This window comes from Bos javanicus, chromosome 21, assembly GCF_032452875.1.
Source record: "Bos javanicus breed banteng chromosome 21, ARS-OSU_banteng_1.0, whole genome shotgun sequence".
NCBI classification, from domain to species: Eukaryota; Metazoa; Chordata; class Mammalia; order Artiodactyla; family Bovidae; genus Bos; species Bos javanicus.
Window position 1 is genome coordinate 33,846,570 of NC_083888.1, and position 58,983 is coordinate 33,905,552.

The following is a 58,983-nucleotide window of genomic DNA, read 5'->3' on the forward strand; positions in this document are numbered from 1 at the left end:
GGAGGCTGGAGGGGACAAGGCCTTGTGTATCTGGCTGACAGGGAGGGCTTTGCCCTGTCCGTGGTAGGGACAAGGAATCCGGTGGAAGGCCTAACCCTGGACAGGGAGCCACTGTGGCCACTTGTCAGAGGATGGATGGGAGGGGGCCTGCTGGAGGCTGCTGCAATGGTCCAGCCAAAAGGAGAGGCCAGCAAGGGAAAAGCAAGGGAAAGGGGCCTCGTGAGAGGTGCGAGTGGGCACAGACCCCACTGCTTGCATTTCATCAGCTAAGAGCTCTATCAGTTCTATAGGAGGCCATGGTAGGCGTGACTCCTAAGTTCCACCCTCTGTTGGGTCCCACAGGCTGTGCCGGGTCAACTCATCAGAGTTCAGGTTTCGCTGTCATCACCAGGCTCCGACAGGGGTGAAGCAGACACTGGGGCTGCCTACCCTTCAGCCATCCCCTTCTTTCCTCCTAGCCCAGAACCAACTTTGGTCCAGGTGCCCCTTCTCTACACCTGTCTGCACTGGCAGGGTGATATGCCATGCCTTTTCTCCATGATTGGCCGAGAGACATGCATGTGATCCAATTCTGGCCAAAAAGATGAGAGGGGGGAGTCTTCTGAAGGGCAGCTGGAGGAGGTTGCCAAGTCCTCATGAAAACCACTTGTGAGTGTTGGCAGGAATGTAAGTTGGTGCAGCCACTATGGAAAACAGTATGGAGGTTCCTCAGGAAGCTAAAAAAAAAGAGCTGCCGTATCATCCAACAATCCCACTCCTGGGTATACACCCAGACAAAACTATGATTCAAAGAGATACAGGCACTTCCGTGTTCACAGCCGCACTATTCACAATAGCCAAGTCAAGGAAGCAACCTAAGTGTCCATCGACAGATGAGTGGATAAAGAAAACGTGGTACATATACACAATGGAACACGACTCAGCCGTAAAGAAGAACGAAATAATGCCGCTTATAACAATGTGGATGCAACTAGAGATTGGCCTGCTAAGTGCAGTAAGTCAGGAAGAGAAAGACAAATATCGCACGGCATCACTTGTATGTAGAATCTAAAATATGACGCAAATCAACCTACCTACAAAATAGAAAGAGACTCACAGACACAGAGAGCAGACTTGTGGCTGCCAAGGGGGAGGGAGATGGAGAGGGGAGGGAAGGGGAGTTTGGGATTAGCATATGTAAACTATTATATGTAGGATGATGGGTAAAAAATAAGGTCCCACTATATGGAGAAGGCAATGGCAACCCACTCCAGTGTTCTTGCCTGGAGAATCCCAGGGACAGAGGAGCCTGGTGGGCTGCTGTCTATGGGGTCGCACAGAGTTGGACACGACTGAAGCGACTTAGCAGCAGCAGCATATGGCACAGGGGTTAATATTCAATATCCTGTGATAAACCGTAATGGAAAAGAATATATATAAAAAGCATGTCTATATGTGTAAAACGGAGTCTTTGCTGTTTAGCAGAGAATCAGCTATACTTCAGTAAAGTAAAAAAAAAAAACACACTTGTGGGAAGGAGAGGCTCTCTCGTCCTCCTGGTCTTGGCACCTCTTCCTCTGGATGGGGTGCCAGAACGTTCTGTATCCATGAGCTGTTAACTGGCTGAAGATGGCAATCCAGGGCTGTTGAAAAGATCCTGAGTCCTTGAGGATGCTGCTGAGCCCACGCATCAACCAATTCTGGCAGCATCTTCATGGGGATCCATCCCAAGGTGCCATAAGAGTTTAAGTCGATGGGAAATAGGGTTCATGCTACTTGTAGCCAAATGTACAATGGCAAGGCTGGCCTCAGAGGGGGCATTGCACTAGGAGAAGGGCCCCTCTGAAAGGGTCCGAATCCATTTCACTTCCACCCAGGATGTGGACATTTTGCAAAGGTTAACCCAGTAAGTTTTCCTAACAGCCTAGTGAGGTAGAAATTAGGAATTGGAGAAATCAAGAAGCTTGCCAAGTGGACTTCCCTGGTGTCCAATGGCTAAAACTCCACGTTCCCAATGCAGAGGGCCCAGGTTCAACCCTTGGTCGGGTAACTAGAACCTGCATGCTGCAACTAAAAAAAAAAATCCTGCTTGTCACAATGAACACAGAAGACCCCATGTGCCACAACCAAGACTCCATACAGCCAAACAGATAAAACAAAGAAGCTCGCCAAAGTTCATGCAGCCAGCAAGTCACAGAAGAAGGGTCAAACTCAGGTCTTCTAAATTCTCAAGTCCCCACCCACAGGGCTGTGTCATGGTGCGTGACGGGTGGGACATCATTACACCCCAAGATGTCCGAGGGGCAGGTCCCAGCAGTGACCTAGTCCAACCCCCACCCCTGAACTAAGATGAGGGGACTGATAACTTTGAGAGAGGACAGGATAAGGACCTGTGTGAGCTGCTGACTGGTGCCCCTTCCAGGTAGGGCTCTGCTCACCCCCCTCATCTCCCCGCCTGTACCACAGAAGCCTGCCCATGTCCTCTCACTGCTGGGACCTGGGCACCTCTTTGCCAGCTGCCAGTGAGTTCCCAATCTGGCCCAACTGCCATGGCCGGGTGACCTTCAGCAAGTGTCCCATCATCGCTGGGCCTCTGGCCCCCAATCCCACACATGCAAGAGGCACTGGGAACAATGCCCCCACCCAGACTAGTTAGGCAGCAAAGGCAGCCAGAGCCTCCCAGGGTGGGGAGGGGGCTCACTCATTAAAGCAGTCAGCGCTTCCTGTCCCTCGGGATTGCCTGCTGATTGGTTCATAATTTTCTGGGCAAATGCGGGGCCACGAGTGAGATGACTCCGGGGAAATCAGGCCGAGGACTGGTTTGGGTTTGAAGCCTCTGTCCCCAGAGTCCCCCTCTGTCCCACCCCTCCTTACCACCATCACTCTTGTTCATGTCTAAGCCTTCTTCCAGTGTCTTTGCCTTTAAATGGAGACTGGGGCTCCAAAGGGATGCCTCGTTCTATATTCGCCATGCCAGACACGAACTCTGGCTGGCAGACAACAGGAAGGACTTCCCAAGCACTCCTATCTTCTTTAAGACCCCAGGAAAGTTGGGACCATGGTGTGGGGCGAAGGGAAGACTATGGGAAGAGATCAATGAGGCCGTTGCCCTGGACCCAGCCACAGTCTGCACAGCCCTCCCCGATGTACTCAAACCCACCACCCTCCTCTCCAACCCAGATGTGTATCACGTCCTGTGCACTCTTGTCTCCACATCTGTGCTCTTGTTCCGAACCATTGTACACCAACCCCTCCCTATTAAAAACTCAGCAGTCCAATGTCTGGGTACCTGTCCAGCCTTCACACCCCTCTCACCTTTGGTTAAAAATTTTTGCTTATTGTAGCAAAACAGGCATAATATAAAATTTATCATTTTAACCATTTTATGTGTATAGTTCAGTGACATTACGTACATTTACAATGTGGCATAACCATCACCACCACTGATTTCCAGAACTTTCTCATTATACAAAACAGAAACTCTGTACCCCTTAAATAATAATAACTCCCCATTCTCTCCTCTCCCAGTTCCTGGAAACCACCATTGTACTGTCTGTCTCTATGATTTGCCTACTCTAGGTGCTGCATGTAAGTGGAATCATATAATATTTATCTCCGCTCTGATTTTTATGGCTCTGCCAGTCCCTCCTGGTTTGTTGCTATTATACATTATCTTGTATATTTAACCTTTTCACATGTGTGACTCCTGTCTTCACCAAATCAAAAACTCCCTGAGGGCAGCTTCTCCACAGCACAGACAGGCCTGGCTTGGGGTACAGGCCAGGATTCAGTGAACTCTTATTTAACAGTCAAGTGAACAGCTGACTGAGTGAACGAATGAATACATGAGTGGGTGAGCTACCAGGGATATGAGCCAGAGACAAAGCGAGTGAGGGAACGCGCCATACCTGAGGGCACCCATCCTGGCTGATCTGAGGAATGTCAAAGTTCATTCCGGATGGCGTGGGGAAGGAGAGTGGGGTGATGGGAAGCCCCAGGGAGGCCGGGTTCCGGTTTACCTGACTGTCCCTGGGGAGGCAAAGAGACCCTCCTCAGTACCGGAGTGCGATGGGTGTCCAGCACTGTGGCTCTGTGCCCAGCCTGGTGGCCGAGGACTCCCATGTGGGCTCTGGATTGATGTGAATGAGGAAAAGTGAGGCAGCCCGCATTGCTCAGGTCTGGACCCCCAGACAGATGATAGACCCTGATCCTTCAGATCACCGGTCCTAGCCTTGAGAAAGCCCTGCTCAGGATATGGGCTGCAGTGCCCAGGTTCCCTTCCCCAGGACTCACGGCGGCCTCACTGAGTCCCCTCCTGAGGACTATGGACCCACCAAACGCAGAGGCCTGGGGAGGAGGAGGATGGGCCAGGGATGGGGCCAAGGAGACTGCCAGGAGGATGAGGAAGGGGATGGGAAGAGGCCCCTGCCAGGTTGGACCACACTCTCTCTGGCCCTTCTAGCGTTGCTTTCAGTGGGAAGAGAGTGCCTGGGAGTAGGGGCTTGCTCTGGATCTCTCTCTTTTCTCTCCTCCCTGTGTCTCTCCAGCACCTTCTCCTAAGCCCTCCTGCCAGGACTCTTCTCCTAAGCCCCCCTGCAGGACTCCTCTCAGCTGGTTGCCTGCTCACTCCACACAGGTATGAACTGACAAGGGCTTAAACAGTGGTGAGGACCATTCAGCTCTCACAAGAGACAGAATCCCTTTACTAAAACCAAAGGACTGAATCTCTGATGGTGGCAATTTAAACTCTGGATGGAAGTGGGGTCGGGGCCTGAGGAACTTCACTGGAACCTGTTAGACTTTTACTCACAGGGACTTCAACAGATGTAAGGGCTGAGACAGGGGTCTGAGAAGTGTGTGCATGGCGGGGGAGGTGTTAATTTCCAACTGTTCTGTTCTGAATGGTCGAGTGTGAATGAGCACCTACCTGCTCATGCCAACCTGAAGCAATTTCTTCCATTGTGCTCTCTGCTCTGCCAACAGGAGCAGACAGGAAGGACATCTGTGCTGGGGCAGGGGAGTGGGCAGGGTGCTGGAGGGCAAAGGGGCCCAGACTCTACAGGACAAGTCAGAGGGCTGGGATGGGGTGGGGCAGATCCACAGTGGGGGCGCCCTGCAGGCCAAGGTTCAGCCTGGGTATTACAGGTGTGGCCTCCTCACTGTGGGGTGTGATCTGGGGACAGCAAGGCCAAGCTCTTGTCACTCTTCCTCGTGTGTGTGTGTGTGAGCTGCTGGCTGTCTTCAGGAAAGACATGATCAAAGGGGAAGAGGGGTAGGTGGGAGCAGAGGGTGTCTGCAGGTCTGACACCCTTAGCATTCAAGGGGAAGCAGAGATGTAGGTCAGGAGCTCTGGGCTCCCATACCAGTCTCCCCTTGGGTCTCAGTGTTTCCAGCTGTGAAATGGGGCTGAAGAACACGTCTTGCCTTACCGGGCTTACAGTGCTATGGGGTAGATCAGACCAGCCCTGTTGGGGCAGGGGAAGCCCAGGGCTTAGGCGGGAGCCACCTGTCTCCCACCCTGATCATACTCCGGCCATGACTGGAGTTGAATCTGGCATCCTGGGCTGTTTGAAGGCTGAGGGCAAGGGAGAAGGGCTAGGTCCCAAGACCACATCTTCTTGGAGCATTGCCAGTCCTCCTGGGGCTACCGAAAGGTCTGGAGATAGAAAGTAATGGGGGGAGGGGAGCATGTATGGAAGCTAGGCCCAAGCTGGGCCTAGTCCTGACCCAGCTAATGGAAGAGGCTCCAAAAATAGTCATTGAATGAATGAATGCATAAATAAATGAATGAATGATGACCTAACTGGAAGACCAGCCAAACCTCTTCAGAAACAAGGAAGGGTAAGGAGGTCCCTAAAACTTTCCCTTGGGTATGTGAGCCCTAGTTCAGGGGTCACTACTCTTGAAGGGACAGAAAAAGAGAGAGAACACCACAGAATGTGGGCCACAGTAGGGGCACTCTGCCTCACCCCATGACGGTCAGGGAGACACAGGCTTTGGGAACCTCCTGTCCTCCCTACAGCACGCCTGCATGGTATGTGAGGAGCAGAGGTTAGGGCAGGGTCACATGCCTGGAAAGTGCTGGAAAAGATCAGGGATCATCATCATCATCATCATTTTTATTCCCATGATTCCTACCATCCCAGGGCAGGTTCTATACAAACTACTTCGGCTATTTTTGAAAGGCCCAGTTGCTTTTTTCTTTCGCAATTTCTTCCCCAGACACCCCTGCCTCACACCATCAGGCCAGCCAGAGGTGGCGGCCATGGGCAGAACCTGGGGCCTGCTTAAAGTTTGACCCCACCCCATGCCTGAGGGTCCCAGTGCCAACACCTCCAGAGCTGTGTGGTTGTGGTCGATGTAGCAGGGGATGAAGCTGCCCTTCTGAATGGCTGTTGCACACAGTTGGGTCTTGGCCGAGGCTTCATCGACTTTCCCAGACTCAGTGGGCTAGGGACAGGGTGGTGGAAGAAGACATACAAGAAGAAGCGTGACTACGGGGCCGACCCTGGCCATAAATCCAGCCCTCTACAATCACTTGGCATTGCTCCACTGGGGCTCCAGCTGATAATTAAAGCTCATGGTCCCTGCGAGCCCTTCCAAGGAGATCAATATAATAAATCTTCCCTGTTCTATTTGAATATTTCATCGCCCTCACAAGGACCACTGCCTGCCTGTTCTCTTTGTAAAGATGTGATAACAAGGGTTGTAAGCGGACAGAGAGCCAGGAGGTCTGGCTGATGTTCCCAGTATTGTGGCTGAAGTGCTCAGTCTCCCAGGTAAGTCACTAATCTCTCAGGATCTTTGCTTCCTCATCCTGAGGCCCTGGGCATGGGGTTCTCCTTAGAACCCAGGGAAGGTATGGACTCCTGGGGCCATGGTTGAGGAGTTGCTTGGAAAGAAGTCAGTGCCAGGGCCTGAGGGAGGGAGGGTGGGAGGGAGGAGGAGAACTAATCTGAACTCAGCACCTACTATGTGCCTACCCCTTGCTATGTGCTTTATGCACATCATGGCACTTGAGCTTCCTAATGTCCACACTAGGAGGGACAGTATCTAAGTTTTGCTGAGGAGGAATGGAGGCCTAGGGGGTTATGGATAGACCATAGGTAAGCAGCAAACTTGGGTTAGGAACCCAGGCTAACTTCACATTTTTCTTTAAACAATCATAGGGGTCTGTGATGCGTACTGAGAGGGAAAAGTGATGCTTCTGTCCATCTCTTGCCAGTGCTTGGCACACAGTAGGTGCTTAATAAAGTACTTGAATAATGAAAGAATAAATTCTCCTTTCTATGAGTCAGCAATGAGGAGAAGGGTTGGGCATGGGGCACTGGGGCAGGGAGGCTTGGGTCATGGACTGAGGGGTTATTGCTTTGGAATGCACCCCTCTAGGCTCTTGCCCTGTTGTCCACTGGAGGGGTGCATTCTAGTGTCCACTAGAGGGATGTTGTCCACCAGAGGGGTGCATTCCAAGGAACACTGTACCTCCCACATGCCCCAATTCTCCCAAGCCTTCCTCCTGCCAAGGCAGCATGGAGACAGCACAGAATGAGCTAGCGTGGGAGACAGTGTGCCCTAGGCTCACCCCTGACTCTGCTACTCACTTACTCTGTCACCCAGGATGAGAGCATTCTACTCTCTGGGTCTCAGTTCTATGTATGCAAAATACAATTCACCTTGAGAATCAGAGATGGTGTGTGTGGTACCTAGCCCAGGACCTGGAATATAGTAGGTGCTCTGTAAATACTGTATTTCTTTGACTTTTAGGTAACCTCCTCTTCTTTAAACATGTGTGAAATGAGAATACATCTTTAATTGGTGTATTCATTTAATGCAGTAGATGTTCTGTGCTCATTGGACTGTTTTGTGGAGATGAACTCAAAGAATTCCAAATTCTCATGGAAATGATTCCTGTTTATCTGCTGGGAGCTATGTTTCTTGAGTCCCACATGGCCCAAGAGCTGTCATACTTCTGGGTCAGCCTGGGGTGCCCAGAGTTGCACTGAAGGGATAGCTGGGGTCATCCAGATGGTGCCCACCCACCCTCTCTCACTTGTCCCAGGCTCACATGAGCCCAGAGCCCGGGGCTCTGCCTCACTTTCACCAACTCAAAGTGCTAGGGGTGGAAGGCATGCAAGTACTTGATGGGGATTTGGAAGGACAACAGGTCCTCTTTCTTTTTATTGTCCACCAGCTTGAAAGTAACTTCTGGAGAGGGAGAAAAATGACCACAGGCTCATGGCAGGGCTCAGCTGATCACTGTCCCTCTGAGTGAGGTGAGGCAGTGAGAGGTGAGCAAGGGACCCACACTGAAGAATCATCATGCACGCACAAGTGTAGAACACACAGATGCACACAACTTCACAAGCACTACTGAGTGCCTGCACAGGGTAAGGATCTATGCTAGGTGCTGTTGAGACCGAAAAATGCAATACTCTCCTGCTCCCGAGATTCCCAGCCCAGAGATGAACACACACAGAACTGAGCCCAGTCCCCTTAGCAATAGACACATGGACAGACACAGAGACACACACTTAAGTAGGGATAGTACCCCTTCCCAGGAATAAGGCCCCTTCCTGTGGTCACAGACTCTCTTACTAGCTCCTTAGGCAGGAGGGGGAGGGCTTGTCTCCCATATATTGTAGAGGGGGAAAAATGAGGCTCAGTAAGAAAAAAATGTTCTAATCAAGAAATCTTTCAATGCAAATATCAACAAAAGTCTATAAATGAAAACTGGTCTAAACACTAAGAATGATGCACCATGTAGGAAACTCATTCCAAAGAGACTTTGTTTTGTCTTCAAATGCATGAACTTTGGGATGAACTCTGAGGAACACCACTGACCTGGAAATAATCATGGTGATCCCACTTAGTAAGCACCTACTGATTGCCAGCCATAGGGATGGGCACTCCTGAACCATTATTACAACAAATTTCCACCACAGACCCTCAAGGAGGAATCATCATTTCTGTTTTTTAAGTGTGGACCTGGAGTTCAGAGAGGTGATCTAACTTGATCAACATCACACGGTTGGTAAATGGCTGATGCGAGAGGCTGGATTTAGTGACCCTGGAGTCATCTTCCCACTCTGGAAACCTATGATTTGAGGAAGAAGAGGAGAGGGGGAAGGAGGAAATAAATAAATGGATGGAGAAGGGAGGGAGAAAAAGGAGAGATCTAGAGGAGAATGGGAAAGGGGAGAATCGGGGTGGATGGATATACTGGAGGGAGATTTCTGGATAGCCCCTTGCCCTTTGCCTCTCTTCTTGAGACAAGGACGTTTCAGCACCAGGGACAGCTGCCGGCCCTGCAGGCTCACTGGGAGCACAGCACTGCTGGGTCACGTGAGCTGAGTGGGTCATTTGGATGAGGGGGTGGAGGAGGAGCTGAGAGCTTTGCTGCTTACTCTTCCTTATTTCCTCCTTCCCACAGCTACCGTGGATGCACGGGAAGGGAAAGACACTTGCCAAAGTCCCTCAAGAGCCGGCCATATGGGATTCATGCTCAAAGGAAAGAGGGGGAAGTAGGCACTGAAAGGACTTGAAGCTGCCTCGAAGAAAGGAGAATAAGGGACTTCTCTGGTGGTACAGTGGTTAAGACTCTGCACTTCCACTGCAGGGGGTGCAGGTTCCATCTCTGGTTGGAAAACTAAGATTCCATATGTTGCACAGCTGAAAAGTAATAATGCAATAAAACAGAAATATAGGGCTTCATTGTTGGCCCAGACAATAAAGAATCCACCTGCAATCCAGGAGAACAAGGTTCAATTCCTGGGTCGGGAAGATCCCCTGGAGAAGGGAATGGCCACCCACTCCAGTATTCTTGCCTGGAGAATTCCATGGACAGAAGAGTCTGGTGGGCTACTGATCATGGAGTTGCAGAGTCGGACATGACTGAGCAAGGAATACTTTCACTTTTTAAGTGATTTATTAAAACAAAAAAAAGAAAGTAGAGTAAGGCAAGGGATGAAGTCAGTAGACCTAGTTTCTAGTACCAACATACTGACTTGCTTTGTGACTTGTAGCCAGTTACTTAACCTCTCTGAGCTTCATGTTCCTGCTCTGCAAATGTTAATACTTTAAAGAAGAAAAACTCTGTCCCTCTCCTAATAACTGCTGTAGGGAAGGGGTATATGTTTTCCAACCCATAAAATTCTTAGCAAATAAGTGTTCCTTGTAGCAGTCACCCTTTTCTTGCTCATTAACCATCTGTAGTGTTCCATATGCTCATCCAGCCCTGAGCAGACTCAAAACACTCAGCTGGGGGATTCCAGTGCTCCCAGTCAAAGTTACAAGAGTAGCTGTGAAGCCTGAAGCCCCTCATGGCCATTACCCATGGGCCCTGAGTCCTCAAATCCAGTTGGAATTTGCTGAGGCCAAACAAGGGGTGAGTGCTTGTATTTCTCACCACCCCCCTCCCCAATCTCTGGAGCTCTGTGTGGGCAGCCAGCAGATGAGCTGTAATTGGGGAAAATGGACAGCCATCCTCCCTGTTCCTGTCTCCTTGCTACAAACACGCCTCATCAGCTTCTTTTCTGGGCATTGTGCCCCTCTGGCCTCCTACAGCTCCCTTTGTGTGGCCGACAAGCCATTTCTGCCGCCAGCCTGCTCTGGCCCTGACACGGGGTCTGCAACTCCCCTTTGCTTTTCATTAACACATCCTTGAGCTACCTCCCACCCTTCCCCCACCTCTTGGCCTGGCCCCCAATCTCCCCCACCCCCCACTGCAGATATCACCACAGCAACCGGTTCCAACCAGGTTCCAACAAGCATCCAGCTCCTTCAGGCTGCAAAGAGGCTCCTGCGAATACTCCCTGCCTTCCCACAAGGTCTCCCCACCTCTTGTCCCTCCTGTCTGAATCCTGCTTTCCCCTCTGCTACACAGATGGGCCCCAAGGTCACTGACTCATCATGCCCTTTCCTGTAATCCCCCCAGATGTGGAGAGCCCAGGGCAGGATCACAGCCCAGGTCTACTCATCCCAACCTGTTAGCCTGTCAGCCACACAGATGTATACACACACACAAACACACACACACACACACAAACTATATACATTATGTACCAACAGGCATACACCAGCTTCCAGATAGATCTAGCTGCACACATAACACACTGTTGCCGCCAGACATGTGAATGCACCCATACATACAAGACACACAGATGTGTATGCCTATAGGCACAAGCGCGTATTCACACATGCATATGAACCAGCATGTAGGTGTTCATACACAGGCATACATGTGTACATGCATGAGATCCTTGGTCAATTTCTCCTCCTTTTCCACATTTTCTCAGCAGCTCCACTTATCCCTTTATAGGCAGAAAAGAAAAATCCTGGGGCTTGACCTAGAACCAGCTTCTTTCTCCTGTTACTGATGCTGCTCTTCACCCTCTCCCTCTCTCCCTTTCCACCATCTTTAGCAGCTGGGGGCCCATCTTTGTGAGGTAGACAAGGAGCTCTGTCTAAGTCCCTGGCGAGGTTTTCAAGGGGAGGAGTAAGGCCTGTCTTCTGGGGTAGGTCACCTGCAAATGGGAACCTGAGACTGACCAGATAAGACAGGCACCTGCAAGTCTGCACTAACAGCCTGATGCTGGTGCCCACAGTTGTCCTGGCATCAGCCGGTCAGTACTGCTGTGTGCCCAGCCTAAGCTCTCACCTGAGAATGGAAATCAGATGGGTCCCCAGTATGGAAGACACAAGTGTGCACACATGTGTGTGTACATGCGTGTGTGCATGCTAAGTTGCTTCAGTTGTGTCCGACTCTTTGGGACCCTATGGACTATAGCCCCCTAGGCCCCTCTGTCCATGGGATTCTCCAGGCAAGAGTACTGGAGTGGGTTGCCGTGCCCTTCTCCAGGGGATCTTCCCGACCTAGGGATTAAACCCATGTCTCTTCTGTCTCCTGCATTAGCAGGTGGGTTCTTTACCACTAGCGCCACCCAGGAAGCCCATATGTGTGTGCTTCGGTGCCTTAAATTGCCTGCAGTGTCAGAATTTGCCAAAACACAGGGCCTAGAAAGGCTTCCGGGGGTGAAGGAGTGAGAACTATTAGGTAGCTTCTATGAACACGACCCCCGACCCTCGGAAGCACAGACATTCTACTATCTGACAGCGAACAGTGCCTGGGGAGGATGAGGCAGGACAACACAGCCATTCCAGGGAAGCAGGGGACCTCAGGAGCTCCACTGAGAGCATGGAATCCTGGGCCGAGGTTCCCCCCCTTACCGACCACTTGAGCTTGAGTCTGTGACATAAGCTCCCTGAATCTCAGTGTTCTCATCTCAGCAACGGGAGCAGTACTGCTCCTCTGGGGAGGGGTGAGCCAATGAGCAGTGTGCGGGGACGCGCCAGGAAGCAGTGATGTGCCTTTCAGTGGGAGACGGTGGTAATAACAACCATGAAAATAATAACAACGGTCGTAAAAAAGATAAGCTTTCATTGTCTGGAAAATTCATTTATGTGGAACAACTCATTTTTCGAGCAGGCTGGGGAGATGAGGCATGACAGCATTATGACTTTTCCTCTAAAGTGCTTTTAACTGAGCTCAAGGAGATGTTCAGGTGATCTCCAGCTGTGTTGAGAGGGAGGCTGGTTCTGCCTCGCACTCCACCCCAGCACGCCAGCCCCACCTGCCCCGCCTCCCCCTCATGCCCCACATGCTCCGCTTGGATCTCCACTTTGACTGTGTCCCCCCAGATGCGGGCTTTGGTGGGCTCTGAGGGCACAGACATGACTGCCTTGGAACTCTGGTTCTTTGTCCCCTTGGACGTGGTTTTCCTGGGGAGAGGAGGAGCAGGCTGAGTCAGAGGGAGGGGGTCCTGCTTGTTGTTCCCACTGTCAGACTCCACTGTCCATAAATCTGAGCAAAGGGTGGACAGAGCATGAAGCATTCCCTCCCAGGAAGAGACACTCATGTCGGCCCGGGCCCAGGGAACGCCAGGCCTTGCTCCTTGGCTGCCCTACCTCCCCGGGTGACCAGGCACCAAAGGTTGAGGGTGGGGTAGAATTGGAGGGAAACACCTTGTCTGTCTGACTTCCTGCCCCCTGCCAGGTAAGGGCAGCCCATCAGGCAGCTGGGTGCATAGATGCCTTTCTCCTGGCCCTCTTCTGAGGTTCTGGTGGGAGGGGGGCTTTGGCAGGGCAGCTGTGCAGTGCCCCCATGCTTGGTCTCTCCTTTAACCCTCATCCTCCCAGCTCCCCTGGCTCTGAACCTTTCCAATGGAATGCACACACACCACTGCCCTCTGCAGCAGCCACTGTGTGCAGGGCCCCGGGGCTGGGCACTTGGAGCTGGGCATGGGGTAGGGCAGAGGGTGGTGAGGAGTTTCAAGCCCATGAGCCCTCAAGGTCCTGCAAGGTCAGGCTGGTCCGAGGTGAGGCGGGAACATGGGCCTTCTGCATCCCAGAGCACCCCACAGGTATCTGGGATAAGCGGCCCTGAGATCCTGAGCCATCAAACAGTTCAGTAAGGGAATTAATGCTTCTTCTGTTGAGGAGGTTATTATTTCAGGGCTGGAACAGGTGCTGCTACATTAACTGCAGCAATCACGGGTGAGGAACCATCCAAGCGAACCTTGGCAGGGGGACCACACTCGGGAGGGAGAAGCATCAAATGGCACCTCAGGGTGGGAAGCAGAGATGGTGTCCTCACCAACCGTTGGCCCCCACCTGCAGAGGCCCCCACAAAGAGTGTGGGGCAAGCGAGTCAGCTCAGAAGCTCAGAGCCAATGCGGCCCCTGTGTTAGCAGCCCCAGCCTGAGATCCTTCCCAGCCCAGCATGCTCCTCTCCTCCAGGAAGCCCTCTGGGATGCCCTGGCCCTCACTGCTCCCTCTGTCCTCTCAACTTGAGTGACACAGGGGCCTGGACCTTTCCTTCGAACCTTTACAGCTCTACTCTATGGACACCCATTCATATGGGAGTCCTGTATCCAAGCTCCAGGGGTCCGCTGAGGACTCCTCCCTCTGCTTCAGCTAGAGGTAGTATGGCATGGTGTCGATGACAACAGGGTCCCTGGAGTCAGACCACATGGGCTCCAAACCCCAGCACTAACCCTTAAGTACGGGGCTTCCCAGGTGGCTCAGAGGTAAAGAATCTGCCTGTCAGTGAAGAAGACACAGGAAACAGGTTTGCTCCCTCGGTTGGAAAGATCCCCTGGAGGAGGAAATGGCAACCTGCTCCAGTATTCTTGCCTGGAGAATTCCACGGACAGAGGAGCCTGATGGGCTACAGTCCATGGGGTCACGAAGAGTCCAACATGACTGAGCACACAATCCTTAAGTAGCTGTGTGACCTTGAGCAAGGTTCATGACCTTGTTGGGCTTTACTTCCTTCATCTGTGAAGCGGGGGTGGTGATTCAGGGTTGTTGTGGACAAAAATTCATACATGTAAAATATCTGACATTGTTAAATACCACGAGAGTGTTAACAATAATGATAGTAGCAATAATTATCATAATTTTAGCTGCTCCTGACCTGGTGTCTCTCCATCTTGACTCCCAACTCTTGGTCTGCAACAGGAGGTCCCTGGTTGCTGTGACCAAACGATGCAAAGAGCACAGGCTCTGGAGTCACGCCGAAGTGGTTTCAAGCCCACAGTTCTCTCCTGGCCGAGCACCTCCCCTCTCTGAGCCAGTTTCCTCTTCTCTAAGCAGCAACTCCCTCTAAGGATGGTTATCAGGACAGGGAAGAAAGTATAATAAGCTTTGGTACTGATCCCCCTGCCACCGCAATGAGGTATGAAGGGGTGCCCATAGAGCAATACCCTGGAGCCCCCCAGACTCAGTGCCTAGCCACATACGGCCATCACCTCCCCATGCCTGAAAAGCAGGTCCTTCAGGCCCAGGGATATGCATGTGAGAGGCTGCCAGGCTGGAGAGGAGACAGCAGAAAGGCTGGCGGGGCGGTAGAGCCCAGCCTGCCGTGCTCCTCAGCCCCTTCCTCCCAGCTCTGTGGCCTCTGCTAACTGAGGGGTGACACTGGGACCTCTCCTCCTGCCGCTCTGCTCTGGTCCTCCCTCTGACAGCCAGGCCCAAGGTTGGAGGCCTCAGAGCTCTCAGCAGCCTCCCACCAGCTCCCATGCCGCCTGTTCAGTCTGGTCCCCACGCCTCCCTTCCTCTGGGAACCAGGAACCAGGCTCCACGGAGGACAGAAGGCAGAGCGAAGCAGAGAGGCAGAAGCGCTGAGCAGGGAGTGATGTAAGGACATGTGTCAGGAGGAAGTCAGACCTTCTCCACCCAAACGGCAAGCCTGCTCCTTCAGGGCACGTGGTATTGCACCCCTGGGGGCTTCCCTGAGCAAAGAGAGGACAGACCCACCGGGTGCGTGATGAACTTAATTTGCAGCAGTGCAGTGACACAATGCAGGTTTTAACCCATGACCCCAACTTTCCAGCCTGTCTTCCACCCTTCTGATGTCTTCAGCCTCTTGTCCCCTCCCCTCCTCTACATAAGCTCCTGGGCATCTGGCAGGAGGAATTCCAGGTGGAAAGACACAGGAAAGGGCAATGGAAAAGGCCAAGGGAGCCTGCTGGTGCTGACTCTGCTCAGGTATAGAAAGGGTTAAGCAAGCATCTCCCTCAGTGGGAGTACTGAGGTTGGGCAGAGCTAGGTGAGCTGAGAAGAAACAGCTCCGGAGGGGTGAGGCCCCAGGGGAAGGATGGAGGCTTTTAGCAGGTGGAGGGAGGCTGTCAGGGTAATGGCTTTTCCTGGCATATCTGACTCCTCCTGGTCTTGATGCTATTCTAGAAATGAGAGCTAGAGGGGCCTCTGATCCTTCACACAGTTGCAGAAGGGAACCAGTTCACTCCAGGCTTTCAGTCCCCACTCTGGGCCCCCAGCTCGCACAAGAGAAGCTGCGTTCTAATATCCCCCAGGCCTCCGATGGAGTTCAGGTCTCCCAGTGCAGTCTCAGCACCCAGGGGACCTCTCAGGGACCTGCCTCCACACACAGGCCTCCTGCAAGCTTGAAACCTTCCCTCCCTATTCCTAAAGCCCTAGTCTGGCTCTATCAGGGGCCCGTGGGGAGCTGCCAGCTGCTGCCCACTGTCCCAGGGCTCAGACTTCATCCAGCCATGGGAGCAGGGCAGCCACCCCAGGATGGAACCAGGGTTGGGTTCAGAGGCCCAGTGCAGTAGTCCTGGGTCCCAAACTGCAGGAAATGTAAGCCCGCCTCCATCCGGCCTACCCCTCCGGGCGCTGGAGCGGGTGCATGCGTGTTTGACAAAGTCCAGCCAGCTGCAAGTGGGAGGGGAGAAGGACTCTGCTTTGCTTCGTGAGGCCAGAACTAAGGGGAGTGTGTCGTCTGGTTCCAGGGGCCTCAGCTCTGAATGGAGGTGCGCTCCGAGAAGGCACAGGGTGCTGAGGGAGAAACAGGCAAGTCCCTGAGGTCCTCCTCAGCCTCCACTGTCCGCCGAATGCCCTCCGGGGCACATACCTCAGGGGAAAACCTACGGGCCAAAGTCCCTGTGCTCAGGAAGCCTCCGCTGACTCCTCAGTTTCCCTTCTCCCATTACAAGCACATGTGTGCGTGTGTGGGTGTGTGTGTGCGAGTGCGTGCGCGCAGACACATGCGCACACACAGACTGCCCCAGAGGTTTGTGTGACATGCTGAGCCTGATCTTCATACCCGGCCTCCAGTCTACTAGCCCTCAAGGTGCCTCTGTGTCTCTCAGCCCACCTCCTGCCCTGGCTGTGCTCTCGGTCTTCCACAATCCTCAAGATGAACAACTGCCACGGTCTGGCCTCCTCCTAAGCGGGGTTTTGGAAGGATGTCAGCCACCTGACTTGACCCGAGTGCCAATCCCTGGGCAGCCCTTGGGGGATCAAGGGAAAGGGGAGCACTCCAGTGTGGGCCTGCTCTGGCTGCTGGGGTCCCGGATGGGCAGGCTCCCGAATCCTGAAAGACCAGAGGGATATTCCCAGAAGCCCCGGGGAGGGAAGTGCTTGGGTAGATAGAGAAGGATGTGGTGGAGGGCAGAACTGTAGGTGGATGGGTGGCAGAGGAGGTCTTGTGACCTTTTGGCCTGTCCTCCACAGCCCTGCTGCTCTCTCACAGAGAACCTTAGAGGGAGGTGAGGAAACAGGTTCAGATGAAGACTGCTGCAGCCAGATGCTGGTGTGCCATGACTGGGCCTCATTCTGTTCTGAGAAGACAAGGAAACTGTCTTCTTTTCGGACCCTCCGTGCTGGCCTCTGAGCCAGGAAGGCCAGCCTCCCCCATCCTCCAGAAGCCCAAGAGGCAGCCGGGTTCCCAGGTCACAGGGCCACCCCCATCCCCGGAAGGCACAGACAAACCCCATGACCACTTCCTGCCTCAGAGGCCCAGTCTTACACAATGTGGACAGGACGGAAGAGCTGGCCTCTGCAGAGATGGCCATCTGATCAGGCTGGTCAGAGGCTGGATTCCTGTGTTTCTGACCCTGCCTGAGATGGACCAGGGAAGGAATCTTTCCTGGAGGAGGCAGGGCTTGAACAGGTGGAAAGGAGGACCTTCCCAATTGGAGGATAGAGCTTGAGGCTCAAAGAGCTGTAGGCCAATGGGCAGGTCTGGAGAGGGGCTGGCGGTCCTCTCTAAGGTCAGTGCATTGGGAGCCTGAGTTGGAGTAGTCAGAGAGGAAAACGAGGCTTGTGGTCTTCCCTGACCTCATTCCCTCTCCAGCCTTCTCTCCACACCCAGATGTGGTCATCCTCTGAGGCCAGACAGGTAGAGGGAAAACCCCTGCTCCTCACACCTCTGGTCTTGGCCAAGGGATAGCTGGGCAAGAAGATGCTTTCAGAGGCTCCATGAAGGAGGAGCTGAGATCGAGTCAGGGAGTGTCTAGTCTGAATCTCCTTCTCTCGCCTCTCCCACGTCACCAGATAACAGCCCATCCATGATGTCCCCCTCCCACTTCATGCTTGCCTCCTCCCGCCCAGCTCCCAGTGCATCTGATCCTTGTGGGTTCTGAGCTCCTGGAAGGCTGCCACTTAAGGCATAAGCAGGGCTGTTATTCTCAGCGAAGTGATGGGCTCTCATCCTGGGTTTCATTTCTTAATTGGATGCTAATGAACCATCACTAATTGTTGATGGTGCTACACCACGACAGGGGGGCCTTGATTTAGAGGATCGAAGGTGTAAGCGGGGTGTAAACTGGGGGCCAGTCATCTCGGCATCCGCACGGGCGTGGTTCCTTCCCTGCACTCTCCTGTGGGCAGCAGGGACTGCTCTGGAAATCAGAAATGGCACACTCCAAGAAACTCTGAGATGAGCTCTCTGGCAAAGGAAGAAGTCTTTCTGTAAAACAAGAATGCTGATCCCCACACCCCCACCCACACTTCATCTGAAATAGCCCTGCTGTTCTCAGGGGAGCCCCTTATGGTCAACAGGCACCCCTCCCCCTGGCAGCTCAGGGAGGCAGCCAGGCAGGGATAGTCTTTCCATATGGCCCACAGGAAAACCAGAGCCCACAGAGCTTTGGGGCTGGTCTAAAGCCAGACTCAAGTCCCAGTCTACCAGGCACCATCACGTCCTTCATCCTTTCCTGGGAAGAATTTCCTTGTTTTCCAGAGACCCCTTTTGTCTCTGTTGAGGCAAGGGATGGTAGGGGCAAAGAAGGGCCTCTGTTTGTGCCATCTGCAAACCTTTGGAATGTCTGAAGTGAAAGTTGCTCAGTCACATTCGACTCCTGGTGACCCTATGGACTGTAGCCCACCAAGCTCCTCTGTCCATGGAAATCTCCAGGCAAGAATACTGGAGTGGGTTGCCATTTCCTTCTCCAGGGAATCTTCCTGACCCAGGGATCAAACCCAGGTCTCCCTCATTGCAGGCAGATTCTTCTCCATCTGAGCCACCAGAGAAGCCCTTGGCATGTCCAGCTGAGGCCAATCCTGTGGCCTAGCTTGGTGAGGGACCCATTTCTCAGGCAGAGGAGAGAGGGCCCAGCTGTCTGTCAACACCATGTCCTAAAGGATGTCATGACAGTCTCCTTGGGAAAGTACAGTCTTGGGAGAGACAACCCTGGAAGATCCACCATGACTTGGAATCCTTCTCGATGGGTCTCTCTGTACACTCCCTCTGAGTATACCCTTTCGCACAGATGCCATTTCAGAGCAGAAAGAATGTGGGCAGACGTTTAAGTGAACTTCCCAGCTTCAGAAAAATGACTTGAGACACAGAGCCTGCCTCCTGCCCCCTTCCCAAGAGATAGCCTCCCTCAGGAGTTCTGTTCCTATGTGCTGGGGCCTGGAGCCTGCTCAGCTGCCTTCTGCCTTGGGAGATTGTGGGCACAGGGCAAGTGAAGGGTATCTACTACTCATTACTCCATCTCCCCCCACTAGACTGTGAGCTCCTGGAGGACAGGGATCTGCCTTGTCAGAGTTGCAATTGTTCCCAGCTCCCAGTCTGGGCACAGTGGGTCCCAGCAAGTGTTTGTGGCATGAAGAAAGGGGCGCCGGACCCTTGGAAAAGCACGTGGAGACAGAGGCAGCCCCTCCTCTCCAGCTCTGCTATCCCAGACCTCAGCCTGGACTGCTGGGACCCTGCTTTAACCCGGGGCAGCTCATCAGGACCACCCTAAAAGCAGTTCTAGCCTAGGAGAAGAGTTCAGACCCCAAGTTCTAATCCAGAAGCGTGGGGGCTGGGACCTCTTGAGGTTCTGGTGCCTTGGGGCTTTGAGATCCTTGGTGCAGATTGGACCCTGGCCTCTCTGTCCCAGCGTGGCGCCCTGGGGCTGGATCCTGAATCCTGGTTCTCCTGGCCACACTGACCATCTTGATCACCCCCCACCGTAGCCATGGTCTGGTTCCCCAGGTCCAACTTTTCCAATACCCACAGGACATCTCAGCATGCACATGGCACTCCCCACAGGCCCTGGAACTAAGTGGGAAGTCAGCAAATGAGAGATGGGGTGGGAGAATGTCAGGACCATGAGCCCTTCCCCTCACTCAGGGCCAGCCGCATCTCTGTCTCCAACTTTGTAGGACCAGGAAAGAGGGAGACCGCAGCCCACCTCCCCAGAGATAAAACCCCTCAGCCTTCTGAGCATTCTCTCATGGGTTGTGGGTCTCATGAGTCCTGGCCTCACTGCCTACTAGGGCTTCCCAGGTGGCAATTGTGGTAAAGAACCCACCTGCCAAAGCAGGAGACACAAGAAATGCAGGTTCTATCCTTGGGTAGGGAAGATCCCCTGGAGGAGGACGTGCAATCCACTCCAGTATTCTTGCCTGGAGAATTCCATGGACAGAGGAGCCTGGTGGGCTACAGTCCATGGGGTCACAAAGAGTCAGGCACAACTGAAGTGACTTAGTACACATGCACGCACGCACGACTGGCTACTGATTGTGCGGGCTCATCCTTTAAACATCTGTGAGCTCAGCTCCTCCCAACAATGTAACTCACAATGTCTCTGTAACTCACAGTTTTCTGGATGGACAGTGAACCCCAGAGGGGGAGGGGATGAGAAGGCCAGTTTGGGGAAGACTAAGTCTGGCATAGAATATATACTGACTGGTGGGTCCAGGGGCTGGAAAGGTCTGAACTGGACCCAAACATTCTGGAACCCCCAGAATTGGGGTGGAGGTGGGTAGTCTGGGGTGGGGGAGATGTCTCAGGAGTGTAGAGATGCAGGGGAGGGTCTGGGACTGAGCAGGGAGCATGGACAGTCACAGGGTCAGGGAGAAAGGGCCCCACAAAGGAGTGGGCAGAGAGAGAAAGGGGGATCAGGACACCAGGTGTCCTGGGAGCAAAGAAAGAAGGGGCTTCGAGAAGTGGGGATTGGGGCTTCCCTGGTGGTCCAGTGGCTAAGACTCCACACTCCCAGTGCAGGGAGCCCAGGTTCAATCCCTAGTCATGGAAGTAGATCCCACATGCTGTAACTAAGACCCTGTGCAGTCAAATAAATAAATATTTTTTAAAAAAGAAGCGGGGGATGCCTCTCAGACTTGTTCAAAGGATGAGCAGTCATGGGGAATTCTGTGGCCCCTGGGAGAGCAGGGCGGTCAGTGACAATGAATGCGGAGGTTGAGTCTAAGTGGGCTGAGGATTCAGGAAGGGAAGATGAGGAGGTGAGACTCAGAGCCAACTGAGCAGAGGCGCTCGTTCTGCCTGTAAAAACTGGCTGATTTCATACAACAATCTGGATTCCCACCTTCTCTTGAAAAATTGAGAGCTCTAACCACTCCAGAATTGGGGTGGAGGTGGGTAGCCTGGGGTGAGTGAGATGTCATACACCTGGCTGATTTCTGTACCTATTAACTGGCATGGGCCTTGAAGGGGCTGTGACCGTGCCATCCCTGGTGCCATTCCTTCTGGTGGAGTCTCACTGTGTGTATAGGGATGGGAGAGGACAGAGACGGGAGAGCACAATGGCAGAGGGAGCTGAGTTGGAACCCCAGTCCTGGCTCCCTGCCCAGTGGCCTCCCATTCTCTTCGATAGATGCTAGAGTACAGGCGTGTGACCCTGAAACCTGGGGGGCCAGGCGAGGGCAGAGCGAAGCCCAACCACGCCTGGATGGGGCATCAAGCCTCCGGGCTCCTCATGGTGTCCTGGGAGGAAGGAGGAGTCCTGTCAGCAGTTTTGGTCATGCTCAGAAATAAGCAGAGCAGACAGCCTGTGTCTAATGCAGTGAGGACACCAGGAAGGCCCCCTCCCCCCGGCCTGCCTCATCGCCTGAAATCACTCCACTAATACTTGCCTCAGTTGGTAAACTCTGTCATTCTGGGCTGCCCCTCCGGGATTCCAGCACCCCTGGGGGAGAACTCAGGCTTTGGGGGTTTGAATAAAAGTTTCAAGTGTGAGAAGACCTCAGGAGGCCTTGGCAGCAGTGATGGAGGAACAAAGAACCCTGTGGCTTCAGTCTGGCTGGGGGGGGTCTCCGGCCAACCTCCTTTTAAACACTGACGCCAGCTGTGTTTATATCTCTGGGCTCTGAGCCTCAGGGGACTGACGTCACTTGGAACAGGTGCAGGTAGGTCAGGCGGTGGCATAGGCAGGAGGCCCTTTAGGGAAGATAAAACTCAGGATTCCAGGGCCTTCTCCTCCATCACGCGCCTTCTCCCACGGGCATCCTGCTGGGAAGGAAGGAGGCTTGGCCTCTGCCAGAGCAAATGGCCGGTGGCCAGATGGGGACAGTGTTCTTCATCTGCTCCACTCCCACTGGCCAGCCACGTGATCTTAGTCAAGTCCCTTCACTGCCCGAAGTCTTGGCCTCCTTGATTATTAAATGGGGCCAGTGTGACTGGCCTCCCTGGGCTGCTGTGTTAGAGTCAGAATGCGCAGAGAACCAAGTGCTGAGTGAGCTCAGTGTAGGACCTGCCCAGCAAATGCGGGCTGCTTTTTTACTTCACGTGACCACTGTCACTGTATTAATTTTGTTATTATAGTGTTATTTTTGTAAGTCCAATGCTCTGGCTGCTGAGACAAGCTCCCGGGGCACCTATGGGTCATATTGGGCCTCCACCCACTTCGCCCAAATTTCTGCCCTCTGGGGCCCTTGGCCAAGGCCCACCACTGGACACAGGCAGATGTGAGCAGTCAAGTCCCAGGAGGGTCTTCAGACTAGTCACTGGATCTTTTCTGCAATTCTGGGACTCTGATACCAACATCACCTTCCAAGGGTAGCAGCTACATGAAGATCAAGGCAGATAGTGAAGTGCAAAGAGATTTTGGATTTTGGAATCCTGGCTTGGATACCCATTTGTTCTGTGACGTTGGGCAGTCATGAAAATGCTCTGAGCCTTAGTAACCTAAGGACAATGTTACCTACTTAACAAGACCAAGTGATGATTAAATATCACACACACATACACACAAACACACGCACACTCCTAGCCCATTTGACAGGTATATGGTGGTGGTGGTGTAGTTGCTAAGTCATGTCCAACACTTGTGATCCCATGGACTATAGCCTGCCAGGCGCCTCTGTCCAGGAGATTCTCCAGGCGAGAATACAGGAGTGGGTTGCCATTTCCTTCTCCAGAGGATCTTCCCAACCTGGAATCCAACCCAGGTCTCCTGCATTGCAGGCAGATTCTTTACCAACTGAGCTATGAGGGAAGACCCGGTTATATGGTAGACACTTGAAAAATATAACTATCTTCAACTTGCCTTTCTTACTAGAACCTTAGACAAAAGTGCCCTACTTTGAATAGCTTCTTCAATTAGTCACCAGGGTCAGGCTCAGTCTGGGGCCAGAGTCATAGCTCTCAGGCTTGTCCAAAAAACCCCCAAGATTTGATGAGTATGACTAACTGGGCTGATCTGTGCCCTGTCTCTCTTACCCTGGCCTGGACCAAACCTGTTCCATGTGTACAGAGGAAGCAGCCCTCCCCCTCCCAGTACTGGCTTTGTCCCTGCTCTGGGCAGCAGGCAGTCACAGAAGCAGCTGCCAACCGGCAGCCCAGCCATCCAGCCCTTGGCCAAGGGTCAGAACCCTGCAGGCCATCTCCTGGCTGGTCCCGTCCCCACACTCTGCATGCTGGGATACTCCCCACCTGTCAGGGCCACTGTCTTCCTGGTCCCTGCTGTGCTCTGTCAGGCAGGTCTCTCTGTGCCAAGCTGAGAGGCAGGTGCTGGGCACTGCTCAGACCCCAGAGCCTTGAATCTAGCCACTCAGGAGAGCCCCTGGGCCTGGCCACTGGCCCAGCAGACCTCGGGGTGTAATCTGTTGGGTGGTACAACTGGAGTTCTTGTTGCCTCTAAGGAACTGAGAGTGTTTACCAGGCCAGAGAGCAAACCAGCCCAGCAAGCCTGGAACTAGCATGGGTGCCAAGGCTTATATCCTGGCCATGGGAAGACCAGGACTCAGAGAGGGGCAGGGCCCAGCCTGGGGTCACACAGGGATTCATGAGCCATGGGCTAGACCCTGGGTTTTCCTGATTCCATTTTGCCTTCTCTCCATTGCTCTGTGGCTTCTTCTGCTAGGTCTCAGGTGCCCACTGTGACTCCTACTAAGGATATCCCCTCACCCTATGTAAGGCTTTATATCTGCCAGCATCTCCCAGATGGTGGTCTGGCTCCCCCATTTCTTCAGCCCTTTGGGGCAGGTTCTCAGGTGAGATATTCAGCTTCAAGAGGTAAACTTTCCCAACATCACGGAGATGCTCAAAATACAGCCAGATTCATTCATTCATCTGTTTATTCATTCATTCAACAATTATTAATCTAGAGCTTCCTAAGCTCCAGAGACTATGTTGAAAGTAGGGATAAGATGGGGAGGGAAACAGACTTGGGGTTTGCTCATGGAACTAGTGGGGCACAATGGGAGGAGGTGCAGATGAAGAATAAGTCAATAATCACATCAAAGCACATAAAACATGCGAAACTGCAGCGGCAACACTAGAGAAGTACATAGTCCCATGGAAGCATGGAATAGATAAGGATCTGGCCTGGTCTGGGAAGTGGGGAGGGCTTCCTTGAGGAGGTGATGACTGAGTTGAGATCCAAAGAGGGGGGATAGAATGTTCTTGGGAGGGAGAGTGCAAAGGCCTGGTGAGAGAGGGAAGAGGGACTGCTCAGAGAATTGAGAGATGTTTGTCCATCAGGCTGGAGCAGACAGGAGGAAGTGGGGGGTATCATGCTGCTGGGGAGCTTGAGGGACTGACAAAGACCTAACCATGTTGGGCCTAGAATTCTCTTTACCTTGGGAGCAACGTGAAAGCATCAGAGAGTTCCACTGGTACTATGGCACCACTATATCAAACGATAACCTGCCTTTGAAGGGGGTTTGAAAAAGGGTCATGTTAGATATACCAAGAGGTGAACAGTGCAGTAGCCTAAGGTGGTGGAGCTGGTGGAGAGGAGCAGCCAAAACCAAGATCACAGGAGAACTGACACGACTTGGCAGTGGATTGAATGGGGGAAAAGAATGTGATTACTGATGCCAAGATGGGGAGGAGCTCCATGAAAAGAGTATAGAGAAACAAGAGAACTTGGGTTTAAACCTGGAACAAGCCAACATTTAATTCCCTGTAGATGAGATAAAGAGTTACTCTTCAAAGAAAATAAGAGTAGGGCATCTTGGAAGCCAGGGCAAGGAAGGGTTTCCAACAGAATGAGTGGTCATGAGAGGCTAATGCCACTAAGAGATTACAGAAGATGAGCCCCATTGGATGGAGAGCTAGGCATGGTGATTACTGGTGATTTTAAACAAAGCTATGGTTGGATGGCATCACTGATTCAATGGACATGAACTTGGGCAAACTCCAGGAGATGGTGAGGGACAGGAAAGCCTGGTGTGCTACAGTCCATGGGGTGGCAAAGAGTCAGACCCAACTTGGTGACTGAACAACATTTCAGTGAAGAAGTGGGGTCAGATTGGAAGCAGGTCAATGGCTCAGCTGGAAAGAGGCAGAACCAACCACAAGATAAGCCAAGCGGACCTGTTGGTCTGGCAGAGCCACCACTGGGGGACACACTCTATTACTAGATTTTCTCAAGGCTAGAGCCTTCATGATGGAGGGAAGTGGCTAAACCCCAGACTAGCAAGGCCCCATCTTTGGACCTGAACCCTACCTATTCTGCTCCTCACTAATGAGTTGAGTGAGTGAATGGCTTTAGGGTGCTCTCACTGCCCCCCACCTCTCTGGCCCCAAAATGGACCTGCGTGCTGGGATTGCAACCACTCAGAGAGGAGGAGGGAACCAGACAGAGGTAGGAACCCCAAGGACCATATTCCCTTTCTTAGGTGAGACCAATGGGATGGCAGAAAGTAGGGAACTAAGCCAGGAATCGAGGAGAGGGCACCAAAACAAGGCAACAAAAAGCTGAGGGAAAAAAAAAAAAAAAACAACTTTGAAAGAACATAAAATTCCATATATACTCAATATATTATATAATATGATTTAGTATATATTAAACATACAATATATATTTCAAGCATTGAAATATTCATGGCAGATACGTATTCTTTTCGGGGTGTAGGGCTTCTGAGGGTCCCAGTCCTCCCTCTGGGGTTCCTGCCTGGTGCCGGGGGCTCGCACTGAAAGCCCCTTTCAGGTTCTGACAGCTGGGCCTTCTTTCTCAGAAGCCCCCACTTCTGCTTGTATTTGCATCTCATTAGCACCCCCGCGGCTGCTGGCAGCTCCGCCGCCTGGAGCCCTGGAACGCAGGCTGCAGGCTCGCCCAGGCCCTGCTTCCTGCCCCCTCTCTGGGGGGAGATGGGTGCAGCGATGCGCTCCCCCGCTACCCCCTTCCACCCCTCCGCACCCTTCACCGGGCCGCCGCTTGGCTCCCACTGCGCGTTCCCATGGCAACCGGGTGCCGGCACGGGTCGCGGAGCCCTGGGCCGCCCAGCTCCCCGCCCCGCCGCCCAAACTGGATCGGTGATAGGCAGGGCCTCAATCTCCCGAGATGATCGGCGATAATTGGTTTATGGAAATAGCGGAGGGGAAAAGGGAGCTCCCCGCCAAGCCTGCTCCCAGCCACCTGTCCTTCCTTACCACGGAAATGGAGGGGGGCGGGGCGGGCGGAGGAGCTGGGCAGTGGAAACCCGGCTGGCTTTTGAGACAAGCGTGTCACCTGTTGGGCTCCAGCTTATCCTCTGTCCCACTCTATGTGGGTGCCTGTGGCCGGCTTGTTGTCATAGTAACCTAGGATGTTTGCCCAAGTATTCCTTGACCCCTAAGTCTGCTCAGGCCTCTACTGGGCATATTGTTAGGGAAATGGAGAGGGGGAGAGTGGGTCTGTTCTTGGAAAGCCCAGTGTGAGGGACAGAGGAGCAGCACCTAATTTTGTTTATATAAAGTATGTCAGACCAATGTTGCCACTGCTGTGGGTCCCAAAGCAGGGACAGCTCAGCTGGGGTGAGTGCCCGGAGGGGGAGGCACACAAACCAGGCTCTGAAGGTGGATTTCAGCTGGGGTAGGCACTCACCCAAAGGAAACGTGGGCAAAGCCTGCAGGAGGGGAGGGGTAGGTAGCCTGGTGGGGAGGCCTAAGGGCTCCCATTGTCTACAGAGGGGCTAAGGGATAGCAAGTTCATGGAGGGGTTACTGCACATGCTTTATAATCAAGACTGAGCAGATGCTACCCTCCCCCTATCCATATAGAAGTTTGGTTGGATGGAGACTCTTTCACCCCTTGATGCCCTTCCAGCTGAAGTGAGGTCCAGGAAGCATGCAGTGGACATGACATGGCAGGTCTTGCTCGGATACCAGGCTGTGAGAAGCATGCTTCCCGACTCCAGCTGGTTGGAGGGGAGCATGCATTAAGGGATCAGAAGGAACCAGGAAAGCCCCATAATAGAAATGACCAAAGAAGGTGGCGCTGGTGGTAAAGAATCTGCCTGCCAATTCAGGAATCACAAGAGACACAGCTTCGATCCCTGAGTCAGGAAGATCCCCTGGAGTAGGAAATGGTGATCCACTCCAGTATTCTTGCCTGGAGAATGCCATGGACAGAGGAGTCTGGCGGGCTATTGTCCATGGGATCAAGGGGTTGCAAAGAGTCAGACATGACTGAGCACGACACACGTACGCAAGAAGTGATGGGGACCGAGGAGGAGGATGGTCATGGGGCCCTTACCCCAGGAGTGGGCATGGTAAGACGGAGCACTAAGAGGCTGGGAGAGGTAGGCCTTAGGCTTTCTCCTTACTTTGACCATCACCTCCCACTGAGTCCAGCCCAGGTCTCTGCATCTGGGGGTCGATTTGTGGCCAAACCCTGGTGGTTGTGAGATCCAGGAGTGGCTCTTCCCTCCTCCCCAGCCCTGGTGAGCAGCTTCCCGCACAGCAGGGAAGATGTGAAACCTCACCTCTGCAGAGCCCACAGTCCCTGGGTGATTCACACTTGGCCTTCTTTCCTCTCTGGGTGTCACAGTTCCATTCCTGAATCTTTGGGTGCTCATATCCCAAATATCCACACGCTGGTTTCTGCTCCAGGCCACACACCATCCCTGACGCTGCTCTCAACCAGCTACTTATACTACCACGTAGGGCCATGGTGCAGAGCCATTCTTGCAGGTGGGAAGGTTGGTGGCCCCATGGAGAGTGACCGCAGTGGCCTCCTTATGAGGGGGAGCCAGGTGGCTGATGACAGGGTCCAACTTCTGGGAGGTATTCATGGGATCTTCTGGGCCCTCAGTGACCTGTGGAGAAAGCCGGGGCTGAGTGGCCTCTTCCAGGGTGGTCACCTCACTTTATTGCCTCTTGTCCGAGTAACTGCTTCCCTCTGTCATCCTCATACCCAGTCTGCAACTACAGGGGCAGTCAACTTTGACCCCTTTTCCTCTGTACCTCTGTCCCACCCTCCACATCTCTACCTTCCTCTTGCCTCCCCTAGTCCTGATCCAGCACTTCCTATAGAATGAGATAAGCCAGTCCCACTTCCAAGCCTTTGCTTTTACTGGTACCCGTGTCTGTAATTTCGAAATCCTGCCTGCTTTTGAGATTCTGGTGATTGGCCCTCTTTGCTCTCTCCTGTAACTTCACCCTAGTCCATCCTGTCACCCCAGGTCCCACCTGTGCATCGCGCTTTATATTTTTTTAGAATATTTATTTATTTGGCTGTGCCGGGTCTCAGTTGCAGCATGCGAGATCTAGTTCCCTGACCAGGATTGAACCTGTGCCCCCTGCATTGGGAGCTCAGAGTCTCAACCACTGGACCACCAGGAAAGTCCAGCACTTTTTAGGTTACAAAGGATTATCCACATCCATGAAGTCACCCAAAGAACTAAATGGAGATGAACGAATGTGCCTTTCCCAAATGCCTCATCCATCTTCTACCCAGATAACCCTGTGGGCCAGGGAGGAGGAGAGGCGCCTGCCCGCACGTGGGGTCTCTAGGCTGGTTGCCCCAAGAAGGGGCTTGCACATGCAGGGGCTCAACAGCTCAGCATTCTGTGGATTCACGAGCAGAAAGCAGAACCCTGAGCTGAGGACAAAGAGGGCAAAGTGGGAAGGGGAGGAGCTTCCTGAGGCCCAGGGCAGCCTCAGTTTGACTCTGGAGGCAGTGGGGAGTCCACGGAAGGTGGCAGAGTCAGGGTACGGACGTGAGGTTGCTGTGGTTGGGATGTTCATCCCTCGGGCTGCTGTAGTTGGGGGGTCCAGTCCTTGTCAGTTCCTTGGCACGGACAGCCTGGCCCTCTTTCCCAGGGCCTGGGGTTGACACAGTTGACCCAGATTAAACCTCATCTGGCAAGAGGTGCCCCCCACCACTACCTTATGTCCCTCTCGCTAATTCATCAGCACCAGCTGATGTGAGAGGCCCCCCTGGTCCTGGGGGACAGGCAGTGGACCTCCTCAGGTTGGAGATGGGGTCCTGTGGGGATACAGAGGGAACTGGGGGCTGACCATCTTATGTGGGAAACTTGAATTATCAGACCTGCATTCCAAGGCAGGCCATGGCAGGGGAGGAGGAGTCCTCAAAGGGCGAAATGTCCACGGAGACCATCAAGAATGATGTGAGACACTGACTCAGAAAAGCAAGGACATGTCCTAGGCAGGCTTTGTGCTGATGGCAGCCTAGGCAGGCTGGGTTCCCTGGCTCCCTCTGTCCTGATGAGCACTGAGTGCTGGAAAGGCTGGGTTTAAACCAACTCTGCCTCTCATTACGGCAGGAAACAAGGCCACGTGTGCTCTGAGAATCAGTTTCCCTAATGTGACAATGAGTGCTTGGAACAGCCTGTCTGACACTTACCTGCTTCCTCTGTGAGGGCCCAGGTTCCCCAGACACTGCTCTCCCTTTGAGCCTGGGGGTCTTGGGCACATTTGCTCCTGGCTGTGGGAAGTCTCCAGGCAGAGAGAAAGGGAAGGGCTTTTACGGCTGTGATTTCATGCAGCTCCTAGTGCCACTCCAATCCATCAGCATGTCCTGCCAGCTCTACCTTCAAACCGCATCTGGAATTGGATCCCTTCACACCATCTCCACTTGGGTCTGAGACATGGGATTCCTGCACTCGCCTCCTCATCGCTTTCTTGTTCCTTCTGGCCCTCCCTCCACCCTGCCCCCTCTCAGGAACAGCCAGAGCGATCCTCTGCCAGTTTCAACCAGACGCCACTTCTCTGCTCTAGCTCCTGCAGTAGCTCCTGGTTTCCCACACAGCCGCACCATGGCCTGTAAGGATTGCACTCTGGTCCAGGAAACTGACCTTGTCTCATCCCCGAGCCCCTTGCCCACTCGCCCTAGCCATGCTGGCCTTCTAGCAATCTCTCACACCCTCCAAGCTGGCTTTTGCCTCCCAGGCTTGGCTCTGGCTGTCCCTTTTGTCTGGACTGCTCTTCCCTACAAATCCATTTCTGTGGCTTGTTCCCTCACTTCCTGCACATCTGACTCTTTATCAGAGAGGCCTTCCTGGTACAGGCTGTGGTCCTTGCCTAACAAGGTGACTAATTGGGAGGTGAGAGCACCTCCCTCCCCCGCCCTACAGAGACTCTCCTTCCTTTCCTCTGAGGAGCCCCTCCCCCAACCCAGGACCCAGCAGGAGCCATCACCGGCTGCAGAGGTAACCCTCCCCTCCCTCCCTTATTCCTCTGCCAAGCCAGGGCTGAGGAGGAGGCGGGAGGGTGTACTCAGAAGGAACTCCTGCCAGGTGGAGGGGGAAAGGAGGAGAAACAGCTGCAGAGCCACTCCCAGGCTCATAGATCAGTATTCCACCCTCATTGCACGCCCCATAACCCACTCACTCCCCAGCAGGTTTGACCTGGTGTGGTGATCCAGGAGCAAGACAAGCAGCCCAGGGATTGAGAGACCTAGGTTTCAACCCATCCATGTTCCCAGCTCTTTGGGAAACCCCTCTGAGCCTTAATTTTCCCACCCGGTCAATGGGGATGTCCGGAACCATTGGTAATTCAGTTCTCCCAATGATTTGGCCTAAGGTTCCTGTGGTGAGGTGAGGAGAGGTGACTTAACGTCCCTCTCACTCCCAGATTCCCAGGAACTGCCTAGGATGGTAGCTCCAGTGCCCTCGTGGCTGTCATGAGCTCCCGAGTTCCCCAGAAGTGAGCGCCCAACAGCATGGCAGTTGCCCAGGGGCTTTCACTGACTTCCCAGCAACCCCAAGTCTGGCCAGGCATTTTGCAGACCAGGCCGTGCGTGGTGCCTCTCTATGTCCTCTGCATCCTCGGTGCCTCTCCTCTGGACAGCCATTCGGGAAATAAAGCTTGCAGTGGGGTTGGCAAGAACCGCTCATGCCCAAGGCCTGGCATCAAGCAGGACCTGGAGGAGGCACAGTGGGCCAACCTTTCTGCCTTCCCCTCTTCCCTCAGATGTGTGCCTGTATCGGGATCAAGGCCTTCCCCACCTCCCGCCCTTCCCAGGCCTACACTGGAGACTTTATCAGGGAATAGGAAATGTCCACATGCTGGGTTCCATGTAGGGAAGTGAACTGATGATTAAACTAAGTCTCAGATCCTACAAACCCCTCTGTGAGGATGAGCTGAGCCCTGGGGAGGGAATTCACGTCCCCTGAAGACACTTCCTATAGGCCAGGGGGCAGAGCTGGATACACACTCACCATTGGCTTGCTCCCTGTTAACTCACCCAACACTGCCAGGGTGCAGAAATCAGTAGGCAGGATTTATAGGCAGAGGTTTGGCTGGTTCGCATGCATGCTAAATTGCTTCAGTGTGTCTGACTCTTTGCAACCCTATGGACTATAGCCTACCAGGCTCCTCTGTCCGTGGGATTCTCTAGGCAAGAATCCTGGAGTGGGTTGCCATGCCCTCCTCCAGGGGATCTTCCTGACCCAGGGATTGAACCGCCATCTCTTATGCCTCCTGCATTGGCAGGTGGGTTCACTAGCATCCAAGGCCACTCAGCCTGTACTGGCAGGGCTGGGTTATGAGAACCCAAACCTGCCTGATGCCAAAGCACAGCTCTCTCTGCTCCACCACTGGGCTCCAGCATGTGGGCAGGCTCAGAAATTGCTAATTCTAGTATCTCACCCTCCAGACAGTCTGTCATGCCCTCAGTAAGCCAGGATTAGCCGGCAGATGTCCTGAGGGACCTGTGACTGCCCATTGCTCAGGGCATTTGGGGATGTGTGTGGTGGAGGGAAGGGACAAGGTGGGGGTAGGAAGATTGCACCAGCAGTGAAGCAGTTAATGGTCTATGTGGCTGGCACTTAAATTGGTTCTGGTGGGGAGGAAGGTGGAAGGAGACAGATTTCCAACCTCCCCTGATCACTCCTCTGCCCCAGCAATCTGGGAGGCCATGGGAAGCAAGGAAGGCAAGTTCCACCCTCCAGGATATCCCTGGACCTGAAAGCCATGCCACTGGAGAGGGTCTGACTGGGGCAAGAGGAGGGGATGCTGGGCCAGGAGGGATGGGAGGAATGCCCCTGATCAGTCATTTGGGCTGATTCACTCCAGGGGCCTCTGTTTCTCCAGCTGCATCACAAGGGCTTGGAGTTAAAAATGCCCCTTGTGTTCCTTCTCATTTCAGTATTTAAACTTGCCTGGGAGTTATGACGGTCATGGTGAGGCCCTTTTAATAGGACAGGAGGCAGGCTCAGGGACACAAAAGGCCTTTCACTGAAGTGCACAGCTTAGCTCATAGGCACAGAGCCGGAAATGGAACCAGGATCCATCCACCTCCACATCCTCTGTCTCTACTCTGCTCTCACCAGCTGTTCTTTGGAGGTGACATGATTTCTCTGAACCACAATGTGTCTACTCATGCGGGCTCATAACCTGAGTAGCCAGTATCAGCAAACGGTACTAACAGAAGGAGTTGTGGCGCTTGGAGCAGGAGAGGTTTTTCAAAAGGACACAGAAGCCAACAATCATAAAGAAAGGGACTGATAGATTGATTATATTAAAAATCCAGGAGGGAGGGGGGTTTCGGGATGGGGAACAAGTGTATACCTGTGGTGGATTCATGTTGATGTATGGCAAAACCAATACAATATTGTAAAGTAATTAACCTCCAATTAAAATAAATAAATTTATATTTTAAAAAAATAAATAAAAATCCATACCAGGGGACTTCCCTGGTCATCCAGTGGTTAAGAATCTGCCTGTCAATGCAGGGGACATAGGTTCGATCCCTGGTCCCAGAAGATCACACACATGCCTAAGCCCATGTTCTACAACTAAGAAACCTGAGGCCCTAGAGCCCTTGCTTGCTCTGCAACAAAAGAAGCCACCGCAGTGAGAAGCCGGCTCACCCCTACTAGAGAGGAGTCCCCGCTCCCTGAAACTGGAGAAAGCCGTGCTCAGCAGTGAAGACCCAGTGCAGCCAAACAATAAAATAAATTTTAAAAATCCATATCATCTTCTATAATGGTGCAAAATTCACCACAATGCAAAAAAGAGAAAAGACAAATGAGGTAGTATCTGCAGTATATATAAAAGGATGATATCCCTAATGCCCAAAGAACACTGAAACCTATAAACATTACCATATCAGAAAAAACATGAATGGAGGATACACAAAAAAATACTAGTATGTATTATTAATATGGGGCATGTGATTATGTATATTACAGACCTCCTTATAGGGGGTTCTAGCCAACTATCAGAAATGTTTCCCAAAGCTGTGAACCAAATAAAACACATCTGGCTCCTTCTTAGGGTTCCTGAGATCCCCAAATCCAGTTGGGGGGCACAGGTGGAAATGAGCTTCTGGAACCAGGTGGCAGTTCAGGGCAGTTGTGGTGACATTCCAGAAGGAGGCTTAAAGGGGGAGAGTGGAGCCAAGAGGAGGAACCAGCTGGGGGTAGAGAACACCAGGAACCAGAGACACCAGAGTCAAGGGTAATAAAGTAGAAACCGCACTGGGGTCTGGGTACCCTTAGCCGTCTGGTTTATTTGACCTAAGAGTGTAACTACAAAAAGAGTGCTCCCGAGTTAGCAAGTCCCTGTACGCCTTTGCTAAGTGACACAGTGAAGGGCGTGGGCTTGCCAGTGAACACGGTGAGGTCGTCTCCTCGGTCAGAGTCACTACGCACCTACTATGTATCAGTCACTGTTCTACAGTGACTGAAAAGGACAAAAATCCCTCCTCTCCAGGCACTGAAGCATTTGGGGCTGAGGGAGAGGGCTGCGTCAGGGCTGGGAGGCTGTGGAGCAGTGGGGCATGTGCACTGCCAGGGCAGCAGCCTGAAAGTCTCCCGGAAGATCTTGGAGGATGATGATGAACCATCGCAGCAGGCTCTCTGAGCCTCTGTGACCCCCAGCAACAAGAAAGCAGAGACTCCTTTTTAGACTGTGTGTGTGTGTGTGTGTGTGTGTGTGTGGAGGGGAGGTGACATACTCATTTCAAGCTGTGTTTCTCTCTGGGTTACGAGGAGACAGGCAAAAATCACCAGACTGCGCTGGTAACACCTGCGTGTGCACCTCATTTCAGATCCCACGTGTTCGAGGAGTCTAGGAACCTCACCTGGAAAAGTCACCAAACCCACTTCCATCCCCATTTCACAGTTACGAAAACCCATGTCCAGAGAAAGGAAGCTTCTGTTGTGATTCAGGAGCAAAGGAAACAAAGAACTCTAGGAGAGATGAGTTCATGCGGGTGCACACCCCGTACCCTCAGGTCTCACCTTTCTCTTTTACCATACCATCCTCTTGGGGGCAGGAGTGTTTGGCCTTGTTTGACAATCTTGGGGACCAGTACCTGGTATCGTTGGGTGATCAATCCTGCCCAGACAGCTAGCCTGGGCACCTGGGAGTCTTGCGGTTGGCTAACATTATGGAATGTCAAGGTGGTCTCAGGGGTGCCAGACACAGGCTCTGGGACCTGGGCAGGTGAAGGGGGAGGGCAGGGGTCTGGGGCTTTCTCAGCAGGGAGACATTCTGTAAGCAGAGGCGCCCTGGGGGCTCTGGGTCATGGCCAGCTGGGCAGGGTCAGCAGCTGGGCAACTGGCTCTTGGCACCCCCAGAAGGTAAAGACAGGAGTGGCCCTCTCTCTGCTCAGACCTGGAAAAGCAGTGGGCTTTTGCACCCAGCTGGGTCACCTGGGCAGTACTGTGACCTCAGAGGGCAGGCAGAAGTCACACAGACCCCTGGCAGGGGCAGTGCAGGGCAATCAGAAGCCCTTCCCCCTATTCTTGGAGCTGCTCTCCAGCATTCAGTCCTCATCCTTCCTGCCCTTGGGACCCCAAACAGCCCACCAACCAAGATTCACCGATGGTTCTGTGTACCCAGCCACATGCTGACCGCTCTGCAGGAAAGGAGGAAACCCCGCCGCTGCCGGCAAGGAAGTTGCAACTCAATTGGGAAAACAGCTATTTCTGTTAGTGAATCTGCAGCCATCCTGCCTCTGTGGATGCCTATGGTCTTTTGTTTGTTTAATAATAATAAACACAAAGTTCAGGAGAATGGTTTCCTCTTGGAGGGTGGGTGGGAAGATGGGGGAGAGAATGGGAAATAGGTGGATGTGTTATTGTAACCTTGTCTCTTAGAATGGGTGGCCAGTTCATGAGTGTTCATTATATTCTTAAAAACAAATGACTAAAGAGGGCATGTACAGGTCAACAATGGTTCTAGAGCATGAACCAAAGGTTATGACTAACCCAACTCTGAACTCCACAAGAAATGGTTACAAAAATAATAACTTTTTGTCAAGCACTTACCACATGTCAGGCATGGTTCTGCCACTATGAGATGGCAGAATGAGGAGTGACTGACCCTTGGGTGGGGTCTGCTCCATGGGGAGGCAAGGTCTGAATTGGCCTCAAAGGATGACCAGGAATCCTGGACTAGCAAAGGTGTGATATGGGCACTGGGTGGAGTTGAGCGATGTCTGGAAGACTCCTGTGGCCTGCCTCGTTCTTCTGCCAGCTGCTTTAGACACTGTACGGAGGGGTCTTCCCATTTTCCTTGGTTTGAGGACCAAAAGCAGGCCCACTCTGGCATCAAGAGGCAGGAGCCATATTTTACGGAGGCCTCCGAGCCTACCTCCCATTCCTTACTCCAGAGAAAGGGGGATGGGCTGGGAGGATGTTGGTGTTGTTCAGTTGCTAAGTTGTGTCTGACTCTGTGACCCCAAGGACTGCAGTAAGCCAGGCTCCTCTGTCTTCTATTATCCCCTGGAGTTTGCACAAATTAATGTCCACTGAATCAGTGATGTTATTATCTAACCATCTCATTCTCTGTTGCCCCCTTCTCCTTTTGCCTTCGGCCTTTCCCAGGATTAGTGTTAGTCGTTCAGTTGTGCCCTACTCTTTGCGACCCCATGGACTGCAGCCCACCAGGCTCCTCTGTCCATGAGATTTTTCCAGGCAAGGATACTGGAGTGGGTCACCATTTCCTTCTCCAGGGGATCATCCCAACCCAGGGATCGAACCCTGGTCTTCCGCACCGCAGCCAGACTCTTTATCGACTGAGCTACAAGGGAAGCCCCTTCCCAGAATTAGATTCTTTTCCAATTAGTTGGCTCTTCTCATCAGGTGGCCAAAGTACTGGTGTTTCAGCTTTGGCAACAGTCCTTCCAATGGATATTCAGGGTTGGTTTCCTTTAGGATTGACTGGGTTCATCTCTTTCTAGTCCAAGGGACTCCCAAGAGTCTTCTCCAGCACCACAGTTCGAAAGCATCAGTTCTTGGCACTTAAACTTCTCTGTGGTCCAACTCTCACATCTGTACATGACTACTGGAAAAACCATAGCTTTGACTATATGGACCATTGTTGGTGGTGTCTCTGCTTTTTAATATGCTGTCTTGGTTTGTCACAACTTTCCTTTCAAGGAGCAAGCATCTTTTAATTTCGTGACTGCAGTCACCATCTGCAGTGATTTTTGGAGTCCAAGAAAATAAAATCTGTCACTGCTTCCACTCTTTCCCTTTCTCTTTGCCGTAAAGTGATGGAACCTGATGCCGTGATCTTAGTTTTTTCATGTTGAGTTTCAAGCCAACTTCTTCACTCTCCTTTTTCACCCATCAAGAGGCTCTTTAGTTCCTTCTCACTTTCTGCCATTACAGTGGTATCTGCATATCTGTTGTTGATATTTCTCTCAGCAGTCTTGATTCCAGCGTGTGCTTCATCCAGCCCAGCATTTCACAGGATGTACTCCACATATAAGTTAAATAAGCAGGGTGACAATAAACAGCCTTGTACTCTTTTCCCAATTTTAAACTAGTCAGTTGTTCCATGTCCAGTATCTGTTGCTTCTTGGCCTGCATACAGGTTTCTCAGGAGACAGGTAAAGTGGTCAGGTATTCCCAATTCTCTAAGAATTTTCCACAGTTTGTTGTGATCCACAGAGTGAAAAGCTTTCACATAGTCAATGAAACAGAAGTAGATGTTTTTCTGGGACTCCCTTGCTTTCTTCATGACCCAATTAATGTTGGCAATATGATCTCTGGTTCCTCTGCCTTTTCTAAACCAGCTTGTACATCTGGAAGTTCTTGGTTCACATACTGCTGAAGCCTACTTAGCCTGAAGGATTTTGAGCATCACCTTGCTAGCATGCAAAATGAGGGCAATTGTACAATAGTTTGAACATTCTTTGGCATTGTCCTTCTTTGAGGTTGGAATGAAAACTGAGCTTTTCTAGTCCTGTGGCCACGGCTGAGTTTTCCAAATTTGCTGATATATTGACTGCAGCATTTTAACATTATCATCTTTTAGGATTTTAAATAGCTCAGCTGAAATTCTGTCACCTCCATTAGCTCTAGCTTTGTTCATAGTAGTGCTTCCTAAGGCCACCTTGACTTCACTCTCCAGAATGTCCCCCTCAAGGTGAGTGACCACACCATCATGGTTATCCGGGTCATTAAGACCTTTTTTGTATATTTCTTCTGTGTATTCTTACCACCTCTTCTTAATCTCTTCTGCCTCTGTTAGGTCCTTACAATTTCTGCCCTTTACTATGCTCATCCTTGCATGAAACATTCTCTTGATATCTCCAATTTTCTTGAAGAGCTCTCTGGTCCTTACCATTCTATTGTTTTCCTCTGTTACTTTGCATTGTTCATGTAAGAAGGCATTCTTATCTCTTCTTGCTATTCTCTAGAACTCCGCATTCAGTTGGGTGTATCTTTCCTTTCCTCCCTTGCCTTCCACTTCTCTTCTCTCCTCAGTTATTTGTAAGCTCTCCTCAGACAGTCACTTTGCCTTCTTTTTCTTTGGGATGGTTTTGATCACCTCCTCCTGTACAGTTATGAATCTCCATCTATAGTTCTTCAGGCACTCTGTCTACCAGATCTAATCCCTTAATCTATTCATCACCTCCACTGTGTAATCATAAAGGATTTGATTTAGGTCATACCTGAGTGGCTTTAGTGGTTTCTCTACTTTCTTCAATTTAAACCTGAATTCTGCAATAATGAGCTCTTGATCTGAGCCACAGTCAGCTGCCAGTCTTGTTTTTGCTGACTGTACAGAGCTTCTCCATCTTTGGCTGCAAAGAATATAACCAATCTGATTTCAGTAATGATCATCTGGTGATGTCCTTGTGTAGAGCCAGCTCTTTGGGTTGTTAGAAAAGGGTGTTTGCTATGACTAGTGTGTTATCTTAACAAAACTCTGTTAGCCTTTGCCCTGCTTAATTTTGTACTCCAAGGCCAAACTTGCACGTTATTGCAAGTATCCCTTGACTTCCTACTTTTGCATTCCAATCCCCTATGATGAAAAGGACATTTGTGTATGTGTGTGTTAGTTCCAGAAGGTCTTATAAGTCTTCATAGAATTGGTCAACTTCAGCTTATTCAGCATTAGTGGTTGGGGCACAGACTTGGAAGTTGAATGGTTTGCCTTGGAAATGAACCAAGACCCTTCTGTTATTTTTGAGGTTGCACTCAAGTAGTGCATTTCAGACTCTTCTGTTGACTATGAGGGCTACTCCATTTCTTCTAAGGGATTCTTGCCCATACTAGTAGATATAATGGTTCAGTTCAGTTCAATTGCTCAGTTGTGTCTGACTGTTTGTGAGCCCAGAGAATCGCAGCATGCCAGGCCTCCCTGTCCATCACCAACTCCTGGAGTCCACCCATACCCATGTCCATCGAGTCGGTGATGCCATCCAACCATCTCATCCTCTGTCGTCCCCTTCTCCTTCTGCCTTCAATCTTTCCCAGCATCAGGGTCTTTTCAAATGAGTCAGCTCTTCTCATCAGGTGGCCAAAGTATTAGAGTTTCAGCTTCAACATCAGTCCTTCCAATGAACACCCAGGACTGGTCTCCTTTAGGATGGACTGGTTGGATCTCCTTGCAGTCCAAGGGACTCTCGAGAGTCTTCTCCAACACCACAATTCTTCAGCGCTCAACTTTCTTTATAGTCCAACTCTAACGTCCATACATGACCACTGGAAAAACCATAGCCTTGACTAGACAGACCTTTGTTGACAAAGTAATGTCTCTGCTTTTTAATATGCTGTCTAGGTTGGTCATAACTTTCCTTCCAAGGAGTAAGCGTCTTTTAATTTCATGGCTGCAGTCACCATCTGCAGTGATTTTGGAGCCCAGAAAAATAAAGTCTGACACTGTTTCCACTGTTTCCCCATCTATTTCCCATGAAGTGATGGGACCTGATGCCATGATCTTCGTTTTCTGAATGTTGAGCTGTAAGCCAACTTTTTCACTCTCCTCTTTCACTTTCATCAAGAGGCTCTTTAGTTCTTCTTCACATTCTGCCCTAACAGTGGTGTCATCTGCATATCTGAGGTTATTGATATTTCTCCCGGCAGTCTTGTTATCTGAATTAAATTCACCCATTCCTGTCCATTTCCTAAGGTATCAGTTCCTAAGATGTTGGCGTTCACTCTTGCCATCTCATGCTTGACCATGTCCAATTCACCTTGATTCACAGAACTAACATTTCATGTTCCTACGCAATATTGTTCTTTACAGCATTGGATTTTACTTTCATTACCAGACACATCCAGAACTGAGCGTTTTTCCCATTTTGGCTGCTTCATTCTTTCTGGAGCTATTAGTAATTGCCATTCATTCTTCCCCAGTAGCATACTGGATACCTTCCGACCTGGGGTTTTCATCTCCTGGTGTCATATCTTTTTGCCTTTTCATACTGCTCATGGGGTTCTCCTGGCAAGTATGTGGGATGTTTTGCCATTCCCTCCTCCAGTGGACCACATTTTGTCAGAGCTCTCCACTCTGACCCTTCCGTCTTGGGTGGCCCTAAATGGCGTGGCTCATAGCTTCATTGAGTTATGCAATCCCCTTCACCACAAGGCTGTGATCCATGGAGAGAGGATGTGCTTCTCCCTCGTTTAGAACAGAAAAGCTGAGAACTCACCTTTAATCAGAACTGAAAGGTCACCAGCCAAGTTTACTCAGATGGTTGGGGATGGAAGTTGTGAGTCCCACTCCCAGTTTTCTCCCTTCCCAGGCTGGGCCGACTGTCACAATCTAGTGTGCATGGAGAAGGCCTCCGGCGATGGGTCCCCAGTCTCCCTAGGGTGTCTCCCCCTTCTATCAGTCCCAAAGCTTTGGCAGCAAGTTGTGGTGGGGGCTGGGGACCAGCGCTACTCCAGTGGCCATTCGTGGCTCAGTCCAGGGCCCTGCAGCAGGGCTCTCAGGGAGCAGACATTTAAGAGGCCCTGGCTCTCAGGGCTATGTGAGTGCTCCTGACACTTTACCTCCTTAAATTCTGCACCCTAACTGCTTTGCCTGCCCTGCTGTGGCCCCTGCCCTACCCTGCAACTCCTCCCGATGACCCCTGGGCTCTCACCCGGCTGCCCTTCTAGCTTCTGAACTATCTGTCTCTGCAGCTCCCAGCCCAGTGACCTTCCTGCCTGGGAAGAAGATAATGCAATTGAGGGCTGGTTCCAGGCGGTCTGGCTCCAGAGTGCTAGTGATCCCTGCACACTCAGCAACACCGGAAAGAGGGCCTTCCCACCGCCTCACTGCCTGCCCGGCTCCCTGGACCAAGGGCCTCTGGGACACTCACTCCTGTATTTCACTAACCTTGCCCCCCAGAACTGCTTACTCCTCACCAGGGAGACGGCCACCAGCCAGGGGACTGGACATGGCTTTCCTACGTCACAACACTATGAACCCCCTTCCCCAGCTACTCCACCTCCCCCCACGCCCAGCTGTTCTACCTGCCTCATCCCCCTCTCCCAGTAAAGGGAACTTGGCCTCCCCCTGCCAAGGGACATGAACCTCCTTCCCTAGTGCCCAGAAGACCTTCTGCTCCCCTGCCCCAGGGGACCAGCCCCAAGCTTTGATGACTCAGGGAGATTCCATTGTGAGGGGAAGCAGGTAATGATTGATCTCACAGCTAATAGGTAACCCTACCCACCCCCTCCCCCTAGGAGAGAACACTTGGAGCAGCCTCTTTCAATGAGGCCAGGGGTTAAACACAGCCATTAAGGAGCCCACAGCCACTGCTCCGGATCTGAGGCCAGCTCTTGGGGAAGGAGGGGTCCTGCTTCCTCCCTTAGCTTGGCGCGGGGTAGCTGGGCAGCAGGAAGAGTCTACCCCTCCATCTCTCCCATTCTTTCACCACCACTACTCCCCATCCCCCACCCCAACATTTTATCTCCATTTCTTCTGGGCAGCTGAACTGGGCTTCTGGGACAGGGAGGGGATAGATGAAGTGGGAAATTTAGTGGGTTTCATAGCAAATAGCAGCTGATAACTGTGTGACCCTGGTTCAAATACTAACCCTCTCGGAGCTTCGGCTCTCTTATTTGTACAGTGGGGAAATCAGGCAGCTATGAGGACTGAATGAGACAATGCAGGCAAAGCCCTTAGTGCTGATCCTATTAAGTGTTCCCAAAATGCTTGCTCTTTTCCTTGCTAAACAACTTTGCTTGGCAGGTTTTACCCCAGAAGAAATGAGACAGAGAAGTAAAAAGTCTGCAGGGCACAGTCTGCACATTTTTACCCAGCACCGGAGCCTTCACCCCACCCCAGATATTCCAGCCCCCCACCTACTCTCTTCCCCAGACTCACTCTGTTCCCGGCTTCCAAGCCCATTCCCACAGCCACCATTCTCAAGGCAGCCCCCTTGCCAGAAAGCTCTCCTCCCCTCCTACCTAAATCCTCAGGGTCCAGCTCAAGACATGTCATCCAGGAGCCCTTCCTGACTCCCTTCTCTCCTGCCCTGAACAGCCCTCTGTTGACGGTAACACCTGCCTGCACCTGCACTACTGAGTTCACTCCCGACAGGAAATAAACCTGAGGTCAAGTCCCTGCCCCTCCCTGAGTTACTGACAATTGTCAGCCAAGGCAGTTCCCTAAGAGGGTCTCTGCCCTCCAAATGCCACTTCCCCTGAGCCTCAGTGGCGTGTACAGCAGGTGCTCACTTGTTGGCTGAAGGCTGGCAGACTCCAGGAGGGCCCCCCTCCTCTAATTACAGTGGTGAATCCACAGCTGCTCTGACCTCACATCAGCTGAGGCTCAACCTAGAAGTTTCTAGAGAGATTTGGGGGTGAGTAGGGGAGACTGGCTCTGCCTTGTGCTTCACTTACAACTCCCACTGGGGCGCCTGGGGGCCGGTTCACATCCTACCCCTTAAGGTGCTGAGCAGAGTTTGAGCTTCAGTCACTGCAGCCAGAGATCTGCTGGGGGCACCTGGAGCCCCTCGGTCTGTGGTTCCCTCCAGCCTGTCCCCATTCCTGCCCTCAGCCCCTCCCACACCAAAGAAGCAGCCCAAGGACTGGGCCCCCAGCTTCTTCTGAGAGAGTTCCAACTGGAGAGCTGGTGAGCTTGGCTGGAGGATGCAGCTGAGTCTCCTCTCCTGTCACCGACAGGGCTGGGTGTCTCCCATTCTCCTGCGTCTCCACCCTGCCCTGTGCCCAGAAGGCTATCTACGTCACTATTTCACCGGGTTCTGGTTGGGCTGGGTATATGGGAGGGTCATCAGGGAGCTTGGAAGATCCTCCTGGCTGGTTCTCTAGGTAGGCTGGTCCCCTCCCCAGGGCCACGCGGCCTGACAGGCAGCACTCTCCCATAGCTGCCCCTCCAGGTCATCATTCCCTCTCTTGCCTGGTAAGGGTAAGGGGCAGTAAGGGGTCCTCTGACTTACTAGCCCCCAGGGGACTACACTGTCCCTTTTATTTTTCCTAAACATCACCCTCAACTTTGCAAACAACCCCTCTGATCAATTCCCCTCAAATGACTGAATCTGATTGCCTTCTTTTTCCCACAAGGCCCCTGACTGAGGCACCTGCTGGGTGAGCCCCTCTCTGTGGGCCCGAGCACCCATCTGATACCCTGGTACCACTGCCATCCTCGTCACCTCCGCATCTTCACACTCAGCTACCTTCACACGCTTCACTCCCTGCCAACGTGGGAGCTCTTACTATGAGCCGGGTGCGGTGACCAGCACTTAGTCACTGACTCATTCCATCTTCACACTCACAGTCCCCAGGGATTATTGCTGCTACTCCACTTTAAGACAAGGAAACAGATACTCCGCGAAATTAAGGGACTTGTCCAAACTTCAAAGCAGCAGAGTTGGGATTCGAATGCAGACCTGCTGGCTCCAAAGCCTGTGGTCATAACCACCAAAGCATATCACTTTTTCCTTTACTCCATCCCTCACTCCTAAAACTGGGACAACACGAAGATCAAATTCACAAGGAAACAGCCTAAATGTCCATCAACAGGTGAATGTATAAAGAAGATGTGGTATGTGTATACAATGGAATATTGCTCAGCCATAAAAAGAATGGAATAATGCCACTTGCAGCAACATGGATGCAACTAGAGATGATCATGCTAAGTAAATCAGAATGAGGAAGACAAATTCCATATGATATCACTTATATGCGGAATCTGATATACAACACAAATGAGCCTGTAATATCTCTGAAGCAGAATCAGGGACATAGAGAACAGACTGGTAGTTGCCAAGCGGGAGAGGGGTGGGAGAGAGCTGGACTGGGAGTGCGGGACTGCAGATGCAAACTGGCGTGCATAAAATGGATAAAGAGCAAGGTCCTACTCTATAGTTGTTGTTGAGCTGCTGTTGTGTCCGACTCTTTTGTGACCCCATGGACTGTAGCCTGCTAGGCGCCTCTGGATTTCCCAGGCAAGAATATAGTACAGTACTGTGATAAACCAGAACAGAAAAGAATATGGAAAAGAATGTGTGTGTATATATATATATATATGATAACTGATCCACTTTGTTGTACAGAAGTAATTAACACAACATTGTAATTCAATTATACTTCAGTAAAAAATAAATTAGAAAAAGAAACAGGTGAAGTTCAGAGATGGAAACACTTGACTTTTTGAATGGGTCCAGAGAGATGCTCTGTGACAGCGTGCCACCTGCAGACACCAGAGTCAAAGGAGAGGGAGGTGGAGCACCCTGGAGGCTTAGCTGGGCAAGGTGGGCCAGGCCCCTGTAAGCCAGGGCAGTAGCTGGGGTGCCCAGAGGAGCCCATTCTGTCTAGCACAAATGGGTGGCAGGGCTGTGTGACAGGGTCCCAGTGTCCAGAAGCTATGCCTGGGATCACTGATGGAAGCTTGCTCCCAGCTCCAGCTATGCCCCTTCAGTGTGGCTCACCTGCTGACTGGGTGGTGGATCCTGGAGGCACTGGGGGGCTCCCCTTCTGACCTTCCTCTGGTGCTCAACTGTGTGGAGGTGACCTGGATCTGCTCAGTCAATGGCAGCTGGGCATAATGCATGTGCCTCCACATTTTGTCATGGAGTACTTGACAGTCTTAATCCTGTCCTGCATCCCGTTTCCATCCTTCAGGCCTGACCAGACTGGCCCAGCCCCACCACACTGGGCAGCAAAGAACACTACCAATGGGCTTGAAATCTGCCAGGTGAGGCTTTAACCCTGCCTTCTCCAGGCCCCGTGGCAAGCGCCTGGGCAAGTCCTCTGACTGTCTTATCAGGCTTCTCTGGTGGCTCAGATGGTAAAGAGTCTGCCTGCAATGCGGGAGACCTGGCTTCGATCCCTGGATCAGGAAGATCCCTTGGAGAAGGGAATGGCTACCTAATCCAGTATTCTTGCCTGGGAAATCCCATGGATGGAGGAGCCTAGTGGGGTGCAGTTCATGGGGTTGCATAGAATTGGACACAACTGAATGACTGACACTTCACTTCACTTCTGACTCCCTTGGGCCTCCCTTCCTCATCTGCGAAACAGTAAGGATAATCTACCTTGTAGGGGTGCAGTGAGGATCAGGTGAGAGAATGGACACCTGGCGCATGGCAGACAGCCCAGAAACAAGCTTCCCTCAGGTTTATGCCAATCTGTGCCAATCTGGAGCCCCTGCAGCCACAGCTCTGCAATGGGAGACTTGCAATGATTGTTATGGGTGTGCTGTTCTCCTTGTTGACTGATACCGACTCCGCGTCCCTGAGCTCAGCGGGCACGTTTATTGATCGCTGCATCGAAGGAGTCCTCTCAGCGTTTGGTAACCAGAGCTCTCGTTTGGGGCAGCCCCAGTCCCATGATCACGCTGTGAATCACTTTGTTAAAGATGCAATGTGGCTTTTGGGCATTTTTCTTGGGAAAAATCAATAACTTGTTAACAAAGGACTGAATAAAGGCGTAAGCAGTAAAGGCCTCCTGCCATTCCCTTCTGTCAGAAGGGGTGGAAGAGGGACCCTGCCAAAGGGTCCACTCAGGACAGAGCCGTGGGTGGAGGTGGCAGCAGGCTCAACCAGCTCCCTCACCCCTCTTCTTCCCACCCAGAGATCTGACCATGCCCCTCCTCTGCTTCGATAAACACTTCCCCATTACTCTCAGGAGAGGCGCTGACTCAGGAGTCTCCCGGTCTGCTCACCCCAGGCCCTCCAGCTTCATCCCAGCCAATCCCTGCCTCACACCCATGCTCCGGCAGAGCTACACGCCTGAGGTCCCCCGAATGGGCACTGGTCTCTCCAGCCTTCTGCCTTTCACCTAAGCTCTGGCTGGATTGTCCTCTGTCTACCAGCTTGAATAACTCATGATATTTCTTCAAGACACAAATGCAATAACGTCCAGCAAATCTTCCCCGACGCCTTCCCCCCATAGCCCCCAACTCCACCCAGGGGCATCAGACCCACAGTCCCTGGGCCTCCCCCTGGCCTGGCTCATGACCCACTATTGACTTTTCTGTCTCTGAAGGCAGAGACTGTGCCTGGTGATGCCCTGTCCCCAAGGCCCAGGCTGTTGCCTGGTAAAGGATAGGTGCCAGGTGGGTGCTCATTGAATGAGTGAGGGAAGATGTTAAGAATAGATGCTTTCTTCCTCCCTGCCAGTTCTCCAGATGCCCCCACTTCAGCTGGGATAGTGATGCCTGCTTCCCAAATAGCCCTCTCTCTTCCAGAGAGGAAGCCCTCGGGGGCCTTTTTCCCCTTCTAGAGCATGAATATTTGGAGTGTGAACCTCATAAGCAGGCTTCCCAGGCGGCACTAGTGGTAAAGAACCCACCTCCAGGAGACATAAGATCAATCCCTGGGTTGGGAAGATCCCTGGAGGAGGAAATGATAATCCACTTCAGTATTCTTGCCTAGAGAACTCCATGGACCAAGGAGCCTGATGGGCTACAGCCCATGGGGTTGCAAAGAGTCACACACAACTGAAGCGACTTAGCACACACCTCACAAGATGCGTGTGCCAGGCACTTGTCTATGCTTTTTATACATGTTCACTAAGTGCTCACAGCTGTGTGTGAGGTCAGTACAACTGTAAACCCCTTTTGCAGATGAAAAAACAGAGGCAGTAGCAGGTGCTGAAGAGCCAAGCTTAGACCCAAGCCATATAGCTGTAGAGCCAGCATTTGTCATCACAACCTCTACCTTAATGCGGCGCTTGTGGAGAGTTTGGGGAGACAGCCCAGAGCACCCCCACTCCCAGGACAGGGCTTCAGGACCTACTCTGCAGCTGGAATGAGCCAGCAGGTCCAGGGAGCTCCAGTTACAAGAAACTACTTATTCAGGCTTCAACTGCTTGGATCCCTTGGTTCCCTCCACCTCATTCCGTGCTCAGCACCAGCCCCTGACCCACACTGCCTGCCCACCGTCTCTACCAGAAAGCAGAGCCTCTGGCCCTAATCTCATTTGCGGCCATGAAATCGCATTTGCAGCGTATTAAAGTAGCGCAGAGCTGGCCCAGCCCTGCCTGTCTCCTGGAGGAGAGGAGCCTGGAAAGCAATCTCGTGGGAAGGCACGTCCCAGAACACCCACTGACAAAAAGCAATTATGCTTTAAGAGGAAGATTAAAATAATATCCACCCCCTAGCCCCACCCGAGGGTCTCAGCTCTACCCAGCCTCCACCACCTCCCAACAGTGACAAGGGCAGGCTTGCTGCTGGGGTGTGGGGTGGGGCCGACTCAATTCGCTCCCTCCCACGTGTGTTCCCAAGGCCTGGTCCCTTACCTGTCTCCATCCACCACCACTTCCTCCCTGAGATCCTCAAAGAACCCATGCCCTCTCTAGCCTCTGGGCCTTTGCAGAGGCTGTTCCCTCTGCCTAGAATGTAGCCCTCCAACCCCTGCTTATCTGGCAAGTTGCCATTCACTTGGCATAATAATCATCAGTTAAGTTTTCTAAGCATTTAGTGTATTTATTTTTTTCTCCATAGTTTTAGAAATTGGAGTATAATTGCTTTACAATGTTGTGTTAGTTTCTGCTGTACAATGAAGTGAATCAGCTGTACACATACACAGACGTATACACATACCCCCTCCCTCTTGGACCTCCCAGACCCCCATCCCACCCCTCTGGGTCATCCCGAGCACTGAGCTGAGCTCCCTGTGCTGTACACCAGCTTCCCACTAACTAGTTTACACATAGTGTGTATTCATGTTAAACCTAGTCTCCCAATTAAATTGACTACTTATTCAATTCAATGATTCTGTCGAGGAACTATCGTCATTATTCCCATTTTATAGATGTAGAAAGAAGGGGCAGCTTCCCATAGCTGGAAAGCGGCAGTGCAGGGATTAAAGAACATTCACCCCACACCCAGGGTAGGCCCAGCAGCTTCCCCTCCCATCCCCATGACTGCTCTGGTCTCTGTGGGGTCTCATCTCCCTGAGAGCTCTGAGAGGCCAGGCCTAGAGCAGAATCAGGGCTTAACAGATAATTCTTGCATGAGAGTTGATGCACCTCCCTACAGGGACAGTAGGGGTGCTGATGTGTGGCCCACTCCTGCCTCCGAGGCTGTATCCTTCCAGTGGTGTATTCCAGTTTATCTGTATTGGAACTGGACTCTATTTGGAAGCCCCTCTCCTCCAGGGAGGACTCCTGGACTGCAGTCAGGCTAACATATTATTTAATCTTCGTAGTCACACTGCAAAGTAGACATTATTATCCCCATATTACAGAGGAGAAAACAGAGAGTCAGAGAAGTGAAGTGACTTCATCAGAAACACGTAATACAAGGCAGAGCAGGGATCTGAATTCATATGGGAACCCAAAGTTGATGTTTATGCACAGCATCTTCTTGGCTGTAACTCACTCTCACTCCTCAGATAGGGTGGGGAAGGGCTTAATTCTGTGCTGGGGCTATTTATGCAACACTTTTTTCTAAGTGTCCTCAGCCAACTCCTGCAGTCTAGGGAGTTTGCCTGGGGACTCTGAGTCACTGACGCCCCAACCTCCTCCCCAGTCCGGCTCCCAAACCATCCGGCACAATGAGCACTTGCTGTCAGGGTCAGCATAACCCTGAGTAATCTGTCTTGACTGGTTGTGGTAGGATATGGGGCGACAGGGAAGAAATCTCTTCCTCCAAATGCTTGCCCATGATCCCGTCACGTTGTCTAGAAAGCCCACTGAAGAATGAGTCTCCCTGGGAAAGAACACAGCAACTCATTCCCACCTCTGTGCTATTACTGTATCAGAAAAAACAAAACATATCGTGGAGACTGGGATTCCAGCCTGACTTTACTTTTGAGTCAGTAGGAAGCCTTGGTAAGTGGCTTACTTCCTAAGGGCTCAGTTTCTTGCTCCAGGAAATGAACATTATCAAGGCTACCCTGCCCACCTCCCAAGATCCATGCAATGCTCTAATGGACTTTGAGCCCTTTGCATTTGCCAGCCTGGCTCCAAGCAGCCTGGGCAAATGTGACAGCAGAGGGCTCAGAGGCCTGGAGTCGGTGCCCACCCTCCCTTGCCTCGGCATGCCCTGCCACTCCTCGTTCCCACACGCATGGTCACTCCGCTCCATCCTTTCCCCCTGCTTGCTGTTCCTTCACACACCTCCGTGTTCTGGCTCCCACGCTTTTGCTCACCCTGTCCTCTCCACTTGAAAACCACTTTCCTCAATCCCTACTGGAATCACACCCATTCTTTGAGGCAGGGATTAGATGCCCCACCCCCTGACATTTGTGAGGTGGATTATAATGAACCAAGAAATTTCCCACCTTCTTCCTCATCTAAGATGAAGAACTTGAGGCCCAGGGAAGTAAGTGATTTGCTTGAAGTCATACAGCTCTTATAGATATGGTTTTTCCAGTAGTCATGTAGAGATATAAGAGTTGGACCATAAAGAAGGCTGAGCGACGAAGAATTGATGCTTTCAAACTGTGGTGCTGGAGAAGACTCTTGAGAGTCCCTTGGACAGCAAGGAGATCAAACCAGTCAATCCTAAAGGAAATCAACCATGAATATTCACTGGAAGGAGTGATGCTGAAGCTGAAGCCCCAATACTTTGGCCACCTCATGCGAAAAGCTGACTCACTGGAAAAGACCCTGATGCTGGGAAAGATTGAAGGCAGGAGGAGAAAGGGATGACAGAGTATGAGATGGTTGGATGGCATCACTGACTCAGTGGACATGAGTCTGAGCAAGCTCCGGGAGATGGTGAAGGACAGGGAAGCCTGGCATGCCTGCAGTCCATGGGGTTGCAAAGAGTCAGACACGACTTAGCGACAGAACAACAATACAACCTCAAAATGGAATCCTAAACCAAGGTCTTTTGATTCCCAGTCAGAACTGGCTTTCCTACAGCAGACTGAGTCCATGATGACCATCCCTTCTTCTCCAAGCTCCAGCAGCCCTCAGAGTGTGCTTCTTAGGTCATGATCTTCCAACTTCTCCTATCTCTTCTCCCCACCTAGCCTGGCAGCTCCCTAAGGGCTGAGAGATCAGCTACCTTGCTTACTGCTAGGGGAGTGGATGGCTGGATGGCTGGATGGACAGAGGACCACTGTGGGCTAAAGGAGGTTGAACCACTGGATCCAAGGACAAGGATGGGAGAAAGGATGGGAGAAAGGATGTCCTCAACTCATCCTCCATCCATCCTGCTGGCCTCAGCTGCTCCTAGCCCAGGGACTCTGCGGTACCAGCTCGGAATCCAGGTTGGGGTGTCTTGGCTGACTCCTGATGGGCCAAGCCCTCACCAGGGCCAGAGCAGGCCAACTGGGCACTGTCAGCTTTCTTTCTCTCCTGCCCTCCTCAACCCGCAGTTTCATCAAAGACCAGTTGTTAAAGATGGTTTCACACAGGGTTTTAATTTCACCTCTTACATCACACATGTTGTGTCCCCAAAGCCTCTTTCTCATCTGGTAGCGGCTGCACTTGGAGAATTCCTACCAAGATAAAGCCAGAAGGTCCTCAAGGAGGCGTGGGCCTGTGTTTGTGTGGGAGGGGGTGTGCCCCAAACGCGTCCATCAGTGAGCTGGTGTGAGTCTATCATTGTGATGTCGGGGTGGGGGTGGGGACTCTGCATGTCCAGGATGCGGTGGGTCCGTGAATATTCAACATGTGCATGTCCTTGTGTGTCTGCTCGTCTGTGAGAGTGGCTGTGTTCCAGAGTGTCTGTTGGGGGAGCCTCCACTTTCCAAGGGTGTGAGTGAAGGAGAGAAGAGGAGGATGACCTTAAAAGGTCATGACAACTGCGCCCTCCTGCCCCTCCTTCCTCCTTTCCCATGAAGGTAATTTCTGGAGATGAGAAGGCAATCACAGCCCCCCTCACTCCCACTCTGGAACCCATCAGCAGCTGGGCCTGGGCTGGCTGGGAGGACATCAGAGCCAGGTACTCCCTTCCCCTCCATCTCCCCCTCACCCCACATATATCACACATTCACACACACACACACACACACACACACACAGCTTCTAGGAGGTGTGAGTCAGCAACAGCCCCTGGCTGGAGTGAGGGAAGGCAGTGATGGGGGCTGGGCAGCAGGGCCATCTGGTGTGCTCGGATACAGCAATCTGCTAATGGAATTTCTTCGCAGACCAGCACCCCAGGCTGATCCAGCCTCCTCCACCTGGAAACTTGGTACCCGGGTCCCAGAGACAGTGGGGTTCACAAGATCCCAATGCCCTCCCCTTGGAAGACCAGCTAGGCATGAAAGAGCTACCTGCTTTCCTAGATGCAGAAACTGAGGCCATTTCAGACCCATCTGCTTTGCGCAGACATCCTAACTCGTGGCTAGGAGAGCATTTATTAAACCTTGCCTGCAGGGCAAAGCTGACCATATACTAGGTCATTTAATTTCCCAGCAATAGAGGGCATTGGAATGGCCCCACCCCGTTTTACAGATGTGAAAATGGAGGCTGAGGGAAGTTATACAACCTGCACAGGGTCACCCAGCTACTACACAAATGCCAGAGACTGACCTGAACCCAGATCCACCTGACCCCACTATGCCTGCCTCTCACTGCAAGGTGGCTGGACCCCAAACCTCTCCTGTACCCCACTCCTCTGAGCTTCAGGCACCGACTCCAGAGGCATATACAGAGACATGGAAATCAGCCAGGGGAGAGAAGAGACCAGCTTGGGCAAGGACCTAAATATGGGACCCCCCCCCCCAGTAACATATTTTTAGGTCTTACTCAGGGACATTTGAGGCCCTTCAGAGACCTCCATGGGCAGAAAATCTTTCAGTGCCACCCAGGAGCACGAGGGGACAGAAGACAGCTGGCAGGGTCATTGTGGTACAAATAGCCAAGAGCCTTTCTCTTCCTGAGGGGGCACTGGCCATGTCCCTCACCCCCATCCTCCCTGGGGCCGGCCAGGGCCAGCCCCGCCTCTCCTACCAGCCTGGCCTCTCCACCTGGGTGACTGGTGATGGGTCTACACCCTTCCCTGCATGGGTGACAGCACTCTCTGGGAACGCCTTGACAGAGTCTTTGTTCCCCAGAAATAAAAGAAAATCGAGCTACAAAGGGAAACCTCAGGTAGCTTTTAACGGAGCTCGGCTGCCTGGGGCAGAGTGTGTTTAAGCTGGAGGCAGTTGTCACAGGAGCAGAAGGGGGAGCTGCCCACATCCCCCTCCCGCCCCCCTCAGCCCCTTGATCAACTTTACACAAGGAAAAAATTCTTCCAAATAGCGGCAAAGGAGAAAATCAATACGAATTGAGAGAGAAATGTAAAGCAGCCGCGTGTGTCTGTGTATGAGTGTGTGTGTGTGTGTCTATGAGTGTGTGCATGTGTGAGTGTGCACATGTGCACACGTGTGTGTGTGTGTTAGGCACAGCAGAAGTATGCTGCCTGGACCCAGGCTGACCTGCTCAGGGGCCCAGGCCAGGGGAGCAGGGATTGGGAGTCACTCCCTGGCACGTGCGGTGAAGGGATGCTGGTGGCTGGGGGAGGGGCAGCAGCCGAGTCTCTCACTCGAGTTAAGAGAGAAATTAATATATTCAATCCGCTCAGGGTAATTGAGGGAACAATTGGAGTGTTTTTCTAAAGCCCATAAAACTGCCTCATTTGCAAGGAGGAGCTGACCTGCTCACAGCCTCTGTCACGTGATGGAGCACAGGAAGGGAGAGGGGAGGGTGACATGGGGCCCCCAATACCGAGGAACTGGGGCATTAGCTGGGGAGGGGGCTGGCAGTCCTTATCTAACCTGTTCTCGCCCTTCGCATCTTGTTAGTAGCAGTCCAAGCCTCGGTTTCCCCACCTGTGAAATGGGCTATGGGCCCTCCCCTTCCACCACAAGACTGGGTACAGTCGGGCAGAGGCCCCTGACCCTAAAGGCCTGGCACTGAGGTGTAGGGGTGGGAGCAAAGAGGCCCCCAGCTGCCCTCCCGGGTCAGCTCCCCGCCCCCACCCCAGACGAGCCGGGCAGGAATGTTAATGAAATCCACCAAGTGTGCCTTTCTCTACTAGAACCATTCCTGTCTCCAGGGCAATAGTCTCTGCAATAGCGAGCAATAAAAAGCAGAATAAATTGAAAAGCGGAGCAGAAAGGGGAAGAGAGAGAAGGCCTGGAGTGCGCTGGCCCGAAGGCAGAAGGATGCCTGGGGCTGGAAGTGTTCGGGGCTGGAGAGCCAGCCCGAGCTGCGAGCGAAGGGGATGGAGAGAATCCGAGACGGGGTGGGGGAGGGGAGGAAGGCGGGAACAAAGGGAGACAGACACCCAGACGGACAGCCGGCGGCAGGCAAGCGGGGCGGGCCACTGACTGCTCGTTCCCCTCCGCTTCTTTTTAATGAAAGCCCCCCAGCCTGTTGGTGCCAAAGCTACAACCAGAATCCGCAGGCTTAGAGCCAGGTGCTCAGCATTTGGAGATTGCTTTATTAGCTTTCTCTCCTCTCTTTTTTCCCCCTCCAGGGCAAAAAAAAAAAAAATGTTTTAAATGGAAAGAATTAAAAAAAAAAAAGACCCTTGAAAGCGTCATTTAAAAGGCTCCTCGGGAACAGAATCATTTCCTTGAAACAAAACTGCGATTGTTTGCAAGAGGTAAAAGTGAGGGGAGGGAACACACCTCCCCAGCCTCCCGCTCCCATTCTCGCTCCCACCCCTGCGTGGGAGGAAGCTCCAGGGCCTAGCGTGCAGGAGCCCCCAGGATGGCTCACAGAGCCGCATCAAGGAATTTTCAAGTTCATGTTTCCAGAAATTTCATCACGGGGAATTTCCAGGCCACAGTTTCCCTCTTAAATAGCTCCGCCTGGCTCGCAGGAGCTTGTCCTTACACCTTCAGGATCTCTTAGAGAGGTGAGTGAGGTGCGAGGAGGGCCCGCGGCCCCTGAGGGCCCTGCAGCTCCCGGCCCAAAGCTGCGGTGGCCTCCTCCCCACCCCCACCCCCGTCCCCCACACCCTATTTCCCCCAGCCCTTATTTCCCAAGAGGCCTCTTATGCCCTTAAAGGAGTTGAGCAGGAGCCCCCCACAAGGGCTCAGCAGCCAGATTTGGCTTGCACCTTGCTCCTCTTTCTGTCCTTCCCTGGTGGCTCAGACGGTAAAGAATCTGCCTGGGATGCAGGAGATCTAGGTTCGATCCCTGGGTTGGGAAAATCCCCTGGAGAAGGGAATGGCTGCCCACTCCAGTATTCTTGCCTGGAGAATTCTACAGACAGAGGAGCCTGGCAGACTACAGTCCATGGAGTTGCAAAGAGTCAGACACTGACTGAGCGGCTTAACACTTGCTGCTCCCCTCATCCTTGGGTACCTTACTCTGCCCTGCACTGGACAGGCCACCCGCATTCTGCTCAGATCAACTCTCTCTTGTCCTGGGGAGAAAGGGCCTTGGGAGTGCTGGGGTGGTACAGCCTCATGGTCTCAAACCAGCCAAGAGGTGAAGGAGGCAGCGTCAGGGACAGGATGAGTCTGGCGGAGCTCTGCCTGGAAAGGAAACCGCCGGAGCACCCCTTGCATCTGGCAGGAAGCCTGGAGCTGGTTCCCTCCTGTGCGCGGTAATCTTTCCTCTGCAGCCACTGCCTGCATGTCCTGGTCCCCCAGTTCGTGGGTCAGGCCCCGAGGGTCTGGGGTCTGTGGCCTGGCTGTACACACAGGAAATACTCAGGGAGGTAAGCCCTCCCTACTACCAACCCCCACACCCCCTACCCCCACCCCTTTCCCAGCTCCCCACACACAGAGGAGGTAACTTGAGGACTGAAGAAAAGATGTTATTTTAGGGGAATGGATTGTCCCAGCAGAGTCTCCAGGATTTCTGGAAACCTGTGACTAGCACTGGCATGGCCATTTAGGGCTCTGTAACCTGTGGACTGTGGCTGAGAAGCAAAGTGATTCAAAGTCAGTCACTGCAGCTTCACAGTGAGCCCTGCCTCCGCCCCTTACTCTTTCTTGATCTTGGCATTCCTAATCCTCTGCCCTCTGCCCCTTGCTCCACCCTTACCCCATCTCTCAGTCTCTGACCATCGTCAGTTCTGGCTTAAAAAAAAACCTGACACAACAGTTGGAGAACAACTTGTGAGTTTATAATAAAGTTCTCAATTGAATAGACTGAATGACTGAAATAACTGAGGCAGATAGGACAGAGGCTAGTTTGGAAGGAACAAAATTAATGCACGAAAGTCTTCCTGAAGGAAATGGCCTTGGGTCTATCCATGAGCATCTGGAGCCTAGAAATCCATTCCTGGCCTTGAACTGGATATTGCTGACGCTGGGCTGAATTCGAGAATGCAATTCCCTCCTCTCCTCTTCTTCCCCCTGCTCACTGTCTTTTCTTCTTGCCACCCTCAATCCCTCTAGATTGCTTTCTCTTCCTCTTCATCTGAGAATCAAAGAGAGCTGGGTTAAGTCTTTCCCTCCTGGGCTTCGTTTTCCCTATTTGCAAGGAGGGGAGAGAGGATGGTTTCCCTCCCTGTGGTTCTAGGCCTGATCCACTTCCCCAAGGAGCTGCCCACAGGTCCAGATGACCGCCTGCAAGCCTACCCCTCCCTGAGTGCCTGGTCATGCTGTGTCCTACCAGTTGTGTCTCTGAGCCTCCAAAGATGCCAGATGCCCTTTCTCATGCTGAATGGCTGGGTGAGTTTGCCTGAGATGAGACAGCCCTTCTCTCCTCTGGAGGACGCCTCTCCGTTGTCTGTTCCCCCCACTGGCTTCCTGGCCCTGTTGTCAGGGTTGTGATGGCTGACCCCTCCCCTAGGAGGGAAGTGATTTTCCTCTCCCTTGAAAGCCATTTTCTTGTCTTGGTAGAAGCAGACATCTGACACTTTAAGAGGGAGAACGGCAGGGAGATGATGGCATTAAATAACAGAAATTAGAGCTGCGGCGGCTGGCTCAGCCATCTCCCAGCCCCCCTTCCCTGCAGGAGTCCCACCCTCCCTCAGAGGCATTCAGAGGAGCAGCCTGCACAAAAACTGTCCACGTGGCCCCTGGATCGGGTGGTCAGGGCACGCAGGGACCCAGACAGCACGGGACTGCTTCTCCCTGAGCTCTGAGCTTTTGCGTTATCTTGTCCTGTGACAAACTCTAAAACATGTAGGAATCCAGGCCTTATCTATTTTATTCCCAAGCTCACCACAGTACCCTCAGCACCCAGCTCAGAGCTGGGCGTACAGTAGGTGATCAGCAGTATTTGCTGATTGACTGACTAACGAATAAATAAACAGAGGCCAAAGTAGTCCAGGGAACAAACTGAGACCTGGACAAGAGAAATTGGTCCCTGGTCCCTGGTCCATTCTTTCAGTTGTCTGGGCACATTCTGCCAGATTACTCTGGCTAAACCACGGATCAGATTGTCTTTCTTCTGCACAAACCCCTCTGGTGGCTCCCCATTGCCTCCTGACCTGGATATCTGTCTAGCTCTTTTGTCACTGTTCCTTCCACTTTCTGCCATCCATCAGCCTTCTCCCAGCCCAACTGCGCCCACCACCCTGGGCTCCACTTCAGACCAATGCATCATGGGATGGAGGCACTGCAAGAGAGCCAGGCACCTTTGGTTGTAAACTTTTGGTTTCAACCTCAGGTCATTTCTTCTGCCGGACAAACCCTTTCCTTCTCAGTCAGCTTATTCTGATCACTCCTCCTTGGAATATACTCCTCAAAGCCCACAGTTACCATTCCTAAATCTTATTCACCTAGCATGGAATCTGAGAGAGTCAGTACTTAACAAATGTTTGATGGATGAATGAATGGATCAATGAGGGAATGAATGAATGAATGAAAGTGAAAGTCAAAGTGGCTCAGTTGTGTCCAACTCTTTGTGACCCCATGGACTATACAGTCCATGGAATTCTCCAGGCCAGAATACTGGAGTGGGTAGCCTTTCCCTTCTCCAGGGGATCTTCCCAACCCAGGGATCGAACCCAGGTCTCTGGTATTGCAGGCGGATACTTTACCAACTGAGCCACAAGGGAAGCCCAAGAATACTGGAGTGGGTAGCCTCCTTCTCCAGCGGATATTTCCAACCCAGGAATCAAACAGGGGTCTCCTGCTTTGCAGGCGGATTCTTTACCAACTGAGCTATCAGGGAAGCCTAAATGAATGAAGGATTCACCTCGAATGACATCTCTTTTGAAAAGCCTTTCCTAGGCTTCAAATGCAGACCTGCACACTCCCTCATCAGAGCTCTCCTCCCAGCACATAACTTCTGGGCCCATAGGATCCCCACATTGTGCCAGGCTGTCTTCAAGCCAGGTGGCACCTTGAACCCAGGGTTTGACCCAGCTTTGGATCCCATGCGCTAGTGTGCAGTAAGGTCCCTAGGAAATGTGGCTGGCATTAGATGGAATCAAGCATCCTTGGGGGATGAGCCTTAGTTTCTCCACCTGTGAAATGGGCTGCTTGCTCTACTAGCCTCTATCTACACTGGCTGCGAGGCCCACCAGATACACTGTCTGGTTGCAGAACACTACCACATTGGGGAATGAATCCTCCTTAGCTTGGACAAAAGCCAGATCCCCTCACCTGGGCCTGAGGCTGCCAGGGTCCCAGTTCAGGGCTGAGTCCTGCCTGGTTGTGGTGGAAGCTAGATGGGGTTGAGGGAGGGAAAAGAGAGACTTCTGTCTCCTGGTCACTCCAGGCCTCCCTTGAAACCCGGTGAGAACATGGGAGAGTGAGTTTGAGAACTGAAGTGTCTCTGGGGACACTCACCCACTGGGCAAAAAACCCCACCCAGTGACGTCCTTGATCTGTGCAGCCTTTGTTTGCTCCATTCTGTCTCCCACTTCAGACTGGAACTCCCCTTTCCACCCTCAGACTGCTTGTTCTTCAGAAGCCAATGAGGCAACCTGGGAAAGTTCTGCTGTGCTCAGTGAAGGACTGTGGGGGCAGCCAGGCTCATCAGAGACACAGGGTTTTCTAACTAGGAGCAGTGGTGCTAGAACCTGATGGGCACCTACCTGCAGCCGGGGCAGCTGGGGCTCTGTGTGCGGTGACATTGGTTCCAGCTGGCTGGCACAGGATGGCAGTTTGTGGCAGGAGGCTGAGGGGCGGGGTGCACGTAGAAGGCCACCCTGTAAGCCAGGTGCCCTCAGTGGCGGGCCGTGGGGTCTGCACTGGCTTGGAGCAGAGCCGGGTTGCCGCAGTAGCAGTACACGTCCTTGTGTTCCTGTCCCGCGCGGAGCGGTTCATACGGGGCTGGTCTGGGAGTGGGTAGAGGGGGAAGACGCCCATGACCACCCACTGGGCCGCCTTCCCGAGGCCCTGCCTAGGCTCAGCGCCTCTACATGCAATTATGCGTCGTGCTGTCCATCATTCTTGCAGAAACCTGGGTAGGGAATGTGGATCCCAGAGATGGACTCTGAAATCTCTCTCTCTGCCTCCCCCAGGGGATGAGGATGACAGGCAGGGCCCCTGAGAAACCTGGGCGGCTTGGCCTTCGAATTGAAGCCAGGCATGGCTAAGAGTTTCTTGAGGATGACCCTTTGTCAGGCCCTACCCATGGCTTCCTCCCTTTACTCATGTGGGGAGCCGAGGGCTCCTAGCCTGTGACATGATCCTGGGTCCTGCCACCCCGGGAGGAGATCAACCTGACCCTGATCTCCAACCACGTGAAAGCCTGGGACTTAGTTTCCCCATTCCCTCACTGCCTCCTCCTCCAGGAAGCCCCTGCTGGCCTCACAAGCTAGGCATGGATTTTCTCCTCTTTCCAGATCACTTAAATATTCTTTATTTGGAATTTCTGCCTTTCTACCTGCTTGCTGGAATCTTCCAGAAGGTAGGGCCCAGGTCTCCATCTCTTTGTCTACCCCACATGCCCCGTCTACTGGCTACTTAGCAGGACTGGCCCCACCCCTGCTGTGTGCTCAGCTCTTACAGTTTCACAAAGCCATTCCTCACCTTTCCTTGCATTCCTTCCTGATCTGACCCTGACCAGCATCAGCATCCCCAGGCTACCCTGAAGGAGGTGGGGGCTCACAGAGGGTCAGCTTTGGCATCAGTCTCACCTGCAGAGCTGTGGGTTCAGTCTAGAGCTCTGCCCCTGCCCCTCCTGTTTCCCTTGAGGTCCCTGGAGTCCCTGACTGGGGCTGGGCAGGATTTGCAGGGTCTCTGTCCCTCCCCAGCCACCACCTTTACTTCATACCTTTAGGAAAAGTAAAGACTAATTTGTTCCTGGTGAGGGTGAGGCTCTGCCCAGGGTCTTTCGGCTCAACAACATC

At 52.4% G+C, this 58,983-nt stretch overlaps 1 protein-coding gene across 3 annotated transcripts; it reads right to left on the reverse strand.

Moving 5' to 3' along the window:
• Positions 1 to 14,346: 14,346 nt before the first annotated feature.
• On the reverse strand, positions 14,347 to 35,408 carry LOC133234384 (coiled-coil domain-containing protein 33-like). Of its 3 annotated transcripts, none has more exons than XR_009732122.1 (3): positions 34,431 to 35,401; positions 27,705 to 28,037; positions 14,347 to 14,640 (listed from the first exon to the last, which is right to left on the reverse strand). XR_009732122.1 is itself a non-coding variant. In XM_061394866.1 (3 exons), exons 1-3 carry the CDS (start codon positions 34,444 to 34,446, stop codon positions 27,870 to 27,872), a joined length of 276 nt encoding a protein of 91 aa, XP_061250850.1. In that variant the 5' UTR covers positions 34,447 to 35,407; the 3' UTR covers positions 27,526 to 27,869. The 3 variants fall into 3 exon arrangements, 1 of the variants encoding a protein (XP_061250850.1); XM_061394866.1 differs by lacking the exon at positions 14,347 to 14,640 and adding an exon at positions 29,588 to 29,679 and having other exon boundaries at positions 27,526 to 28,037; positions 34,431 to 35,407; XR_009732121.1 differs by lacking the exon at positions 14,347 to 14,640 and having other exon boundaries at positions 27,526 to 28,037; positions 34,431 to 35,408.
• Positions 35,409 to 58,983: the final 23,575 nt, after the last annotated feature.

Coding starts and splice junctions, on each gene's coding strand:
- LOC133234384 (XM_061394866.1), bottom strand. Junction 28,038..29,587: donor GGCCCTCACAGAGGAAGCAG/GTAAGTGTCAGA, acceptor CTTTCTCCACAG/GTCACTGAGGGCCCAGAAGA.